Source organism: Abrus precatorius, unplaced genomic scaffold, assembly GCF_003935025.1.
Source record: "Abrus precatorius isolate BTA unplaced genomic scaffold, Abrus_2018 Scaffold9, whole genome shotgun sequence".
Taxonomy (NCBI): domain Eukaryota; kingdom Viridiplantae; phylum Streptophyta; class Magnoliopsida; order Fabales; family Fabaceae; genus Abrus; species Abrus precatorius.
In genome coordinates, this window is record NW_020874439.1 from 31008081 (window position 1) to 31079560 (window position 71480).

Genomic DNA, 71480 nt, shown 5'->3' on the forward strand with positions numbered 1-71480 from the left:
ATGCTTCTTCTTTTCGGCTGAGACTTCACATTTAATAGAAAATCATTATTCTCACGAAGTGGCAAATTCTCAACATTAATATTAATATATATTTTTAATATGTTTAATGACATATAATCAAATTTATGTATAACAATTTTGTATTAAATAATTTAACAAAAAGTTGCTTTGTATAGTCATTGCTATAAACAATTATTAAGGATAAAAACAATAATTTAATTTAAATATAATAATAATGTAAACAAATATTTTTTTATTTAATTATAAATCATTGTATTACTAAACATTGTTTATTAATAATTAATATAAAAATATTATAATTAATTAATAATATAACCAATTTACGTTAAATTAAAATTTTAAAATAATTTTTCTAAATATAAACTTTGTCTAACAAAAAAAGATATTAATTACAAAGAAGTTGAAGACTTACACTAATAAAAGATGTATTATATATATATATATATATATATATATATTTGTACTAAATAAACATATTCTATAGTATATTGTTAGTATAATTTTAAAATATTTATGTACGTTAATTGAATTTTTATTTAAAAAATCTATACTAAAAAAAGTTAAACAAAATTAAATTGTTAATAAATAATAATTTTTTATAGTACATATTTTTCTATCTATGTAAGCTTTACAGTTAAAATTATACTTAAATATATCTTTAATTATTATAAACATGACTAATTTTTTTAAATATTAGTTTGATCTTCAAATATGCTAAATACCAATCGTTTGGCATTTTTTTGGGTTTTTTTTTATAATTTTCAAGCTATTTTATATCTGAATTTCTAGATATTGACAATTTTTAAAACTCTATGTACGAAATTAACCTTAAGATTTCATATATGTATGTATGTATATATATTATTTAACTACATATTTAAAATAATTAATCGAAAAGGAAATCCTTCAAAAAAGACAGAAACAACATTCATACGAAAAAAAGGCACGGTCCCATTCATACCAACAACAAAATCCAGGCCATTCATTTTCTTCATGTATGGTTTTGGCTAAGCTCATGCTTTAGCACGGATGAACACGGAAACGAAACTTAATCCTAAATCTAAACCTTAATTCTTCTAAAATAATTAATTTTATGAACATCGTTCAATGCTAATTGTGAATTGACAGACCAAATTGAGACATTCCAAGATTGTTTTTGTTGCAGTGTAGTGTCATATTTTAGTATCTGTCTTTTATGTTGTAGTTTGTGTAGTTGTGATTTTACCTTTTCTAGTTGTTGGTTGTACACAGAATTGTTCAGAAAGATATCAGTACTTAGTGGCCCACATGCACATAATAATTATACAAACGCAAGTGGTATTCATAATTCCAGAAAAATTGAACCATCTTTTAGTATGTGCCTATGCATGGATACGGATGATAACAAAGCCAATAAGTGCTTGGTTCCTAAAATGTTAATTGAAACTTTTTTATATAGTTTGGTCCTTATTGTACAGTTCAAGTAGGCTTTTGTATGTTTACATTTGAGTGCATATATATATATATATATATATATATACACTCATACAAAGAAAAGAAGAAAAAGAAAAACAATCAATACTTATTGTCTTATTTACTTCCTAGATCGACAAGAAGCTGATATACAAAATTAATACACAACCATTTTCATCCATTATTCTCTATCCTTCACAACCATAGTTTTGCAGGACCCTCATTGCTTGCAACATTCTAAAATAGCTCAAAGGCACATTACCAAACTTGAAGGGGTTCCAATGATAAACAAAAGTTTAGAAAATAAGCTAAAATATGTGATACTACAAGTGATGGAGAACAAGAAATAGTTTTTTAAGTTATTTTTTGTTAGCAAACAAATAAAAATTTATTAAATACAATATGAATAGAATTTTAAAGTAGTATATAAAATTATTCACTGAGCATTTTTTTATGCAAAAGACAATGTTATTAAATGCATCTTAAATATAAAAATGTTAAAAATATTAAATTTCAGCATTAATAATAACTTAGTCTAATATAAATCACATGTTAAAATTATTTTTTATTTTTAAAGAATATAAGTATATTCAATTTTAAATATAAGAATAAAAATCAGTATCTTTTGGGAAAATAAAAAGTGTGTTTTAGAACCTGCCCTAAACATGTACTCTCACTTTATTTAATCGGTGCAGCAATAAAGTAGAACAAGTTTCTTTTGCAACATGTCCTGCGACTCCTACCACTTAGAACTTAGAAGAGCAGTGTCAGTGTTTTCTTTCATTCTTTCTTTCTTTCTTCTTTTAGGTGCACACATGCAACCGACATTCTCAAAGTGAAGCAATATAATGGTCTAATGCCAAATTTTGTGGGGAAATTAACAGACCAAAGCTATTTGGATTTTCACTCTATGACTTTGCTCTTTGGACGGTTGTATATGCTTAATGCTTCTTCCTTTTCTTGTTTTCTAATTTTCCCCTCACTTTTTGTAATCATATCAATTCAGCCTCATTGCTCACTTGTTTATGGGGGAAGATAATCATGATAAAGCAATCATCTTTTGCACCTTTCACATTTCCTTTTTGTGTTACTTTTGTAGCTTTTACCTTCTCTATGTGATTTTTAACTTTCACTAGACTGTAATAATTGTAAATAGTTTTCATTAGGTATATGTTTCACCAATAACAGTTGTTTCCAAGGGGGAAAGAACGAGGGTCCTGGATATTTTACTATTTCATGTACAATTTTTTCAAATAAAAAAAGTAAAAATAAGATTATATTTTTATGATTAGTAATAAAAAATAATTTCCTTAGAATAGACAAACCCTAAATATTTAAACATTTTTCAATGATAAACAAACCAAATAGATAATAAATATTGTAAGACATTAAAAGTAGAGTTTTTTTTTTGGAAGGGTATTTTTTTGTTAATAAAGCGAAAGTTATAATTGGATTTAAATTTTTAGAGACGGTATTTTTTTAGTTATTTTAAATATAAGAAAAAATGTTTTCTTTTCAAGGAGATTTTTAGATAAAAATGAAATGATGGGTATCCTTTTCTAGAATAGAACAAAATTTTGGCAGTGATATGAAAAAAAAATGTCATGTTCCTGTTTCACACAAAAGAAAGAAAAAGGTTTTAGGGTATACTTGGGAATCAATTGTGGAGGGGACAGTAAATTTTTATTTTTAATTAATATTTTCTAATTTCATAATTTTTTGAAATAAAAAATATATTAATATAAATTTAATGTATTAATATTTTAGTTATTTATTATAAATATTATACAGTTCTTTAAATTTGAAATAAGATATTTGTTATTTTTCCTTTCAAAACTCGACTCCAAACATACTTTTTCACTATTTGAAATAGAATGAAAATAACGAATAAAGAAAAAAAAATGTTTGATTGAAGTAAGCAATTTAAAAATGTGAACATAATTAAAACAATGCCAATTAAAACTCTGATACGATAATGCAATAATTTGCACAATATAAATTATATTGTGGTAGTTTTTTAAGTTTTTTTTTAAATGCAAGGAAAATGTGTTTTTATTGAAGAATTTTTTATTTAATAAAAGAAAATGATAAATTTATCTTGATTGAATGGAACAAAACTCTGGTAGTAATACGAGAGTGTCATGTGTAATTTCGTAGAGAAAGAAAAGGAAAAAAAATTGAAGGTTTTTTGTATTATTTCAAGTAAAAAAATTGAATAAGATGTAACAAAAACAAATGAATAAAAGCATGATGAGTAAGAAAAAGATTTTGTTTGATTGAAATATGAGAGTAATAACACAGTAAATATAAGACATGATGAAAACAATGCTTACCAAAAGTCTTGATATGACAATATAATAGCGCAAAAATACACATCACAGATTCACAATGCATAGATAATAGATTACTGACCTACGGTGCACATGGTTAAGGCTTATGCTCGGCAAGGAAAATGTATCAATTCAGTTTTTCACTCTGCTAATTACTACTAACACTGATCTTAACTAATCTGCAAGATAAACAATTCTATTCAGTAGCCACATTATCAATCATTGAATCACAACAATATTCTAAAAGTTCTATGCTAGGTTTGCAACATTTACTCAAGACGATCTAATCAACTTAATTGCTTGAATTGCTTTGTACACAAGAGTACCACATTTATCATGATCTTACGCGGTTGTGTGTCATGGCAAACACATCTTGTTCAATTTCTTCCTTGCCACTACATTAGAAAAATTAAAATTATTCTTCCTTGCTACGGTATCTTCTTGCAAAACGAATGTTTACACAAAGGTGTATTGTGACCTTATAATGACACTAAATGGTTGATGTGTACAATTATTCTTGCCAATTAACTCATCTGACTCTATACAAACAAGAAGTTACTGTTATTTAATTATACAATATTAGAATGAGTATAATTTTTTTTTTTTATCTCTGAGCTCGAGTTTGACTTGATGTCTTTCCACTAACCGCTGATAACTGCTTTAGGAGGGTCAGAGCATCTTGAGCATGTTTCCTTGTGTTGGTATTCCCATGCTTAAACGCCTCAACCAAACCTCTCACGAGAGACTGATTGAGTGCATGCCGGTTGCTGAGGTTTTCCACTCTCAGTATCTTTTCTATTATCCAAATTGTCTTCTCCTGAAGCTTCTCAGATCTAGCCTCTGTAGAAAGAGTGATCAGAGAATCAATTGCACCCAGTTTCTCAAACTCATCAACAACTCTTTTGAAACTGTGAGATGTGTAATCTGATACTAGAGTAGATAGTGCATCCACTGCAGCAAGTTGAACATCAGTGTCATTGCCATTAAGGGTATCAACCAGGGGCTTGACACAGTTGCTCTTGAGCAGGCACAACTGACTATCTTCCTCGCAGGGTCTGTTGTGAATGGGACATGTGGAAGGTTGACTAGAGGCTCTCCCACACATGAGCACAAGGGAAGAACAGAATCTACTAGAAGAGGGTGATTCAGAGTCCCTAGCAGTAACTGATCTTCCAAATTCTGATAAGTTTTTCAATCCAATGGCAGCAAGTCGTTTTACTTTTGGTTTCGAAGTATAATCCAGCTGCTCACAGAAAATGGTCATAAGACGATTTTCTCTAACTATGTTAAGAGTTTGTTGATCAAGATTCCTAGTGATGTGAAGCAAGAGACCAATAAGACCTTCCTGCATGCCTGATGCAGTATGTGAAAACCTTGCATTGGAAACACGCCGCTGGTTCTTAAGAGTGTTAGCAGTCCATGCCACAAAATCATCTCCTAAAAGTGTCTGTACTTCACCTTCTGAGAGGGAAAGATTGGCTAGTATCTGTGCGGCATCTGATCTCTCATCATTTGTAGATTGGTTATCGAACATTTTTTCTTGAAGCATCATAAGTTTGTTTGAAAGTCTTAGCTCATTTGCAATATCTTGACTAAACCATTCAGATAGTAATCTTGTAAGCTTAAAAGCAAATACTCTGTGTTCAACTTCTGGGTGTTGAAGAAATGGTATAATCACTCTAAAGCCACCCTCAGACATGATAAGACTTGCTACTAACTCTGAATAAGATAACAAAACGTAAAACAACATACACGATGTCAGTGGGAAGATGAATCATTCTATTCCACATCGCTACGACAATACAAGCAATTTCCCACCACAAAAGCAGGACAGCCACAACTTATACCATTTTGTTCAACTATTCTCATCTAAAACTATTTTGCCTGAGTTAAAAAAAAATGTGAGAAATTATTAAATCAGCATCTAGAAAAAGAAAGGAAGGGAACATGAAAAAAAAAAGCCACTATTTGGAAGAGGACACTGGTTTCTTTTCAATGATATAATCTCTGAAAGCAAACTTCTAAGGCCGTGCACGAAATAGTGCGTATATTTATTGATTGTAAAGCCATAAGAAATAAAATTTTAGTATAAATACCAAGTGCTGCAGTCACCGTCACTTAATAACAATGCAATATCATCCACCTCCTTCATATTTGTCAAGTTCAATAGAGAAACTAAATCCTAATACATAATTAAATAACTTGTGAAGTCAGCTTGACATAGAACACAAGAAAAAGATAAATGAATTTTCAAAGAAATAGCAGAGATCACAATCACACTATTAACTTAAAGCTAGTTGATAGAAATTACCTGATGCCTGAGGAGATGATGTAATGCCACAAAGAATGCGAAGAACGGTCACTTGACACTGAGAAGACAAGCAATTTAAAAGCTCCAAAAGTTTGAAAACAATATTTTCTGACTGCATTAGGTTCCCATTCTTGTCCGCAGATGCTAATTCCCAACGCCCTGGCTTAGATACAATATTTGCAATTGTTGAAGCAGCTAATGACTTTAGCTCATATGAAGGATCCTGATCATCAAATAGAACCTCTACGAGAGATGGAAGGACTGAAGACTCAACAAGGACGGTTGCATTGTCATCCAGTCCTGACAAGTTATATAATGCTTGCAAACTTGGTTCCCTTCCTTCTGGTTTAGACAGAAGTTCAACAAATACTCTGGCACCTTGCCTTGCAATTTGTTCTTTACAACTATTTGTCAAGGTCATCCTTCCCACCAGAGAAGCCATCTCTATCTTTACACTATCAGAACCTGCTCCAGAATTCAGCCAAATTCCAATTTAACAAATTTAACTTTATATGCTTACCCCAAAACCATGTTCAAACATCTCCAACGTTCTATTCTGGGGCTAACCAGTAGAAAAAGATAAATGTCTACAGTGTTATTCAACTGATTTGTTTTTCCTTTATGTAATTTATAATCGTCAATATATACTCCATGAAAAGAAGCAGTAGTAATACATACTATCATGTAACCGTGAAATTAATGGTTCAAATCTTCCAGCTGCTGCCAAACAATGAACATTATCCTCTACCCTCTCCATCTGCCTTAAGACTTCCTCAGCTAAATTGGACAAGGATGGATACTCCAGATTTCCTGCTATGCTTGAGAGAAGAACTAATGCACCTTTTTCTGATGCAATTCTTATGCAACAATCTTCGTCACTGCAGAATTCTAGTAATAACTTGACAGCATATTCTCTCTCCTTCTCAGAGCTCCCAATAAGACTATTTACAGCCAATTTAGTGATGCCTCGTGCAAGCATTATTTTCTAGCAATAAGTAAAAATTTGCATCAGAAACAGCAGTAGTATATGAGCCGCAGTATGTACCCAAAAAAAGTATATGTGCTAGAAACCAATGGAAAATGATATATTAGCACCAACATCAATGCAAATAATTCCTTCCCTCTATTTTTGTTTTTAGATAATCTGTCTTTGTCATTTATAATACGAAAATAGAGAAGGTGAAAACAGGCAATATTACAGGAGGTATAGTTCAGAAGAACATCTGAAAACGGAAATTAGAACTCAGAAGAACAGCTATCTGTTAAGGTTTTCTTCTCAGTTCGTGCAGTCATCCATCATATACTATTGACCATAGTTAGCTTTAAGACATTTCCTCTTCCTTAAGAATGCTTAAATCACACTTCCCTCCCCTCTGTTACATTTGAGTCCATTTTAATGTAAATGAGCTCTTTAGAGTTTTTTTTTTTTTTTTTCCTCTTGTAATTCTTGACATAATTGACAGCTAGTTTTGAAAAATTAAAAAAAAAATTAGATAAGATTTTAAAGTAGATAACAATGTTTTTAAAATTCTTTTGACCTTATAAAATATTATAAAAATATTAATATTAATAAAAAAAGGTATTCAAAACTGGTTGTCCATGTAGAAAGACAAAATATCATTGGGAGGCACATTCATAGTTATTCATCATTATTAAAAGGTTTGTTCACATTACAATAGACTAAAGTAATGCAGTAATTTCCCAAGGGACGCAAGAGCATATTTCAAAGTTTGAAGGGAGGAAAGTATAATTTAAGCATCTATTGAGGGACGGAAGTATAATTTACTCTAGATTTCATTGACAATGCATGGTTGTACTTCAAAATTAGTTGTAGATGGTAACAACAATTTATAGCAAGACACGGTTTAGAAGAGTTGTAGACTGTGTCTGTTTTAGAGAACTTGATATGAATATGAGAATTTGAGAGAAAAATGGAAATACTTTTCCAAGTGAAACAAACTTGTTTGCTTCAACCCTTGGCATAATTTTGAATGAATCATAGTCTCTTGTAAGGAAAATAAACTGCAGTACACTTTCTTTTTTCTGTATTATCTAAACAAACCCATTAATTTACTGTTTTCATATCCAGTTCAATTCTCTAGCCATAGTTCTCTAGTCCTGTGTTCCTTCCAAGACCTCAATGGCATTTTGACATATTGGTTGGTGAAATTTGTATAGTTGTGTTTTGTTCATTTGTTAAGAAAACTGAAGAGACTAGAAACTAGAAAATAAGCATACAAAGGTAAACAAAACTGACCCTGCTTTCTTCATCTTTGGCCATACTAAGTAACGTCATTAGAGCTTTGCTTCTCAAACGCGATCCAATAGTTTTAGAATTATTACTGAGCACAGTCACTATTAACAGCACAACACCAGCATTCCTGATTACATATCTGCTACTGGGGTGCTCTTCAGAAACCTTATAAACATGATCCAGAGCACACTCAACATGATCAACAGACAAGGGTTCCTCACTCAGATACACCACTGCAGATTTGATTTGATGCTCAACAACCCTGCCAACCCACTCTTCAATTGCCCCAGCCAACCCAATGTTGGGCTTCAGCTCCAAGGACTTAAGAACAGCTCCGGTAACCGGACAAGTGGGATCTCGGCCATCCTGGATACACTGATCAAACCAGTATTCAATGGCAGTCCTTTCATAGCTCTGAAAGGATTCCATAACAACCACAGGGTCCCTCATGACTTCCTTGGTCAAGGGGCAGAGGAAACTCTTAAATGGAAAAACAGGAGCAACAACATCATCTTCAACAATTTCAAAGTCCCAATTGGGGGTCACAGTGGCAGGCTCCGCAGACCAGTTACTAAGAATCCTCTCTAAGAACAACAAAATCCTTCTCTCTGACACCGAATTGGATCTAAAAGGATCATCCTTGAAGAACTTCACCTGGTTACAAAACTCAGCATGATCACCAGGGTCAAACCCCAAAGCACGAGCCAAATCCATGACAATGCCACTCTGCACCACTTTACTAGTCTCTCTCCCTTCCCCTTCCTTCTCCAGCGTGCACCAAACTCTCTCTTCGTTCTCTGTGACCTAACATCAAACACCTTGGTCACTAAAACACAATTCAAACTAAAATAATAAATTAAATCAGTCATCAAAATTAGGAACACAAATTAATTTAATTATCAACTAATATTAGACTCAATTATCATTTTTGTCTCTATTATTTTTAAGATACATAATAAGACTCTGAACTCATGAAATGAATGGGAAATTTTGAGTTACTTTCATGGGATAATCAATCTAATTTGTATGAAATTAAATAGAGAATTTAATAAAAAAAATTAATTCCGTAAAGTTGCATTGAACAGCCAATTACTAATGTTATTTAATTAGTTTGAAAGTTTTTGTGAAAAAATAGTACAATTGGATCTTATGGAAAGAAAGTGAAATTTTGTAGAACACAATGTTCAATCTAAGTGTGAGGACACGAGTTGGACAACCCCTGTACAAAAAGAAGTCTCCAAGTGAAAAAGGGTTCTTCTTTTGGAAGATTTTTTTTTTTTTTTTTTTGCATCTGTTGTCCATTCTCTCTGCTTTTCTATTATTCTAGTCTTTCTTCTCCTTGATGAGAGGTTATGGTAATATTCCTCTCATCTCTTTACATTATGGAATAACTAAATTTTTACAACTTATATTTTTTTGGTAAACTTAATTCTTTAGTAATGAATCTAAAGTCTGTATTCAATTTCAGTTTCCTTTCCCATTATAATGTTTCAATGCACTGCTAGTTTTATTTAGGAGGAGGGACGATGAACTTAATCCCCTACCCTCTATAATGAACTAAACAACTTGAATCCAATCCAAATTTTCAACTCCAATTAATGTTTTTCATCTTGCACTTCAATCTTCTTTGATGCTACATATTCAAGGATTAAGAAAATAATCATTTAATTGGAAGATTGCAATTATTCCTGGACTTGGATGGAATTGCATATTTACAATTTATTTAGGAATAAAAATTTATGAATGTGTGATCACTCTAATTTCTACACTTAATGCTAACTCTCTTCTTAGTTATCTAAGGAATTAGGAATTTAGAAGTTAGTTTAGAACCAATCAACCAAAGAATTAATATTGGATAATTTCAGAAAATTCAATCATTAACTTGGAATTAAATTATGGATTGTAAGTGAATTTATGCAAGAAGAAGGATTAAGTGACTCTGGACTCAACTTATATTTTCAATCAAATCTCAACTCAGTATTCATTTACTGCTTTCTTTTTGTTCAACTTAGCACAGCTTCTTAATCAAATCCTTGCACATTGTTATTACCCCGCTGTATTAATTGAATTAGATCATTAATCTCTGGACTACAAGCAAATTGATTTCCATATTCTGTTTCACACTCAACTAGCAAAATTCTTACAATGTGGTACTTAAATCATTAATCCAGTGGACGATATTTTTGTTACTACATTGTGATTTGGTTGCCAAATCGTTTATCAATACATCAGAATAGTCCCTAAATTAAGGAAAATGTCTTTTTAGTTCAAGCAAAATGTATTATTAATTATTTTAGTATCTAACATATATAATTATCAATCATTTTAGTCCATATTGTCACTTACATATTAGTTGTTTTAATAGACAAGCTAATTTAAGTGTTAATTGAACATGATATATGGTATTTGATAACGATATAAAGAATCTTTGAACAGATTATTTAATTCCCATAAAACAAGTGCTTCTCTCCTTGAAGAACTCATTTGCAAGAGCAACATTTGTGAATTAGGTATGAGGATTTGAGGAAAAATTTAAGGTTCTTGTGAGAGAAAAGAGGAAACTTTCACTTATGAATAAAACGGCATCATGCATGCCAACTCAATCTTCCAACATGTTAATGTGACATATCAACATGCATTCTATTACTATATGATAACCATGTTTAGATTTAAAGACTAAAATGTTTGACAAAAATAAAAGTCAAAAAACTAGCGTGATAATTACAATACCTTACACTAAGAGCATGTTTAATTTTCATTTTAAAAACAACTTTTTAGTTTTTAAAAATAAAATATAATACAAATTTATACTACATTTTATTTTTAAAAACTAAAAATTATTTTTAAAATAGAAATCAATCATTCTTTAACTATCTTAATTATAAAAACAAGGATTTAGTCTAATAATATTTATAATTTTAAAAGCTAACCTATTCATGTTTAATAATATCTAGATAAAATAAGTCTCATTTTATAATCTAGCAAATGCTAACCAGTTCAAGTGCAGCAGTGACAAAGGAATCAAAACTAAAACAATTTTATTTAAAAATATTATTAATTTACCTTTCCTCGTAATTTTCAATATAGTTGAAGTTAGTTTCTAATAAAAAAAAAACATTCAATCTCAATTTCATTCCTTATAATACTGATTCACAAAATCTTATAATTTTATACATTAAAATATAATTTTGAAAATTAAATCAACTTCTTTTAGACTAAAATAGTATATTATTATTGGAGAAAAAAGAGAGAGAAAGCGAAAGTTACTCTGAACTGCACGAGCTTCATGTCTCTGGAGAGATCGGAAACCTTCTTGCGGAGGTCGTCGTCGTCGGCATCGGGGAGAGCGGAGGCGAGGAGGGAGAGCCAGCCGCCGATGGAGACGGAGCGATCTTGGAGAGAGGAACAGAGTGATTTGCAGTTAATGAGAACCAGAATTTTGCTACCATTGTTGTAGACGGAGACGGTTTCGGAGGCCTTGGAGAGCTCGCCGGAGATTCCCGTGAGGGCGGTGTTAACGGGCGGAGAGTGCGGAAGCGGGAGGAGGAGGAGGTGGGAGAGGCGGTGGGCGAAGGCAGTGAAGCGGCGGGGGTTGTCAAAGGGGCGGTGGTCGGGCGGCGGAGTGCGGATGTCGGAGAGGGAGCGGCGGATGGAGTAGACAGTGGAGGGCGGTGGCGGGGAATGGTTGATTGGCATTGTGTCATTGTTGTGTGAAGGTGGAAGGTACAAAGGACTTGAAGATGAAGAAGACGACTTCGAAGAACCAAGACTTAGACTCACTCCACCTTTTGCGTTGAATGTTCTGCATTTGACTGTTCTTCCACTCTACTTCTAATATTTTTATACCATTACCACACGTGTCTGTTTCCATTTATTTACCAAAAATATTTATTTTAATTTTTCGAATGAAATTTATTTTAATTTTTTATATTTTTTATTATATATATATATATATATATGACAGTGACAGAGATAAGATGAAGCGAATGATGTGAAGTTTCAGACGATACTGTAAAACATATGTAATGAAAAGTTTGAAATATTTTGTATGTCAACGATGGTAAAGGGAAAACGACTAATGATATAAATTAATTTTGAACATTTTATGTTATTTAGAGACTAAAATAGAAAAAAATTACAGAAATTAAAAATATAAAATTATAATATTTTTTTAATAAAGTTAACATAAATAATTTGTCTAATAAGGTGAAAATAACTTACATTCTCACTCGAAAGTTCAACTAATATTGGACTAACATCAAAGTTTAGATTTTCAATATTTTCTTATCCTTATCTTGTAACTAGTAACTACAACTTAGGACCACAGGTACATCAGTTCTTTAAATAAAGAGCATTGTTATATGACACAAAAAATTAATATAATTGATCAAATGTATATTAAAAACGTAGATAATATTTTTTTTAACTGGAGTTTTAGCAGCTACGTAACACCAGGATCTTGGACTACTAGCAGGTACAGGAAATATAAAAATAAACTTATCCTATTTTTTAATGCTGTAATTGGAGTATTTTTAATAGAGTTTATAAGAATAGTTTAATCAATTTTATGATTATATTTATGCATCCGTAGTATTATTATTATTATTAAAAATAAATATTTTTTATAATTTAAAAAAATATTATTATTATAAAAAACAGATGATGAGAAGCTACACAAGCACGGGATTTATCAGCGTACAAATTAGATGCCTTAAACTAATAGTTTCCAATGATTATTCAATAGATATATACTCTACATTACTTTCCAACTGTCAAGCTTCTGTTATTGATTAGCAATTTCTGCAAATATTCCACCTTTTAAATGAAAATCTAAAACAATTTCTGTGACAAGCTTCTTTATACAGAAGTGACTAAGAATTTTCGAACAAGAAATGATGATAAATTAAACTTTTGAAAGTATTCATTTCTTTTCAAATTCTTTTATTTTCTAAAACAATCGATTGGTTTTTCATCAATGATCAACATGATCATCGTGAATTTGAAGACAAAGCGTACTAGATTCTTGAACGACTAAGAATGAACACTGCAGAATATGCAATTGTCATTGGACATCATTGGGTAAGAGGCATGTTTTTTTTTTAATCCCATTTAAGTAATTATTATTAATTTAAAGCATTTTGTTTTACTTTTATCATTATATTAATAATAAAGATATTTTATATAGTTTTTTTAAAAGGAAAATGATTATTTAAATTTTTTTTTACTGATGTGACTATATTAATATTAGAGATATTTTATATAAAATTTTCTTAAATCAACAAAAAAAATCACAATAAATACTCTTGGAAAGTAAACATACTATCACAGTTGGAGAGCACATTCCCATATTCCAATTTTGGAATTTAGTGTGACATGGAAACTTCCATCCATTTCACATAGAATTTTGTAGTGAAAATGGAGAATAAGATTATGGGAAATCACTATTTGTTATGGGTGTCAAGAATGTATGAAACTATGTGTCTAGAAACATGAGACTGATTTCTATGGGGAACCTAATTCCTTTGCCTTTCAACCCTTTCCCTCCATTGTGGATTCCAATTAGCTTTATCAACATAGTCCACTGTCACGCATAAAACACACTTTTTTCTTCCATAAACTCCTCTTAAGCCTTCACATAAACACAGCCGTTTGCCACAAATTCCTCTTAATTCCCTTCATCTAACAAGTTACCCACCTTAACACTTGAAACTTGAAGCTTTTCTCCATCCGAGTTCTATCACTCTCTTACACCTAGCACATGGTACTGCATGATCAAGCAACTCATGTTACTTATGAATCAACATTTTTATTTTTTTGTTGCTAAGTATGTGTTCAACTTTATTTTTTATTTTTTCTTATCTTTTCCTTTTTTAACACCTTTGAAATTGAATGATGGTTTGAGTGTAGAGTTTTGAGGAGAAACCTGTATCAATAGGACCATGGGGAGGCAATGGAGGTTACCATTGGGATGATGGTGTGTATTCAACAGTGAGGCAATTGGTGATAGTCCATGGGGAAGGAATTGACTCCATCCAGATTGAATATGATAGGAGAGGAAGTTCTGTCTGGTCAAAAAAGTATGGTGGAAGTGGAGGCCATAAAATTGACAAGGTAAAAATTCCATGCTCCTATATTGTTCATCTTATTGATGGTAGAAGTTAGATATTTGGTTCCTAAAAAATTATGGATATGAAACGTGATACAAACTTCAGAAATTATAAGACTCCACATGGTTATAATAATAAGTATTAACATAAGACTTATATACACACACAAGTGTGTGTAGATGTTATTATAGATCATTTTAGAATCTTAATTTCTTATTTTAAAAGTTAAAAAATGACTTTGCATTTTATTTTGGCCTTTCACTTAAAATGGTTATTAAAATAAAAGCTTTGTTAATGTTAAGAGTTAAATTTAAGTATTAACAAATAAAAAAATTTTATAAAAAAAATACATAATTATTGTATTGAAGTTATAAAAATATAATAAATATTTTTTTAATAAAATTTTATTATTATTGATTGTTTATCATTAACTCTAAGGGCCGAGTTTAACAAAACCCTTAAAATAAGTATAAACTTAAATATTGTGAAAAGCAGAAAAAGATATTTTAATAAAAAAATGTTAGTGATAATATTTCACATTCAATTGAAGAATTTTTTTTTATTTAATATTTTTACACATTAGATCAATCTGTTTTTCTGTTAAGATTTAATTCGAATAATTTTTAGAATATTATACCTTTTCAGTACTTTATTTGAATCTCAAAAATTTAAAATTTTAGACGAGTAGTAATTGAAAAATTATCATATTAATCATGAAATATTTTGAAGTTTTAATGAAAAGTTTGATATTGATGATAATTTATTTTCATAATTGAAGTTATTCATAGAAGTGTTGATAAAAAAAAATTGATACTACAATAGAAGTATTAGATGATGGAATGTCGGTGGTTGGTTGCTACTAATCAAACTCGTGCATATCCTATTAAATATTTATGATTGTGGTGCAGATCAAGCTTGATTACCCAAATGAGTTCCTAAAATCAATTGATGGATACTTTGGTAGCTTAAGTCAATGGGGAGTAACCTTCATTCGGTCACTAAGTTTTGAGAGTAACAAGAAAATTTATGGACCATTTGGAGTTGAACAAGGTACATATTTTTCATTACCAATGACTGGTGGCAAGATTGTTGGGTTCCATGGTAGGTATGGTTGGCATCTAGATGCCATTGGAGTCTATTTGAAGTCCTCTCAGCAACCAAGTCCATCCAAAACTTTGTCTTATTCACAGAACCACATTACTAACACTCCTGAGAATGTTGGTTATTCTGTAATACATGGAAGTGTTGGCCAAGGCTTTGATATTGTTCTTGCTTTAAGACAGAAAGATGACTTTGCCAAACCTCCAACAATTGGGAAGATTCCTAGCTACCAAGAACCTAACAATATTGAACCAACTTGGACGATTTCTAGCTTCACGGATCCAAACACTAATGTTGAACCAACTGGAAAGATTTCTAGCTTCAAAGAACCAGACAATGTTGAACCAAGTGGGATGATTTCTAGCTTCAAAGAGACAAATAATATTGAACCAAATGAAAAGGTAAGCAAGAGAAAATGAACCTTCCTGAATAATCTCTCTCCTTAAAATGTATACAATGAAGATGAAATGAAATGGAGTGAATTGAAGTGAAATGATTCAAAGTGATGCATTTCATAATTAAGGTTCTATTTCATTCCATCCTATTTTATAATATATTCACACTTCTAAAGTTTAATTATTTTTTGCTTGATAGCTTCTTTTTTTCACATTATTTTAATTTAACATTTCCTTATTCATATGACTGCATAAGTAATTAGAGTAGTTTGTGTAATAAAAAGGATACACAATGTTACGTTATTACATAAATTAAAAGAAATCTGTGTAGTATAAAAAAAAAAGGAAAGATATCGAGTGAATTTCTTTTGAATCTCATAGAGTGTGAATGTAATTTGTCCTATAAAATATAAATAATCCAAACAATGGAACCTAGTATGATTTCATAACATTCCACCCATGATTCTGTCTTTTCATGAATTCAATCATAGCTTAAACATTTCATGATTGCACCAAATGATATTGACTTGATTCACTTCAGATAGATCAATCTGGTGGTGTAGTGACATATGGGCCTTGGGGTGGTACTGGTGGATATGTATTTGATGATGGACCCTACACAGGAGTTAGGCAAATTGACTTGTCACGCAATGTTGGAATTGTATGGATTAGAGTTTTGTATGATTTGGAAGGGGAAGCTGTATGGGGACACAAACATGGTGGGGCAGGAGGATTCAAACATGAAAAGGTGAACTCAAGTTAACAAGTCTCTGTAATTTATTTTTACCATATAAACTAGTCAATAAGATTGATATTTTTACCATATTTTATGCATCATTTTGCAGATAGTCTTCAATTTTCCATATGAAGTCCTAACACATATATCTGGATACCATGGATCCTTGATGTATATGGGGCTATCTGTTATAAAATCACTTACATTCCACACCACCAAAAGGGTATATGGACCATTTGGAGATGAACAAGGAACTTATTTCACAACAAAGCTGAAAGAAGGGAAGGTTGCTGGTATTCATGGTAGAAGTGGCTTATTTCTTGATGCTCTTGGTGTACATGTGATAGAAGGAAAAGTAACAGTGCCAGTGGCAACACCTCCTTCCATGACAAACGCTTCAAGAGAACCAAGTATTTCTGAAAAAGATACTGTTCAATGGCCAGCCAAACTTTTAGCTGCCAAATCAGCACCAATTGAACAGGTATTCGTTGAATCATTTTATATTTTACTCTGGATAAATTTTTTTAAAAAAATTAAAAATTACGTTAGAAATGTATTAGAAATTCTGCAGAAAGTGTATTGTTACACTTTCTATTAAAAAAATCAATTTTAATTTCTAATTCAAGACTTGTTTATTTTACTGTAAATAATTAATATTGCATTTTTCAATAAAAGTTCCAGATTTTAATAAAATTATGTAGTTCAGATTAATTTATGCACATATTTTAGTTAATGACTGAAATTAATTTTATTAAAATCAATTTTCTTCAACTTTAACCAAACAAGCACTCATTGCCTTTAGGATATTGATTTACATTTGTCTTTTATTTTTTAACACATCACCATTTAGTATATATATTGAAGTACAAAGGATATTCTATTACCTTTTGCCCCCTGTTTCACATCACAGGTTTCTAGTGGTGTGATTAAAGAACCAGCTCCATGTGGACCAGGTCCATGGGGTGGGGATGGAGGTAGACCTTGGGATGATGGAGTCTTTTCAGGGATTAAGCAAATTTATTTGACTAGAGCACCTGAAGGAATTTGCTCAATTCAAATTGAGTATGATCGACATAAGCAATCTGTATGGTCTGTAAAACATGGTGGTAACGGAGGAAATACCATGCATAGGGTATGAACATGATTCTCATTTTATCACTTTGTTTAAAGACACACCATTTATTTCATATTTATCATTATTGCTAACAGTCACAAAAAAAAAAAAGACTTGACTATTCATTCTTGGTATCTATTATCACTCTCATCTTTTGTCACTTTAATTTTATTTTTTTTAAGTGAAATATCTTACTATTAGAATGATTATAAGAGGGGGAAAAATATTATTTTAAACAAAAACTACTTAAATGAGAGTGATAGATATGCCCTTCAATCATTCTTATAACTAATTTCTCATTCTCACTCGGGCCTATTGTGATTTTAGATAAAATTGGAGTACCCAAATGAGGTACTAAATTGCATATCTGGCTATTATGGTTCAATCACTGCGGATGAAAGGCCAATAATCATAAAGTCACTGACTTTCTACACTAGTCGAGGACAGTATGGTCCATTTGGTGATGAAGTTGGAAAATTTTTCACTTCAACCACTACAGAGGGCAAGGTGGTAGGTTTGCATGGGAAGAGTAGCATGTACTTGGATGCAATTGGGGTCCACATGCAACACTGGCTGGGAAGTCACAAAACTTCAAAGTCATCCTTCTTCAAACTATTTTAATTTTAATACAATTACTTGTATTAAATTATAACACGATTACTTGTATACTGTCTAAATAATGTTTGGTAAATGTGCTATAACTAATAGTAAAATTTGTTGTAATATCAAGCAGAATGTTAGTGTTGATTTCTTACTCTTAAGGTTTGCTTTGACTTAATATATTTTCATTTGCTACACCAATGTTTTTGCCCTCTCACTATTTTGCAAGCAAATAAATAAAGGAAACTAAAGAACAATTTCATGATTCGTATGGTCATGGGCCTTGAGTGGTAAAAATAGTGGCATAAAGAGAGGATGCGATGTATGATTTAGATCTTGTCCTTTTAAAAGTGAAAATTAAGAAGTTCCAATTTTAAGTTTACGTACACATTTAGTCCCAATATGATCTAGATTCTCTCTAATTTTAGTGAAAATTAGACATTCAGTTCTATTTTCACTTAAGCGAATTGGATTCGATTTAGCAAAAATGCAGAAAACAATAAAAAAAATTTTACAGATTCACTTAAGCTAATTATTTTTTCTTAAGCAAATTTTGTACATTTGAGAATATGAAAGTTAGGTATAAAGAAAAGAAAAGACTAAAAATGAATGGAGATATGAAGAACGGATGGTACAAAAATGATGATAAAGGAAGAGGAGGGTAGAGAGTTGAGTATGAAAGAAAGAGGAAGAGGTAGATATTGGGTAGGATGAAAGTGGAAACAAGAAGAAAGGAATTGGGCATGGGGTGAAGTGAAGAGGGAGTTGAAAAAAGAAGAGAAGAGTTAAGTATGAGAAAAAGAAAAAAATTGAATATAAAAGCTAAAGAAAGTTGAATATAGAAGTTGAGAATTGAGTATTAGGCATGAGAGGAAGGAGAAGGAAAAATTAAAAGAGGAGACGTAAAACTCACTTAAACCAAAATAATTCGCTTAAGCGAATCTACAAAAATTCGCTTAAGGCAAAAAAATTTGCTTAAACCTATTTTGCGTAAAAAAAATTTATCGTTTTTTATATTTTTGCTTAAGCAAAAATGAAACTGAATATTCCGTTCTTGCCAAAAATGGAGAGAATCTAAAATTTAATAAATGATACTTATTTACGAATAAATTTTTATATTAAAAAGATTATAGTTTAATTCTTATACAAACATTTCTTACGTTTTAGATCATGTTGTGATATTATTGTTAATAAAAAATTTTTTTTTTTTCAAGTGTTATTACGGTAGAACCAAACCATTATGTTGTCATATATTGAGTTAAATCAAGTCCACTATTATACCAAGTCTCTCCTAGTGTTATTACAATACTACAACCAAGAACTCAAGAAGTCACTTGCACTTGGAGGAACTATTACTAATTGCAAGAATGACTTGTAACAAGTTATTTTTCCACCGCAATCATCTACTGATGGAAAATAGATCATGGACATTTAGGTAATTGACTTGATATTATTGTGACCACAGATTTCATGAACACTATATATATATATATATATATATATGAAAATAAAATTTGATTAATTGGTTTTCAATATGTACAAAAAGACTTGGGATGGCTAGATTTCTGATTAATGAGAGAGAAAAATGCGTGAACAGAATAATCTGCATTGGTTTCAAGATGTAAGTTTCATTGCCTTGTCCTTCAAGCATGTTTCCTCAATGTCCTCTTTTATTTGCCACTGTTTTTATGAAATGGAACATGGGGCAAATGTCATGAACTAGTGCAGTTCCATGCTTCACATTCGTCCAAACTGAAATAAACTCAACTCTTTGATAGTTACTGGCTTTTATAAAGAACCTGCAATGCAACCAAGCCAAAAAAGTATCATACAAAAAGCCTCTACCAGCAATTACAAGCCCCAATAAAATAATATAAAACCTTAGGGAACAACTCCTAATCATGCTAAAAGTGATTACCTTAAAAGATTATCATATTCTGCTTATGTCACGGCCAAATATAATAGTTGTAACCCAGTTGACAAATACATAGAATCTGTTTCTCCAGCTAACAACACGTGTGATATACGCGGAGCGCCAAATAAAGAAACTGAAAAATCCTGCTAGAGCTAACCCTTTTGCTTCCTACAAGAACTTGGTTAAGTGAATCACACTAAGTTTTTTAAGCACTAACAATATCTCAAGAATGATAAATATTATTATACCTTGCCCTGTCTAAGGTCCACAAGGGCCTTGTATCTACCAATAGATGCCATGCTTCCTAGGTGCTTGTAAACAAATGGATCACCAAATTCTATTTCCTTTGCACTGTTTGCATGGCCTGCACCTGCTTTACCAATTTTGTTTAATAGAGCTGCTAAATATTTACCTTGCCTCTCTGCCACCTGTGGAATTCAAATGGCAATGTATCAGATGGCCAACTAAGAAATGAGCTCTAGCAAGTAGCAACACTACTTCACAAATGAACTATTAAAATAAGAATAAAACAAACATAGTCACAATGAAATGTATCATATCAGACCTCAGCCTAAAACCAAAACAACAAATTGCAAGAATTTAAGGATTAAACGGGTTTGCAGTAGAATATAATGAACCTAATATCACTTACTTGGGCTAATGCTGGAAGAGTTTGCCTTCCAGTACTTTCAACAAATCCACTACAGTCACCTATTGAGAACACATCTTGTACTGAAGGAACACGAAGCCACTCATCAACACCAATTCTGTAAAGAAAAAACTTTTAGAATTTGCTTTAGGATTATAAACTAAACAGAAAAATTATGGTCACTAGACTCACTACATATACCTGATCCTGCTTTCCTTACATGACAAACAAAAAATTCTAAATCTATCCACAAATATGCTACAAATTCGTAACTTTGCTATGGTTGTCACTAGGAAGTGAATGCAACAGAATTGAAAATGAGACTAACCTTCCACCAGGAGCTTTTGGAAGATCCAAAGATTGAATTATAGGTGATGGACCAACACCAGTAGACCATACCAACAACCCATATGGAACCTCAGAACCATCATTAAGGATAATCTTCTGAGGTTTAACATCTTTCACAACGCCACGAACAAGACGAACTCCTGACTGAGAGAAACTACAATATTGGCAAAATATAATGAAACTAACAAGGAAAAATTTTAACAACTAGCTTGTCAACCAATTTTAGGCAGTACTACAATGATGGAGGGTGTCATTTAGTATATGAAAGATTCCGTATTAATGATGAAATTCCTTTACATCAATACATAGCTCACCTTTGTCAATTGCTTGGTAGCATAGCGCCTAAGTCGGTCATCAAAGGAAGACAAAATCTCATTTGCCTAATAAGGCATGAGTAAATTGGTTAACAACATAAATTAACTGGTAATTTACATACTACTTTCTTGCATAAGTTTGTAATTATATTACACATCTTATGCTGTGACCATACCTCAATTAAAGTAACATGGATGTAATCCTTCACATGAGCATATCTTTGACGAACATCTCGCATGATGAAATCACTAAGCTCACCACTGAATTCAACTCCAGTAGGACCACCCCCCACAACCACACAGTGCAAAAGCCTTTGTTTTTCCTCTTGTGTAATCCCTGCATAGGAATAAAGCACAAAAGTGATGCACAACTAATACAGATAAACAATAAAATGAACAATAAGAAATCAATAAATTGTTAGTTTTTTAATTAAAAATATGGCATTTAATGTTTAATGCATTAGATTCAGTAATATCACCTGATTTCTAATAAAATTTTATTATACATAGATTTTTATTCTGTGCCCTTGAACACATTAAAAAAACCGAAAATAAAAATAAAAAGTTGATGACTCAATATTTGCGTATCGTAATAAAACTCTTGTTTAGCAAACCTGGAACATCCGACAGCATCAAATTCAGGAGCAACTTCCTGCGAATTTCCTGTGCATGGTGAACTTCACGTAGAAAAATGGCATGTTCTTTGACTCCTTGAATTCCAAAAGTCGAAGGCTGTGATCCTAATGCAATTACTAGCTTATCATATGAGATAGTGAATTTCCAAGGAGCCATTGTCTCTACTCCTTCATTTACAGTCTCACAGTGCACCTTCAAAACCAACCATCAAATTCTGCTTAACTAAGTATCACTGTTATAGTACCAATCTACCAAGTTCAACCAATAATAGGGTCATACCTTTTCTTTCAAAGATAAAGAGAAAGAAACAGAGTTCAAATTGTATTTTCATTCGGGCTTAGAGACACCGGCTTGGAAAGTTTGAGTTCCAAATTCCAATATGAATGGAACAAAAACATTCAATAAAGTAAATAGCATATTCATCACTTAATGTAGTCCACACATTCCAAATTCCATACATCCTAAGGTTTTCTTTTTCTAAATTTCTAAATGACAAAAATGATGAAGTTTTCCACGCATCATGAGTTTTCTTTTACTAAATCATTCCTCAAAGCCTCCCCCCCCCCCTCCAAAAAAAACTAGATTTTTTTGGAAATCTAATAATAATTATAATTAAACCACATGATAAAATTTTCTAACGAGGAGTATGCATGTATAAACTTAGAAATTGAAATTATACTTAAGTACCAGAAAATACTTATAATGAAACAAAACAAGTTAACACACACCATGTGGTTATGTGCATCAATGTCAGTACAATTGGCTAGGAAGAAATAAGAACCGGGCTCTCTAGAAATAGCTGGTTGGATCCTTCCAATGGGTTCAGCAACGGATCTAAACTCGAGAGTTCCAACGCAAGTTGAGGCCAATAAAGGGGTGAAGACCATGTGGTTGCGGGGTGAGACACAAACAATGTCATAAACATGAGCGTCCAAGCCCTTCATGAGCCTACACCCAGCCCATCCTGAACCCAACACCACCACACGTGGTTTCTCATGAGGCCTTGTTGGTTCCAAACCCGAATACTCAACAGGCTTAATGGAAGGCTTTTCTTCAATGGCGTTGGTGCTGAAATGGGAGAGAAAAGTGAAGGGGGCTAAAAGACAAAATGGGTCAGTGTTTTTGGGTCTTCTTGATGATGCTTTAACGGTGGAAAACTTGGCGAGATTTCTTAACCAAGACATGATGCTCCGTGTAGTTTGGTCTCAACTTGAAATGGGTTTTAATGGATTTTGTAAGAGTATGTAAGCATATATGCATCACAAAATTTAGATTGGGGTCGGAAGTGAACCATTTATAAAATAAAAGCTTCATCATATTCAAATATGTGAGCTTTGTATTAAGTTTATTAAGATGATGTGATGTGAGTACCGTGGGCCATCTTTGTGTGCTGATATTTGGATTTGGTTGTAGCAGCAAGGTGGCTGCCACAAATGTCTTTCATATGATTTTTCATAAAGGATAATAAGGATTTTCTACTCGAAAATTGATTTTTTTTCCTTTTCAAATGAATATTAAAGAATGTGTGTGGATTTAGTATTGCACCTAATGGGTAGTATTCACTTAGATTTGTGCTTCTCCTCGAAGGACGATTTACCTTTTGCTGCTTACCACTGATGGAATAAAATAATAAATAAAAGATTAATTTTGAACTTTTATATATACTTACACAAAAGAGATTTCATTTTTGGATAATATTTTTTCGTTTCTTAAACTGATATTATTGCTAAATTAAATACAGCAAATTGGCTGCCAAAATACAACAAATTAAAAAAATTGTGAATACCCTTTATTTTGTAACTATTATTGCTTTAAGAATCTTCTTAAATTCTTACTAAAAAAATATTTTTAAAATAAAATCTATCATTATAATGAGTTCTCCACTGTTTTTATTCATTTCAACTGACAAAATATACTAATTATTAAAGGTTTGCTGATTTTTGCTTTAAAAAAAAAAAAGAGGTTTGCTCTTTAAAAAAATTTGTGCCTTAATTAAGTTGTATATCATTCTTGTATTTAGCTAATTTAGTATAAAATTAAGAAAAATATTATCAAACCAAGTCTTATTTCTTAACGGCTTTAATTAATTGCAGTTTTGCGTATAAATTTGCACTTTTATTAATAGCTTAAACTTGTAACTTATGATAAACACTCCTACTCATCTCGTTTTGTATGAGAGTAAATTCAGATTGAAATCCTAAATCCACAACATATTTCAATTCATTTCAACAATGAATGAGAGATGAATATCGCATGTTTGTGGGACTGTGGCAGTGTAGCCATAAAAATATAAAATAATTCAATGGTTAGATTAATTAAATAAAAAATAATTAATTTGTATTGCTTTTTTATGACAAAAATTAACACATTTTAGTTTGAAATTAATGATTTGTGGATAGAACTTGTGAAGATAAATTGTACAACAAATGTGTTCTATATTTATGTATCAAATGTCAAATTATTATTTTGTACAAAAGGTGTTTAATCACTTTTGTGATGTGGTAGACGTTCATTGTTTTGTCCATAAATTATTACCAGTTCATACTAGCAAGTAACACCAGAAATTGCAGGGATACAACTAGCTGAACAGCTCATTAATTTCATGCAAATTTTGTTATTATTATGTGTAATTACTAATTAAGGATATGGTTAGTACTTAGTCCATGATATAATGTTTCTAATCGTGCATTCACGTGACATGCAGACAAAGAGACGCGTATGGATAGTAGTAATTAAATACATTCTTCTTATATGATCCCTTATTGAATTGTATTATTAATGTCTCTGGTTTCTTTCAATACAAATAAAATGAACACTGCATGTGACTTTTATTTATTAACGATCAAGCTATATAAAGCTTTCTTTTTCTTCAAATTTCATCCATAATATTGCATTCAATGAGAATAATCTGATCTATCACATTTCCAATAATCTCAACATTTTCTCCCTAAATTAATTACCTCCCCCACCACTGTTCCATGGATCGTGCACAGGATTTGCAGTTGTTTTACCATAGTCTTCAAGGTTTATTACCTTCAATGACTTCCCCACCGTGCTCGAAGCTTCATGATATTTATTATTTTTGATAATCAATGTCAAAATTAACCAGATGTTATTGTTGCCACAGTAAAAGAAAGATAATATACTAAAATTTAATAAATTAAAAGTAACTAAATAAACACAATTAAGATTAATATGCTATTGGTTGTCGCTTGGCAAAAAGACCTAGTTTATAAGCCTGTCCAGCTTTCGAGATATATAGCATTTATCCATGAACATGATTATAATAAGGTAAAAGTAAATATTAACCAGTGCCTTTAAAATATTATTAATACATTAACATTATAATTTGATATACTTTAAATGAAATCTTCAGACACTAGTTAACAAAAACTTCATATATAATAATAAACGTAAATCTTAATAAGAAGTTCCTTTGAATTTTTCTCATTTTCTCCATACCAAATTTAAAACAAAAGCATTCCTGTGACTTAATTCATCCATAACAAGAGATTATTGTTGTATTGTATTAATTGAGAGAAGGCAACTAAAATTGTTAGAGAAAGGTGAGGAAGACAACCATAACAAGAGATTTTTGGGTTTTTTGGTTAATTTCTTTCCTTTAGATCGATCTTTTGAAAAAATGTTCCAATGGGACTTTGAATTCTTCAAACTGATTAACAACCAACGGAAGGGATCTTGAACCATAAATCAAAGTCTTTTTCTTAATCACCATTACACTTTCACCTACCCAGCTTCTACATTTAACTTACAAAGAGATGTATAAAAATTAAGAAATATTACTATTGGTTTTTAAAACTGATCTTAAATGTTTAAAAATAATATAAATTTATTAAAATATTATTTTTTTATTATATTAAAAATACATTGAAAAAATCAACAAAAATGAATTGTTCGTTTTACATCTATATTGATAAAACAGATACAAAAAGAAAATGATATGAAAGGAAAACTCACTTGGAAAGAAAAGAGGGTTGGGAGCAGTGGAAGAGCATAGTAGCAACGAAGTTAACAAAAAGAAGAAGAAGAATAATAAACAAGTGCGAGCTCCAAATGCCATTTTTGTTGCTCTCTATATTGTTATGTAGGTCAACTGGGGACATTTAGGTGAATGTAGTATTAATAGAGGAGAGAGGACTATGCCAAAAGTCTCTGTTACACGTGGGCAACCACAATTGGAGAAGGAAGTTGACCCTTCTAAACATAAGGAAAATTAGAGAAACCTAGTAACTAAAAAATATTTAAAATAAAAAAAAGTAAAACTCACGTAATTTTTTAATTTTTGATAAATTTTAGTTAATAAAAAAAATATTACAAAATGTGTGTTAAAAAATATGTTATTAGCATTATTTTAACACATTTTATTATTAATTAAATTTATTGAAAAATAAAAAAAATTATGTAAGTCATTCTTTTTTATTTTTAAATTAATATTTTTTTATTTTTTAAAAATTTTCTGTAAATTTAATTAATAATAAAAATATATATATATATTAAAAAATTGTACAAGTTGGGGTTGGATTGGGACATTGAGATCATCAAAGGCCAAACATCACAGTCACGGGACGTTCGCGGAAGGTCAGCGGAAGCCCACGTAAGTAGTGAGGACTTGGGTGCTTTCTTGCTTCCACTTTATTCTCTGTTATAAATATAAACAAAAACATGTATTCTCTATTATTAAGTATTGAATGCATATTAAATATTTTTAAATTTTAAGAGATTGTATTTAATAACATTCTTACTAATTATTTTAATATTTTGTAAAAATATTAAACAACAATAAACACATTTAATGTCTTAAAATATAAAAATGTTTAACACCTTTTCATTTTGATGAGTAAGAATATTTAATTTAAAGAAAGATATTGAAAGGAAATAGAGAATTATTAAAATTTTAATTGAATAAATTTTTTAATTATTTGAAAATAAAAAATTATTATTAAAATAAATAAAAATATTTTAAAAATGAAAAATAGAAAAATTATCAAATTAAATAACAAAAGTTTATAATCCACATAACCAAAATCATACATATATACTAAACGATATTAAAGAAAATAAATTATTCTACATAGTGTAAGAACTTTCGGATTTCCACTAATTAAACTTTGATTATTTTGATGACTTTCACTTATACAGCTGGGTCCAACTGGCTGATCAATATAAACATATATTTAGTCGGTTCAATTGAAAGATTTTAATTATATTTAAAATCAAATCCAGTAAGTAGGATAAAGGAAAATGTTTGGCGTCACCTTATGAGATTAGGAAGAAACAGAAGTGAATGTGTAATATCAATATAATATGATAGAAATAAAAGAATAAGGGATGCTTAAATGAATAATAACATTGGGGTATTTATTAACTAAAATTATTGAATAAATCAACAAGTAGATATTATTTTTTAACAATTTATTTTAATTATCATAAATTTGTATTTTTTTAAAATATTATCATTTATTAATAACGTAATATATATATATATATATATATATATATAAAACTTAAACATTTAGACATTTAATAATTTTTTATATAATATTAAATTAATCAATCTGAAATATTATAAAACTAATTTACTTGATAACTTTTAAATGATTCTATTATCAATTTGGGACAGCAAATATTACAAGTAGATTGGGATGAAGGTAGTTACAAATATAAAAACATTGATCTCCATAAAATTAGTAAACGCATTAATCGTGTTAGGGTAGAGATGACAAAATAAGCTATTTATTTAGACTTTAGATTCTATTAAATTATATTTTAAAAAATATTTAGAATAAAAAAATTAAGTTTGATATGATTTTATATTCTATACTAAATATATTAGATTGATTCAAATTAATAAAATTGAATAAAGTGGATAGAAATTTTTATATTAATTTAAATTTAAAATTTAAACTTTATATTTTAAGGGACTTAATTGATTTTTATTTTTTTTTTACTTTGTATATCATAACATAAGATTGTTAATTTTCAAAAAAAAAAAAATACTAACAAGTATTTTAAAATTAAGGATTTTTTTAAAAAATATTAAAAAATTAGGTGATTATTTTATAATGAAGCAAAGTTCATGAAATATTTGAATTATGGATCTTTATCAACAGTTTTCCATCTATAATATGTAAAGGAAACTTTAATGTATAAAAGCCATTTAAGGTATGGTACAAGTTAAGGACTTTTTTTTTAACCTCCAACAACATTGAAAAAAATATAAAGTTAAATATAATAATTTTTTGTTAAAAAAATATATCATTCAATGTTATTTAATGCATTAATAATTTATAAAAATTTATCTTATAACTTTTTACCTCATAAAATGTTGCACATATAAAAAAAAATCATACTTTAATATTAAAATTAATGAAATACAGTAGAGTTACTCTACCAAGAATAATTTATTTATGGAGGTTTGGTTTTGCCATTTATAAGTATAGGTATGTGTTAATTAGGTAGTCTCTTTCTCATCTCTAATAACATATATTCTTTAAATTTATTTAATTTTAATATTTATGCAGATTACTCCAAATTTCAATTTATTACACACTCATCTAAATGCATGATTAACTCTATCTTTTTTATGATGCCAATAATTAAACTTCACCATCACTCCATCAACCATGTCTTAACCCATCAAAGATGAGGAGGAGAGCTTGGATCATGTTTAGGGTTAGGCTTTGTTTCTTCGTAGTCGTTCTCACTGCTCTATATATGTAAATGGAACACCCAAATTACACACCACATTTATATTACCTTGTTCAATGATCTTCCATAAAAATAATTCAACATGAAGTATGGTCAAATGTAAAATATAACTACGTTACTTGAATCTAAAAGTACATATTAAAAAGTTAAAAATAAAAAACTAATTATCTTAAATGCATAAAAAATATTTTTATGATAATATAAAGTATATTTAATACTTTTAAATATATGTCTTGGATACACATTAAAAGAAATTAAAAGATAAAAGTAATTAGTAATTACTCATAATACTGTGTATTGCCATCGCTATTTAGGTTCCCTGTTTAAAATTAAAATCATTTCACATCTCAATTTGAGCTTCAAATTTATGTTCATAAGACCAGAAGCACATAAATCATTGGAAGTAGATGCAACGATGAAGTTTAGGGTTCTCTTTTTTCTTTTCTTAATCTTGCTAAATTAGCAGGCAATGCAATGACTTCAATTAATCACATTACAAATGTATTTTTATATAATTTTATCATCTATTTGTGTTTTTAAAATGTTTAAAAATCAACACTAACATTATATATAATCATTTAAATTTAATTTAAATGCATTAATTTCATCCAATCATAAATTATTATATCAATAAGAATCATTAATTTCAGTTATAATTAATATAAAAATAACATTTATAGTGTATTCTAATTAATTGTCAGTATAAAAATATTTATAATGATAATACAGAAAAATTAAACTCTTAAACTTTTTTTTTTAAGTTAAATACACACACATCTCAAAAAATATCCTCCCAACAAAGAAGACAAAGCTGTTTTGTGTCAAATAAAAATCGGATTAAATAATAAAACTGTCCAATTACTGCCAATAAAAAATTCCTTTCATTTTTATCCCCCCATGAACACAAATGTTTCTCTTTTTATTTTTTATTATTTTTTTGTATGAACTGCACCAACCCATAGTTGATCTATGCACCAGTCTATTCCATTTTAATAATGAAAATAAAAAATAAATTATTCTAATTAAGTGGAAGGGAAAATGATTTCTTAACAATATAAGAGATAAGAAAATGCATAAAACCAATATATTTTTCATTACAGAAAAAAAATAAAAGAGCTAATTATTACTATAGTTGTTTATGTAAAGAAGAAAAGAAAGTAATGTTAGATATTAGAAATACCTTGAGGCAAGCTCATATCCAAACCCATGACTGCAGACATGAGCAAAAGGGAGAGCAAGTCCGTGAGATCAAAGCCATTTCTCTAAAACAGAACAATCCCAAGTTCAACTGTGGAAAACCACAAATTTCTTCAACAGTTTATAAAACAAAATATTAGTTATTACATTTATTATTGTTATTTAATTGCATTATCAATACTTTACGAGTTTCCCAGTATTTACTGATTCATGAATCTTTCCTAATCCATTGCCTCAAAGTGGGTTCGTCATTTCAAACGGCTACCTCGATTGATTGATTATTAATGGATTTAAATAGTCGGTATTTATTAAAATATAGAAATTAAGACAAAAATGTCATATAATTATTCTAGTATAAAAAATTAGCATTCTATATTAACTTTTAAATTTAAAGATTTTAAGATTTATTTGGCACATTTAAAAAAGAAGAAATTAAATATTTTATAAGTTAAAATTAAATTATAGGTATTAAAAAATTTTAAAAGCTTTTTATTTTTATTTTTATAAACTTAATATACTCAAGCATTTTCAATTTAATGGTAAGAATAACAAAATTTAATATTTATAGAGTTATTAAGCACAATAAATATAACAAGTCATAAGAATTATTCTTAAAATAAATTAATTTCCATATATATAATATTATATGAGAGATAAAAATATTGAATACAAATCATTAAATACTATTTGAATGATTAATAAATTTTTAAATGGTCATATGACTAGTGGCTAAATTTTAATCATGCTCACTCATTCATAAGTAATCCATATTTATACTTATCACATTCAGATTAAAAATTATGAACACTATATATATACATATATATATATATATATATATATATATATATATATTACACTTAAAAGTATAATCTAAATTTGTCATTAATACTCCCGATGGTTAATAAATAAAAAAATTATGAATTAGAAAAAGCAAGACATAATTTTTAATAATTTTTGCCAACAAGAATTTATTAGACAAGATTATATTACTAATATTTCGTACACGAATTATAGTAATACTCAACGAGAAAAAAAAATTCCAAAACTATTGTACATTAAGATAATAAATTATTCCTACTTTTCATATTAGTTGTTATTTAAACACTTTATTTGTCTCAAATTATTTATCACTTTAAAATATCAATAAAGAATTCATTATTTTTTAAAATATCCTTATTTATTAAGAATAATTTTTTTTGTAAATAAATAACTAAAATAACTTTAAAATTGTTCATCACTTAACTATTGTAATAATTTCAACAATTTTAATAGTGATATTTTAATGAAACTAGTTTTTTAATCATAATAATTAATAAAATTAAACATGTTGGTAGGATGTGTGCATTAGAAACATGAGACTGAAAGAGTACTTTCTTATTTGAATCTTTGCTCTTAACTGATTCTGAAATAGGAATATAGGGTGATTCATATTGCACCATGTGGAAAGAGAAAGTAACGGACAATATTGTGAGTCGGTGTTACTGAAATAACATTAAGGGAAAGTGATTAAATTATGTTCTAACTTCTAACTAAACAAACAATAATGGCCATTGTGATTCATGTCGATGCATCCACAATGATTTAGAAATTAGTCCTGCCTTCCTATCCTCAACAATTGTATCATATAGAAGTTTACAAGCACAAGGTCTCAAATACTATGGTTCTTATATCCGAGCAAAACACAGAGGACGAGAGAAATACAAACATCTCAGGAATCTATCCTTATCATCTTTTCTTAAAACCATACTTTTTGCGTTCATAAAATAAATCAGTTTTGGCGCTCCCTAAATTAACAATTTTGGGGCAACCATCCCTATCTTTCTCCTGCTGTGTGCATTCCTTGCAATAGTAGGCATCAGATATTCCTACTCCTCCGCATATGACACATCGACCCTGAAATGATCCGTAGTTGCATTCATCACATACTCGGACAAGTGTACAAGGACGCACATAAGAGTCACAGATCACACACTTGCCGTCACATTTCTCACACAATCGTCCAATGGCAATCCCTGGCTGCTTGCGGCACATAATCAAATCAGGATGATGCTTGGCCATGTTTTCAACAACCTGCTAGATGCTGAACAAATATATATATACCCAAGCATTAAGTACTGTATACATTTGAAAGTTGAACAAAATATAAATTAGATCAGTAAAAAACTAATTCTAGCAAAACAAGGTATAAAACAAAATTTTGCAACAAAATATCGGGATAGCTTCATTGTAAGCATAATAACTAATATTTCATCGCAGCCAAGTAAAATGCACAAGGAAGTGAAAGTTGTTTTAACCATGAGAAATATTAGTAACACATTATATTTAAATACACTATTAAAATAAACATATTATGTGTTGGGTCCATTTGATAAAAGTTGAAGTACTTACCTTGAAAATTGATCACGTTTTAAAAATTACTATTTAAAAAAAAAAAAAAAAGACTAATCACATGAAATGAGTTAAGAAGTGTATTCAGAAGGTGTTTTTTAGCATTCCTCTTTTAACCACAGTATCAAATAGTCTCTTCCTCACACTAGCTAAAACATAATCTTGAGCTTTCCATAAGAATACGGATTCTGGTAGCCTATAATCACAACAGACAACTGACTGCACCCAAATCATAAAGAATTACAGAACCTTCAATTTTTTCAGTTGAGGTCGCACTGCATAATAAAGTGGCACCGCAGGTATTGAATCATATTGTTTCTTATCAAAATGCCCACACAAGGCTGATCAAAAGTGACAAATATATCATCTCCATTATAGGCTCTAGAATCTTGGTTTGTCTATCATCCTTGGACAATATCGTAAAAGTACAAAAACTATAGGAAATGATAAGGGTAACAAGTAATGACTAATGTTGCAGTCCTAGCACGATGGGAAAACTTGAACTCCAACACCCATGAACTGTTCGATCAAGCTTCGCAACAACAATAAAATAGTTAAAAATTATTGCTTACACCATATATGTCACCCAGAGGATGACCGCAAAGCTTAATAAAACATTTACTTGCTCTTTCTGTAACTAGAATTTGAAATATGTCTTACATGCAAGCTATAAGTTCACCAGTTTAATTGATGACACTGATTTCCTACTCTTTTCATTGTTTGTCACATAACTCCAACGCTACAGGAACCTCAAAATAGCCTGATATTACTGACTCCTACCAAAAACTTTCACACCTTCAAAATGCTCTAGCTTCAAGAACTGATTTCTTTAATATTCTCAACCATTCACAGTTTTGATTCTATAGTATGAGCCCAAAACTAATATGAAATGTTTATAGCTAAATTAACTGCAACACAGCATGTTTGAACTTGAAGTCAAAACTTCACCCTAGAGAACTTACTCATCCCACTGAACTATCCCACATTTTAAAACACTTTGGTATAGGTGAATAGCATTATCAAGTGATCTATAAAAAAGCAACTGCAAGTCATAACTCATAAGACTAAAAGGAAATAACAAAGGCAAGCTCCATAGGCCTTGGGGGTTGAAAACTGAAGACTCTTCTTAAAAGGGTTTGAATAGCAAACAGCTTTATGTTACGCCATATCCATGTTACAATACTAATTTGGGAAAGAAAATTCCAAACTGTGGGACCTACTACTGGTCCCTAGTTCAACCTAGTGCTGACCACAGGCTGTTAAAACTATCAGTTCACATTGGTAGTAGCAACTAGCAAGCCAAAATTTAGCCAACCTTGCTCAACCCACCATGGGAATGGGTTGGCTCACCATAACAAAATGGCAGAACATTTAAAATAAAAAATATAATAAATCAGAAAACATAACAAAAGGTAGAAAAAAAATAGAAAAAAATAACTAACAGCTGCTGAACAGTGAACAAAAGAGAAGAGGAAGTTTTTAACTTTTGATTCACTTTAAGAAAGGGCCTGTAAGGCTGTAACTAATAAATTATTAGCAGGTCTCAAATAAACATCCAAAAAATTCACAATTCAAATTATTCAATATGCCACTAAGTTCTAATTGGTTTTCTGAAAATTAACTACACAGTAGAGTGCCCACTATTGGACCTATTTTACCAGCTAATGTATCCTTATTTTTGGCGGTCTTTCTATCTAATTAATATATAATTGTTCATGTGCATTAATAACAGAACTTACACGTGGTAACACTACAAAAACTAAGACCAGCTACTTATCCCCATAACTACATATACCTACACATTGTTTGTAAGGTGATAATTCACTGAAGGACTCAAAAGGAATGAATGGTGCACAACAACAAAAGTTGTGTATAATAAATTTATTATACACAATAGGGTTGAGCGTGAATTAGATTTGCTCAAAACCAAACTAAATCTATTTAGAAACCAATTATATATAGTTTGGATTTGAAACCAATCCACTTTTTTCCCCTTAAAATCGGTTCAAAACCAATTTATAAATCTGGTTTTGGTTCAAAACCGGTTTTAATCCAGATTTGGTTCAAAACTATATTCAAATCCACTTTTTTATCAAAACCCGTTTTTATTGCCCAAACTAGTTTAAAATCCCTTTTTTTATATCAAAACTAGTTTAAAATTTTTTTTAGGTCAAAATTTAGTTTTATATCCAGTTTTTAACTAAAACCAAAATATTAAAATCTTTTAAGCAAAATGATTTTTATTCCTTGCTGAAAACCAAGAAGTTATTATACCTAACTCAAGAAGCAAGCAAGCAGCGGACACATTTAAAGGCGCACAGTGCACAGCATTGGTCTGCACCCAAAAGTGAGGTAGCAGAGGGTAGATGCTTACTTGACCGTATAACAATGAAACAATATACTCAAATTCAAATGCATAAATCATCTACCATATTCTCAAATATATGGGCAAGGCAGAGTCTATTGTTACTTCTTCAATAAAATTGAGCACTAAATCTTAATAATCAACTTGTTAAAAATGGTATTATTAGTAGATGCCTATGTCAGATAGAGACAGATAAAAAAATTGTTGCCAAATCCTAACTGTCCTTTCTACTTACTCTCAATCACTTCATTTTATTTAGAATTCTTGAAAGCTATGATGATATCAAAAGACATTTATTTAGTGGTCTTGTAAACCAAAACATCATTTGAATACTTGTGATTATAAATACAAGTACAGCAGGCAGCAACTAGAAGCATAAATTAACATGGATTTCCCTTGACTGATATTTTATAGCATGTAATTCTGCCTGAAAACGTAAAATCATCCTATCTCTAAATCTGGATATAACCATCTCATTAAATTGACACTTAATGATCTTAATGATGGAACTATGATATTAAAATTAAAGCAAAATAAAATGAAACTGATCAGGCTCCTTAATAATGTATAACCGTAACTAAGAAGACTAGTTCAGAGCAGCAAACAAATAGCTTGAGGAAGTCCAACCTACAGTGGAAGTCCACAAATCCACAGTTTCATAAGTAAAAATAATCTGAATAGTTGCAATTGAGTTGAATTGACTCCAATACAGGATTTCACTGAAGGGATAATCTATACAGGTCAAAATCAATATATTAAAAGAACAGGCAAATTATCATGCAATATAACTTCAGTGACTCTTCCATTGAAGTATATCTTCACAATGACCAACACTAAATCCTGAATATTAAATATGGAATCATGGGAGATGCATTAGTACTATCAACATGGGAAGGCTGCAAATGAAGGATCAAGAGTCCCACTTCCAATAATATTCTTACAACAGAACAACAGCATAGTTGAAACAACAGAATACATTAATATGGATCCATAAAGTCATGGAAATTGAAAAGCACTCAACCAGCAAAACAGATAAAAGAACAACACTGCTTCTGCATCAGTGACGGATAGTTGCACAGAAAAAATGGATTAAGTTGTATTGAATAGCCTATCACTTGAATGTCAAACAGAAAGCACAAACAACAAGACACATTTATCTGTACTTAACTAAAAAATATATGAATGATATCTTTTTGAATCTGGTTTGTTATAAGCAGACCTACTTCAGAGCATATCTTTTCAGATAAATACATTGTACAATTTTTAAAAAAAGTTAAATTGTTCACACATGTCAGCATAGAATGCAAAAAACAATCAATGTCCTACTGAATGTTAAAGTGTTTCCTGTGAGAAGGTTTTGGCTATGGTGAGGAGTGAGAGATTGTGATAAAGCTACAGAAGAAACTCCAAATATTCTCTAACCATAAAAGATTTAAGTTTGATTGTATTTTAGCAACTAAACTCTGAATATTCACATAAGATAAATCAATCTAGCATTCGAAGCTAACAAGCAACTTACCACCCTTTGATTATAATAAAATAATAAATCTATGACTTTCTAGACCCATGAGTAACTAATTAATGTAAAAACTATAAAGCATTCAACCATGAATATTATAAAAAGGTACTCCCCGGTTCCCACATAGTTGGTCCAAAAGTTCAGCCAAGCTCGTGCCAAGCCAACCCATTGATACACCACATTAAGAATATAAGAAAATTTTCACACCCTTTGATTTCAAGAAATCAACGCCAAATTTCTATGATCTATCACTCGATTACAATTTCTTAATACATCAATACTGAAAAGGACAAACTAGAAGCAATGATTTCCTTAATAGCTTCTAGAATCAAGCCTTTCGCTGTAAAACTTAATTTTACACTTTACACAAGTTGATACAAATACAAGTTACATTCCATTGTACCCAAAATACAAGCGAAAATTTCTTTCAAAACATGTAGAATAACACTAAACAAATTCAAACTACGAAAAAATAAAACTAAAAAGGAATGGGTAACAACACATGAGATGAGCAGCAGAAACAAACCTAAACAAAAAATTGAAGATAGAATTGGATTAAAAACAAGTGAAATTGTGTACTACTCAGTATATGACAAATGAGAAAAGAAAAATCAATAAATAAAGCAGAGAAGAAGATGAAGAAAATGGAATAAGCTAACCTGCGCTGAGAAGACGAAGTATTAAACGGTGTCGCTTCGCCGGAACACAGAACCCGAGCGTTGTGTTTTGGTGAAGCGAAAAAGGGGAAAGCAAGGATGGTGCGTAAAGGGCAATAATAAACGGAACAGAACTTTACAGAACAGTCCAGAGCCATACAAGCCCAAGCCCAAGCCCTTACTACTTGGGCCTTTCTGTCAATTTCTTTTTCTCTTTAAATTAGATACTTTCGTGGTTCACCAAAAAAAAAACTTTTATGATAAAGGTAGTCATAATTAGCGTATGTGTCTATTTGTTTTGTTTTTATTTATGTAATGTTTTATATATTGAAATATTAATTTATTAACTATTTAAAATTGTTATTCTCCTTTTTCTTACGTAAGTGGCATCATGAATTGATTATTTTGTTACCTTTGACACAAGAAAAATAAGAGAGTTTGTGTTAGTTTAATTTGAAAAGAAAATACTTTATTTTTTATTTATAACTAAAAGATCACTTTGTTTTATTGTTAGAAATTTTATACAGAAAATTATAATTAAAATTTATTATTATTATTATTATTATTTAATGTGCTAATCGTTAGAAACATTAGTTAAAGTTTAAATTACAGGACGCCTCCATGATTATTAATAAAAATAATAAATTGTATCAAAATATTAAAAATGAAATTTTCACACGGATATTAATTTCAAAATGAATGCAATTATATCAACGAAACAATAGAAGGTTCAAACTCTACATATAGCAGTGTTTCAAAAGCCAATCCAATTTATTAAACCTATAGAGCATTTGATTCATGTTTTTACTAACTCAGCTCTAATTGAATCATAATCAAATATGACATATTTAAATACATGTTTTTTTAATTGTATAATATAACAAACAATAAGTTTATATATAATATATTAACATAACTTTTTTTTTAATCATATTTCCAATATTTGTTTAACTAATAAAATATAATAAATGTATTATCATACAGAAAGATTAGATGAGTTGGGAATTATTATAATAGATCTGAAAACTCTTATTAGAATGGTTTGGAATATGATTTGCATTGCCATTCTTATTAGAATAATAGATCTGAAAATTCTTGTGGACCTTTTATCTCAATTATTTGGAAACGAGTCTTGAAAATCTTTTGATAGTATTTTTTTTTTCTACTTGTAATTTATAACAATTTTTATATAGAATTTTTTGTGTCATTTTAACTTTCATTTTTTTTTCTAGATTTTTACCATTTTTTATGTTTTTAAAGTATTTTTTATGTTTTAAAAAGTTTCTTATTGGCCCCAGTAATTACACCTACCAAAGCAACTCAAAGAACCATAAAAAAGAGTTTGAATGAAAGAAAAAAAGTAGTTAATGCTAAGTGATGTTTAGTTTGTTGAGTAGTATTTATCAAATCTTTCTCTACAATTTGACTTGTCAGATTTGGTCTTTTAGGTTCAAATAATCCCATATCATGTCGCATTTGGAGTAGTATTCATTAGTGGGGGAAAAAAAATTATAAACCACCAAAGTAATTTAATTCCTAACATTAATACTCAGTTCAGAGTGCCTATTACTCAAACTTAATAACGTGTCTAAAAATGCCAAGGCCTTAGTAAAAGTTCGTGTTGTATAGATAAAATGTTACACATTTAAAATGTTTTGAGATAAATAACTTCAAATATAATAAGAGGCCTTAGTCAATCTCATGGATTTAGATTATTTTATACTATTGAGTAACATGATATTATTATGTTAAATAAAAGAAAGCATCAAATTTAATTACTCAATCTTACCCATTACAACTAATTATAATGGATATTCATTCGATAAATATTATATCTTTCTCTTTTTAATATGATTATATCACTTAATATTATAAAAAAATTCAAATTTATTTTACTAATGACTATGTATGTATTTGAAAATATGTTAAAAAATATATAAATATAAATCTAATGTAAAATTTATATTTAGTACTTTTAAAATAAATAACGGAAGTTTATTCGAGTGACAAGCGGTTTAGTATTTTTTAAACAAATTTTTGAATTTAAATTTTTTATATGCAAAAAATCTTTAGTAATAGACTTACCTACTATATCAAAGTGTGCAATTTAAATCAAATTTCAATTAAATCTAATTAATATATATATATATATATATACTCATTTAAATGTGAATCTAAATATCTACTTAAAAGTATTTTAAAATCATATATAAAGCAAGTTATTTCAATACATTTGAATTTTTGTATTTTTTTTAATTAATACTAAAATCAATCCATTTAATCTTTACTGAGTACATTATTAACCACCAACAATATTTTTTTTTTTTAAAATATCATTCATATTAAAATAACATGAATTATTTATGTTGACCATATTTCATAAGTAATATTGGGTAATAGCGAAACAACATTAATAACAATTATTATGTTGCTAGCTTTGATTTATTTTAATATTTAAAATATTTAATAATAAACATTTACTTAATTAGAAGTAACCAAATAAGAAAATCAACCAATACTTTAAAAAAATAAATATCAACTAATTACAAGAAAAAAAATACTTGGATGGGCACTATTTTCCTAACCTCAACTAATCCACCCCAAACTCACTCCCACTTTTTTCATTAGTCCTTAAACTCACTTATACAATACATCTTTTCAAGAGGTGATTTACACCTTTGGATTGAATTGGCCATAAAATTTATTTTCAGAATCCATGCACCTTAACTAAGAAGGTGCATGCATGTTAGAGCCAATATCCAAACACATGGGGTTGGCATTGATATGATATATAGCATCTGATTTGTTCATTTGTTCACTAATCACCATCCCTTTTTAACACCTTTCCACAGTACAGCAAGAGGAATGGCAGAGGGACCAATTCACAGAGTACGTTTACATTGGCCCCCATGACCTATTACATCCGTTACACCTTTGGATTTAATAGCCTGTAAATTTTCTTTTCACACTAACAATAATATTCGTACAATAATACGGTTATTTATTTATTTTCTATATCACATCATACTCTTTGTTGTTTTTTTGTCTCATTTTATTGATTTTTTAACAATATGTTTATTTAAATTATTTTTACCAACTAATCAATGCAATGGAAAAATGAAATAATTAATAATATATGTTCTAACACTTTTAACATAAATATTTTATCATAATACTAATAAAACTAAATATTTCTTAAAGATATATACATTAATATTAAATATATGCAAAAAAGAAATATAATATATTTTTTCTTCTCAGTTTTTTCCATCTTTATCCTCACTAAAGATATACATTTCTTCAAACTTTTCAATAGTTAATTTTCTTCACTTTATGAACACATTTACAATTATGTAACAAATGTGAGTGGAAATAATATATTAAAATTTGAATTAAATATGAAATTCAATCTCATTGTACTTGTAACTCATTGAAGTATATTTAATTCTTCAAAAGTTAAGGCTTCATATGTTGTAACAAAGTGAATATAAAATTTATGACTCAAGCTAGCTTTTACCCATCCATGGAGCATAACCAAGAAGAGGGAGGTAAGAGAAGGTATCGAAACACATGGGTCGGTGGTGATGTGTTATAATCGATAGGATAGAATCTGATTTGCTGAATTGTAATTGTTCACCATTCCTTTTGAATACTTCTGAGAGTACAGTGAGAAGAGGGTGAAGGGGACCTATGCACAAGGCGTAGAGTGGGCCCCATCACCAACACTGGACAAATCCACTTTTCAAAGGATTTGTTTGGGCCTTTGCATAGAGGGGCCTCTTAGACACTTGTCGAGTTCCATGTTTTTTTGGTCCCCTAACCAACCCTTGTAGAATCGTGTAGAATCATATAATATTTCGACAAAAAACAAAACACTCTTCATAATTTACTATTTTTAGATTTTTTTTATAAATTAACTAATATTATAATCATCAATTAATTCTATTCATCTTTTTCTTTACTTTTTACCGTGTTACATTATTTTTATTTTCTTAATATTAAAAATAATAATATTTACTAACTTTTGTATTTTTATTATAAAAAAATCTTAGCTCTCTCTTTTACGTGTGTGTATAAAAAATAAAGTGCGTGTTAAAATAACGTATCACTGTCATATCTCTATCATGGTTTTTATTTAATTATATGGTTTGAGGGAATGGTGACCAATCTGGTCCATCGTCTGCGATTATAAGCTATCCTCATTCCTAAACCATATTGGAGATGAAGAAGTGAAAAGCATATGACACATTATATATCAAAGTTAGGGACTGAAATGAACAACTTGGAGTCCTACCCTCCCGTTCTCCGCCACCTGGATCAGCAGCACCGAGCAAAGGCAGACACGGATGAGGAGGGTGATCCGATCCAAGATCCGGATCCGGTTGCAGTGATAGATCTAGAGTGTTTAGAGCATGAGCAGAAGAAGTTGGAGGAAGCATGCAAGAATTGGGGGATATTTCGTTTGGTCAATCATGGGGTTCCGTTGACCCTTTTGAAGGATCTTCAAGAAGTGGCTAAAGAGCTCTTTTCTATGTCCTTTGAGTGCAAAGAAGGTGCATGCAGTGGTACACCTGTCACATATTTTTGGGGCACCCCTGCCCTAACTCCATCTGGGGCAGCACTCACAGGAGGCCCCCAAAATATCAATTGGGTTGAAGGCTTCGATGTGCCATTGAGTCAACTCTCACACTTCAACCCTCAAATTCCCACGCTTCAGTCCATAAGGTAAGAACAAAGCCAACTTGCATTATTATTATTATTTATTCTTTGTCTTCTTCAATATTTTTCTATTTCTTTCTTTTACTTTCTTTATTGTTTCCTGTTTCTTTCATGCATGTCGGGCCTAGCTTCTGTCTTTCTTTTTTGTTTTTGTTATTGTCAGCATTTTAATTTCATTTTAAACATATAAAAGTAATAAATATTTCTTTTTTAATAAAACTTTGTTGTTTTTAAAGGTTTAAAGTTCACCTTCTAGACTAACATGATAACATTTTCTTTTAGTTTGTCTGCTGTGCTGTCTATGTTTTAAAAAGATAATTTTACTGAGTGAGGAAACTGCAAAATTTTAAACCCTTACATGACAATTTTTTTAACTAATTTTGTTAGTCTCTAATCTGTTTTAGAGAAAAAAAATAAGAAAAAATTTAAAATCAAAGAAAAACAAGAAGAATAAATATACTTTTTATTTTTAAAAATTAAATTTTTAGAGAATTATTTTTTCTTTTTTTTCAACTTAATTAATAAATATGTATCGTTATATATATATATATATATATATATATATATATATGTATGTATGTATGTATGTGTGTGTGAACAAAGATAGTTAAAAAACGCTTCTTTTATATTTTCAAGACATTAAAAATGTATTATAAAAAAAAATAAAAAATTTGATGCCTTATGGGTTTTGTTGTGGACATTAGACTTGTCACCTTTTTGAAATCAATACTTACAATTTTTCTACTTTACTTTATACTTACATTAATTTTTTATTGTTCTTCTCTCGCTTATCTCTTTCTTTTTTCCATTCAAACTATACATCAAATATGGATGTGAAGGTATATTATTCTTTTGAGATTAAGACACCTTTTAGAAAGATTGTCAGATTTGATAGATGTGTTGAAAGTATATAGTTTCCTCTTGATTAGATTTGGAATACCATCAAAATTCGAAATCATAATCAACAAAATGAAGAGAGCAACATCGATATATGAAAATTACCAGCAATCACATCTGTTTACTTATTCGCAATTGAAAGCATGCATGATTGAACTATTGATCTTATCACCTACCTTAAAACGAATGCACAAATATGTCACCACATGTTTAGATAGAAGAGAGTGACACATTGCAAAAACTTTTCGAGATAATTTGCTAGTGATTGTGCTTATCTGATTGGTCCAAACCTAATTAATTACGAGGGAACTATTAAAGTGGGGAAATGTTTAGAGTGGGTAGTTGTTGGGTGCTTTATTTTTTCTATATAAAATGATAGGATAAGGTTCAGTTCTTTTAATATGTTTCTTCTCTTAATCTAAGTTAATACTTGAGTACCAAGAAAGATAGATCACCCCAAGCGAGTCATAATAATAATAATAATAATAAATTTACATAATCAATTAAACAAATGATATAATTTATATTTAATTCTGTTTATCCATAATAAAATTATGTTTTCAACTTTTTACGTACTACCTATGCCCATCCCTAGTTAAAATTAATTAGTATGTGTCATGTACCGCCATAATTGTAAATATTAGAAAAAAAAAATCACCTAGGGAATAACAAGTATTTTTTCTAGTATTATATTTTTCATTGATTATCAACATGATTTATAACATTTTCACTGTTATAAAATTGGTTATTCTTATTACATTATATTAATTTATATATAACGTATAACTATTTATGTTCACTTAAACACACATATATGAGATCCATTCTAGCTGACATTCTTACGTTATATAGTAATTGTTTTGAATATATATTAAATCATTTAAATGATATAAAAATGATTGAGAATTACGTCGATATAAAGTAATCATTTCTCAGGTGTATGTTTAGGAATTTTTCATGTGTATCTTTGACTTGTATTCCCAAAATTTTCATTTCGTCTTCCGTTAAAATTGTGAATGTTTATTTTATATGAAAAAAAAAATTATAAAAGATGGTGGTGATATATAATTCAGATAAATACATATATTTAGATCGAGTACAAAATATGTTTATGTAAAGTTTAGTACGTGTCTCTATATTTATCTTGTAAGCAAATGTTTACTGCTTCCTTTTGGATCATAACATAAAAAATTAACTGAGGATGTTATTTAAGGAAAACATCTAACAAGATAACGAAAAATGTAATTTGCCAGTTAGGGCATGATTGCATATGGCCTTGATGTACATGATAATCATAAAAGACATATTCGAATATCAATCAAACCTCACATTAGGTTTTCACACCTATGATTAGACTAAAGGGGTCCTCATAAAATTATATTTATTAATTTATATATATAACCATGTTTTATGTAAATTTCAGAAAGTGCAAGCATAAAAATTGTAAGTTTGTGAAGTATTTATTTATTTTATTTTTGTTAAAGTTGAATTTTTATTTAATTTGAGTGAGTCAATAAGGCCCAGAGATGAAGATTAAAATTATTATCTACACAGGTATATAGAAATGAGTATTAGTTTTACAGTGTGGTATCTAAATATTTATAGGTGTCATCATTATTTAAAGGTAATTATTGATCGTCTATTCACAAACATCAATAATACGATTTGAAACTTTCATTCGTATAAGATTCAAACCTGATTTATATGGATTAGACAAATTGTTGTTGACTTCAAAGTATGATTATTGAATCTAACATTACAAAAACCAAATAACATGACTCTCGCTGACTGAATCAATCGGACTTTGAATTGACTACGTTCCAAATTAATTCAAACATAATATTAAGTTAAAAAAAACACGTCATTATTTGTGGAGAATTTTATGTAAGTTTTGTCTTATTAAAATAAAATTAAAGCCATAAATAAAGTTAATTATGAGCCTTAAGAATCATGGAAGCAAATTATTTATATGATTTTTCTATTTGAAGCCACTAATTTGTGTTTAGAGTTAAGTAACACAAGGCATGCATGTTTGGTTTGCAAGGCTTCTGCTAATGGATTATGAAAACCATTTATCAAGAATTGCTACAACCTTATTTGAAGCTATGGCGAAGAACCTTGAATTGAATTTGAAACCCCCAAAGCCATATTTATCAGAAAACACTGGAATGGTGCGTGTCTACCGCTACCCACATTGCACTGATACAAATGTTGGTTGGGGCATGGAAGCACATACAGATAGTTCAATCTTGTCTATATTGAATCAAAACGATGAAGTGAGTGGACTTCAAGTGCTCAAAGATGATCAATGGCTTACTATAAAACCCATTTCCGACACATTCATTGTCAACCTTGGAGACATGATGCAGGTCCAAATTCTATCCATTTTTATGTAGGTAGATTTATACAAGTATATAACAAATTATAGGCTGAAATATACTTTTAATTTTGATATCGGAAAATATGTTTTATTTATTAATGGATTAGTTATATTTTTAGTTCCACGAATTTACTAAGTAATTTTAATCTCTTAAGTATTGATTTTTTTTTTTTTTACTTTTAAAATTTAGCAAATTTAATTCCAAATAGATTTTCTTTGGCTTAAAACTTCTAAATTTTCACTTTCTACTCAAAATCTTTACTAATGATATATCACATCTTAAAAATTTTAATCAATTTTATACTAAATTTCTTATTTATGACTTTAATATTATGTTATACTCTATTTCCATTAAAAATTCCCCAAAATTTTAATTGAAAATTTTATGTGAAAGAGAATCAATAGAAGATCAAATTTGCATAAACTTAAAAATAGAAAGACTTAAATTGCTTGAAAAAAAAAATCTGCCACTAGAATTGTGCTCAGTCCAAACTATGATCAAAATTACAATTACATCTAAATTATTTCAGTTTTTAATTAAAATTTATTATTTATTTGTAATTCTTATGTTATGAAAAATATTTTTCAGTTTCTTACTAAAAATTAAAAATACATATTTCTTTTTTTTAAGATTGAAAATAAATCAATCAAAGAGAGTTAAGCTCAAAAAATGTTATTCTTCATAATGGGTGTTGTGGTTTAGGCAATAAGCGACGACAGATACAAGAGTGTGACACACAGGGTGAAGATAAACAAACATAGAGAGAGGATTTCAATTTGCTACTTTGTTTTTCCTGGTGAAGAACTTGTGATTGAAAGCTCAAAGTACAAGCCCTTTACTTACAATGAGTTCAGAGCACAGGTGCAACAAGATATCAAGGCCATAGGCCATAAAGTGGGACTTGCAAGGTTTCAGCAGATTGAGAACTGTTAAAGCTTTATTGGTTTCACTCACAAATTTGAGTTCACTCTTGTTATTCTGAGTTTGAAATTGGATCATTGTTTGATTTGCAGAAAACTAAGACCAAAGTACTAAGTGTTTGCTTGATATTATTACTTTAAGAGAAATTATTCTTTCAGGTTTTTTAAAGTTGAATTAAGAAAAGTGACTATTTTTTTTTTTAATTTAAAGTCAAAATAGGTTTTTATTATAACTTAGTTAAAAAAATTTAGATTTTTTTATATAAATAATGGTTATTTAATAATTACAAAATAAAATTTTTTGTTACTTTTAAAATTTAGTTGAAGTAGAATTAACTTTATACTTCATAAACTATCAATAACTTCATCTTACTTTTACCTTTATTATTTTGTTAATTATACATAAGTACAAATTAATCTTAAATCACTTTATTCTTATTTAATTTTAATAATATACTAATATAAATTATAAATTATCAGTTTTATATTAATATAAGTTAGCTTTATTATGCGATCATCAAATGATTCTATTAGCTTATTTTTTAAAATAATAAATTATAAAATCCTAAATAAATTATAAGTTTGCATTACTAAATACAACTTCATTTAATTAGTTACTTTAAGTTATAATGTTATAAATTATAAATTAATTTATCAAGTATAAATTATAAAATATTAATTTTACCTAATTTTATCAAATAGAAAATTAATCTAATCCGACTTAAATTAATTTAAACTTTAAATTTCATTAAATCAATGTAAAAAAATTAAATTATTTAAGTCATAAATAAAATAGAAGTTCAAGAAAATTTTGAATTCATATTTTTATATTTAAATAAATCATACTAGTCCAAATATAATTAAAAATTGAATAAATTAAATAAAAAATTTAAAATTAGTTTGAATTTGATATGTGTGTAAAATTGACTTTATCTTTTTAATATTTTATGAATTTATAATAAAATTAATAATTATTAAGATTTATAAAAAGTGACAAATAAATAATAAAAGTTCAAATTAATATATATATTTCATAACTATTGATATTTATAATTATTTTTTTATAAAACTATTTGGAACAAATAATTTATTTATATCTATATAAGTTTATAAAATTTACTAAAAATCATCATTTAATGTTTCACATATTTATATTTATATTTATATTTATATTAAAATAATTTTATCATGTATAAAAATAAATTATAATTCATTTTTAAATTTTAAAATTCATAAAAAATACAATTAAGTTTGTCTTTATGGGTTTGAATTAATAGAAATTCAAGGTATTTACAGTCTTTTATTAAAATAATTATAATAATACAAAAATTACTAACCTTTACATTTTACTTTAGTAGTTAGTGTTTTATTTAGATAATAAATTATAAATTATAAATTTTAATTAAAAATAAAATAGGGAACATTTGTTTTAATAAAGAAAAAAATTAAATTTTAATTATGAGATAGAAATTGACTTTAATGAAGAAAATTATTTTTTATTATTTAATGTTAATTACAAGAGAGAAATTTGACTAGTATCATTCAATAAAATTATTAAAAATGACATATTCAATAAAAACTTGTCATAATAAAATGTTTAAATTTACACTAATTTAAAGCATAATTTATCAATATATATATATATATATATATATATTTTATAATTTATTTTAAATAATAAACTAAAAATTAAAAGTTACATAATGGTAAATTTTTAAAATATTATATACAATGTATTTTAATTAAAATAAAAATTATCTTTTAAAAAAATTAAAATATATTCTAAGTGTACTTGATTCATAAATTGTATAAGGTGAAATGAATTATAATTTATCCACGAGTTTTGAACAATTTGTAGTTGAACATATTTGAACGAAATCGCACAAAAGCAGAACATAAATTGCACCAACTCTGTATAATTTATGTGGCACAATCGTATTTATAATAATAAGATCATTCTAATCACTTTTATAAATAAAGGATTTTGATAATATTTTTTTTCCCTAAAATAGTTAATACAAGATAATTTATCACACTATAAATTTTAAATTGAATGTTAAATATATCTTTTTAAAATTATGTCAATAAAATCTATATATAAATTATTAAATAAATACATATATTAATAGTCACATCTATTTGATTAAAAAACAAAAAATAAGCTTCATTAAGATAAACTTATTTCAATAAATTTTATATATACATCTATTATAATATATCTCATTTAATTGAGAAATAGTTTATATCAAATTTGTACCCTAATAGCATATAAATTTTAGGTATTTATAATATAGTTATATCTATTATAAATTTGATGAAAATAATAAAATAATATATTTATGCTAATTATATTTAAAGTTTAATTGTTATTCTTTTATTTGTACTTAAATTAATTGTTATTGCTTATTTCGTAATGTGTTATCTTATCATTTAATTGTTGTATAGTTAAAATTTTATTAATTATTATTAATTAAAATAATAAATAATTAATATACTGCATTAAATTTAATTAAAAGTTAAACAAATGTCAAGACTAAATTAACAATATAATAGTATAATAGTGTATTTTATAATCTTTTTCAATATATATATTTGATATAATTTTATGATAATTTAATAAATAATAAATATATTATTTTTAAAATATATTTTTATATTTATATATTATGTTAATTAATTTTAAATAAAATAATTTTAAAAATTATAAACAAATTCTCGTATTGTTAATATTTTAATAAACTTAACTAGATTAGCTTATTTTACAGTTGTATAAATAGTGTGCGATTAAATAAGTAGCTATCTCCATTGATTTGTTTTGTATAAAAAAAATAAGTAAAGATAACATTTTTGTTTTAGTTTTTATATAAAATAAATTTACACCTTCTTTAAGTTCTTACCTAAAAAAACCTTCATTATAATTTTTATATTAATAATATTTTTATTTAATTTCTATAAAATATTATAATACTATTATATTTTTAAAAATAGTGATAATGAATTTTATTCTTTTAATAAAAATTAAAATATATAATTTTTATATCAAGATTAAATTAAAAAGTAGTGTTAAATGAGAGTGGGGCCATTAATATCTTCGCAAAAGTTGATGATGTAGAGCAGTAAAATTAGATATTTTAGAAAATAAAAATTAGAGAGTTCACATTTAGTGTGTGAAAAGCATTGACTTGGAGTCAAAGATATGATTTTATTAGATATGATTTGAGTTTCATCCCTTGATTTCTTCACGATGGCAAATATTTCTTTTTAACCCTTTTTATTCCCTTTTCTCAAGTTTTGAAATTCTGTTTTTAGAAATAGTAATTCTTGAACCTTTCCTCCAATGTTAATGGAGGGCATTGGTAATTGTAAGAGTAGAAAGCATAAACGAGTGTTTCCCGTAAAGCTTCAAGTCAATGAAAACGTGGAGGTAATGTTAATTTTAATTTTTTTTTATAATAAAGATGTGATTTTTTGTTATTTGAATGTCTGATGTCTTTCAAAAAATGAGAAAGACAAAGTAGATTAATCTATTTTTTTCAACCTTCTTGTGTTTTTTTAAGTTGTCATTAGTTTTGGCTTTTATTAGTATCTATGATCGGGTGTTCATATTACTATGTGTCTAATGTTTTCAGGTACATTGCTGATTTTTTTTGTTTATCTGAAATTGTCATCTATAGAAATTGAAGAGGTTTTGGAAAATTTTCAGGTGAGGAGTGAAGAGGAGGGCTTGCTTGGATCATGGCACGCAGGGACAGTTATCCATTGTGGGAAGCTGAAACGCTATATCAGATATACGAATATTTTGGAGAATAATAGGTTAAATTATCTTGTGGACGTGGTGAATGTTCCAAAAGCTTTGGACGGAGAAATTGAATCTTCATATTGCTACAAGCGTAGCTTCATTAGGCCAATGCCTCCTTTGGTTGATTTTGGGAGATTGGATCTTAAATTTGGTCTGTGTGTTGATGTGATCCAGCGGGAAGCTTGGTGGGAAGGTGTCATATTTGATCACTGCGATGGAATGGAAACAAGGAGTGTGTTTTTCCCTGATTTGGGAGATGAATTGCAAATTGAAATTCATCAATTGCGGATTACTCAGGACTGGGATGAAGTTACAGGAGAGTGGGAGCAACGAGGGAACTGGGTGCTTCTTGAATTGATTGAGGAGTGTGAGAGGGAATCTCTTGTTGCAATTTCAGCTAAACAAATTTGGTATGATGTACAGGGGAAAGAGGAATTTTGTATGATTGGAGATTGGACATATAATGTGAAGTACTTGTGGAAAAACTTGGTGAGGGAGGTAGTAAATGATTACTTAAAACTCACAGTAAAAGATGCTATCTCAGTCTTAAATCTTCCAGGGAGTTCACAAGAGCTGAATTCAGATGAAGCTATGGCTAATGTTGACTTCAACATGACCTTGACAGATGAGGAAATTGTTGTGCAGAAGGAACCTGCTCCTCCTAATTCAGGTGCTAGTTGTTTTGGAAGAAAAAGAAAACCTAGATCCCCAACCCATTTAAGGTCCACATACTGGACACCTCTGGAGTTTTCTGAAGTTGAATTATGTCCTGACGCTGTTAGGCAATATGCACTTGGTTCAAGTAGGACAAGTAGGAAACTTTGGAAGGAAAGACTACAAAAGCATCTTGCATATCTTGGATGGGAAATTGAGTGGTCAAATAGATTTAATATCAAACGTTACAGGTATAAATTGCCTGATGAACTGGGCCAAAAGGTTTACTTGTCACTAGTTGAAGTTTGTAAAAGTATGCTAGAGGACCCCAACAAGAACAACTCTTTGCAGTCTCAAAAGAGTAGAATGCATCTTACAATTGACTCTCATCTTTCAAATGTAGTTCCTAATCCATCCCAAAAAAATCAGGATCTTAATATCCTTCCTCCTGATGATGTCAAACCAGAGTTTTATCCTCAAGCTATTGTAGAATATTATCATGCACATCAATCCAACAAGAATAAGGCTGATAAAAAAAAGTGGATACTGAAAGCAAAGAATCACCTGTTAGCAGAAGGATGGAGTTTCGACTATCCACCTCCAACTAATAAGAAAAGGGGAATAAGATACATGTCTCCACAAAATAAGAGATTCACAACACTCCATGCAGCATGTAGATTTTGTATTGAAGAGGGTATTCCTGAATGGGCTATATCTGATATGCAGCCTTCAAATGTCTCTAGCACTAATGAGGAAAATGTTGATCAGGTTTGGAGCGGGGAATTATCACATAGAGTATCCCAATTTCTTCCAAAAGACCCTGAGTTACATGCTATGGATGGTGCTGCTGCAAATAGATCAACTTCAAATCGAAAGAGGAAATACTTGAGGAATTCAGAATCCAATCTACCTAATTGTCAAAGCAATGGATTGCCTCTAAGGATGCTAAGATCAAATAAGAGGGTTCAAAATATGTCTGCCCCTTGTTCATCACAACATAAACCTCTAAATGTTATGTCTTGGTTGATAGACTGCAACATGGTCTTACCAAGGTCTAAGGTTTATTACAAGGCAAAAGGAAGGCAACGTACTATTCGTACTATGGCTGTAGGGAAAATAACTCGCGATGGAATCAAGTGTAACTGTTGCATGAAAATATACAGTCTTGTTGGCTTTGAACATCATGCTAGTGGCATTAGTACTTGCAGGCCCTCTTCTAGTATCTTTTTGGAAGATGGTAGATCACTCTTGCATTGTCAAATGCAAATAATGCAAGATCATAAAACAAGCCAAACTAGTGAAAAACCATTCAGTGAGTTGTGTCAAGGAGACAATGACTACATTTGTTCTGTTTGCCACAATGGTGGTGAACTTATTTTATGTGATCAATGTCCATCTTCATTCCATAAGATGTGCCTTGGTTTGAAGGTATTACCATTTTCCTTCTCAATCATGCTTATTTAGTGCTACTACTATCTTGTTTTATCTCATTATAAAAACTTCAATTCAGTACTTTCAAACCAATAATTGGTCTTGAATCTCAGTTGTTTCCTTTGCCTTGTCTTATTGTTTCTGTATAGGATGTCCCTGATGGTGATTGGTTTTGTCCATCATGTTGTTGTGGGATTTGTGGCCAAAACAAAATCCATAAAGATGAGGATGAACATTTCCTTACTTGTGCTCAGTGTGAACATAAATGTAATCTATTATTTGTTTTTCTTTAATATTTCATCCATGTCTTGATATATTAGAGTGTATTTGTCTACATATTTAAATTTGGTGTCATCTTTGTCAAACTTTGTAGATCATGTTAGGTGCCTTAATAATGGAGCTGCAGATATATCAAGATATTGGAAAACTTGGTTCTGTGGAAAAGATTGTGAAAAGGTACAATATATTTATCACCCTTTTTTTTCATCTCTTTGGGAAATAGAGCCATAATTTGCTTGAAAAATTGCTTGTTCCTATTTGTTTGCCTTGAATAGCGAAATAACTTTAATAATATATAAAAATTATATTTATTGTCAACTCTTTAACATGTGTTTCTGGTCAACAGTTACTCATCATGAGATTTCATAGAATTATATATTGTTTTATTCTGGTGATGTTACTTGTTATGACTTGACAAGCAATCGAGATTTGAGTTTAGTGCCAGAGAAGCATTTTAGGCGGTGTCTTCATTGAGGGTCTTTAAGGACACTGGTTTTACCCTACATTATTGTGTTTATTTTTTGCAGATATATGAAGGCCTTCATAAACTACTAGGAGCTCCAGTTTCAGTGGGTGTGGACAATCTAACATGGACATTGGTGAAGTTCATCAACTCTGAGAGTTGTGATCTTGGTGGTACTGAACATGACTTAGCGGCAGAAAGTTTTAGCAAACTCAATCTTGCTCTATCTCTGATGCATGAATGTTTTGAGCCCCTAAAGGAACCTTTCTCTAGCAAAGATCTCATGGAAGATGTTATGCTCAGCAGTTGGTCAGAAATTGTTATCCTTCAAGATATAGCCATAATGTTTTATGTTGCTTATTATATTTATGTTATACATATCTTTACCATTTAATATATGCTATATTTACTTTGACAATGATCATGCTATCTACTGTGCTGCATTCTTGTTATATCTCTTGGTCTATACCTGATATCTGTGCTTTGGAACTTTGTAGGTCAGAGCTTAACCGATTAAATTTCCAGGGTTTCTATACTGTGTTACTTGAGAGAAATGAAGAACTAATTAGTGTGGCAATTATTAGGTGAGTATAGGATTTGTCACCATCAAGTACTAGGATTTGTTTGATTCTATGATTGCATGTTCTAAGGACTTTTGTACAGTGTTGTGTTATGGTCATATTCATTTCCTTTGTCAATTTTTTAGGGTCTATGGGAGGAAGGTAGCAGAAGTACCCCTTGTTGGTACCAGATTACAGTATCGTCGACATGGAATGTGTCGCATTTTAATGAATGAGCTTGAAAAGGTAATGGTGTGAAAACACAATCCTCAACTTTGGCTTTAAGCAATATTAGTAAGTACGTCTTTAGCATAATAATATATTATGTAATATGTATATTAGCCGAGAAAACTTATATTCTTACTTTACATCTTAATCACTTCCAACGATGACTACTTGTTTTGACATTATAATAAAAGAAATTCCTACTTATAATATTTTGTTATCATGATCAAAGATATCCCATGTTGATGAATGATCCAAATTTTAGCTTTAGTTCCTATCTAGAGCTACATTTATGACATAATTGAACATTGATTGTTTCTTCAAACTTTACATGTCTGATAAGGAAATGGATTAGTTAATTTTTCTTGTTTGTTTTCTATGGTCCTTTGTTTCACTTTATCGTTTCTGGAAACTCATTTGACTACTTTTATAAAGTTTACCAAATTAACTGATATGGCAAGCTGTATGTAACACAATGATTTCGGAGACTGTTCAGTTCTGATGTTGAATTTGTGTGTAAGTGATAAGGGTAGATAAAAAGTTTTAAATAATTCCAAATCATAGTTTTTTTTTTTCTTAAGATAAAGACCTACAATTACACTCATTTTTTATGTTATCATTTTCTACCTTGTATTTTTCTTTCTTCAGAAGCTCATGCAATTAGGTGTGGAGAGGCTTGTTTTGCCTGCTATTCCTAGCGTGCTAGAAACATGTACCAGATCTTTTGGCTTTGCAAAGATGACAAGTTTTGAGAGATCTCGATTTCTGGACTACACTTTCTTAGATTTTCAGGGTACCATCATGTGCCAGAAGCTGTTGATGAAGATTCAATCTCCAGATTCCGTTTGTTTAATAGGTTTGTAAATTTTTATGATTCTTGTTTTTGTAAAGGAGAGAAGTATATAAGTTTGTGCCACACAAAGTTATTAAAACTTCAATGTTTCCTGTGCAGATTCACAACAAAAATGTGTTGTTTTCTCCGGAAGTTGCAGTGCTTACCCCGATAAGTCTAGTCAAATGTCCGAAGTATACCAGGAAGAGGAGATAAACAAAGGAGGCATGCTGGACCAACAAATGGGAAGGTATGTCTCACATCTGTCTATTATTTTTGTCCATTTAATCCTAACCATTTTTTTAAAACAAATTATGATTGAACTATTTGGAGTTTAGGGGGTATGTATGTGTTTCATAGTTGCAATTTCATGCAAGTAAGAAGTAAAAAAATTCTACATATCCAATTAGGTAGTGTTAGTAACTTGGTATGGTATGTTTTGTTTTCCTTCTTGTAACATTCTCCTCATACCCAAGAGTCAAACTTGTGTGCCAGTATGGTCCTAATATCCTATATATATCAATTTCATAGCAGAACGTTATTGATATGCTACTTGTCAGTGTTGATATGTTGTTCAGAGATTTTGTTGGGAAGTGATGGCAATATTGTATCTAATGGGTGTGATATTTTTCCTGTGCTTGTGCTGGCAGCAGTGGTCATCATGTTTATGGTGCTATTGACCCCATCACCATGGTACTTCTCTTAATTGTTTTTATGTGTAACATTTTGTTCCCCTTTTATTTCTTTTATTGCATGGTTTCTTGTTTCAGTTAACACTAATACTTTTATTGGTTCTTAGGAGGAGCAACCAAGTCCTAGAGATCAACAGTGCCAGAATGGAACCAGCTCACAGTACTCTCTTGTAAACCAAGCAGGTAACAGGTATAATGGCTTGTATAAATATTACAACAGAAGGAAAGTGAGAAAAACATGTGAAGGGTTTAGAATGTCATTATTGGAGGGAAGTAAATTAGTAAGCACAGGGAAGATGATTAATTCTTCATCAGTTTTTGTGTACAAAGGAAGAATAGTAGCATAAAGGGGTGACTTGTTTGGCGTTCATGCTATGCATAATTTTACAACACGATTTCACATTTTGTTTTCATTTAGTTTGTAAAACAGAAAAGGTAGATTTTACTTAGGTCAATTGTACTGTGATGGAGGCACATATACGGTGACTGTGTCTGCTTGTGAATTTGATTAGTTGTGAAAAGTTGTTTTTTAATGGTTTTGGAGAGATTAATATTTGATTGAACATGGAGTGTCATGCAAATTTTGCTCGCTTGCATTGTTCATATCTTTTAACTCATCTTATTTCTTAATGTGAAAAAAAAGGAGGTCTATGTTCTTCTTTCTTTAGAAGGTTGATAAAATATTTTATGGCAAAAGAAAATAATTAATAAATTTAACTTAATAAAAAAGCATATTGTAAAAAGTATTACTTTTGGGATCAAATTCAATTTTTAAATTCATATAAAAATATTTTATATATATTATATTTATTTCTTTTTACTCTCTCATTTTTATCCATCCAAATAAGCAGAAAAGATTTTTTCATTTCTATCTCTCTTGTTCTTATTCATCTAAATGATATATATTTTTCATTTTATTTTTACTCTATTTCTTACTTATTCTTTTCTCTTTTATATATATATTTTTCTCTAAAATCTCACTCATTCATTTAAGCAAAGCGTAGAAGAGACAATCACACGTTGGACATCATTTTCTAAGATAAAAAAAAAATCATTTTTTAAATATGTATTTCGAAAGTTAGGGCTTAAAGTGAGTAAAAACTTGTCAGATGCTTACATTTTATTTATTAAAATTTATTTTCATGACAGTCTAGATATATTGTTTAGGTCTTTTTATTAAAATAATAATTTTTAAAAATAATTTCCTATTTTAAACTTTTTAATAAAGGTAATAACTACTCTTGCTGTGTATAGGGCCGAATCTAGATATGAAGATAAATTTACTTTAGGTTTAAAATCTATACAAAATTAGTGACAGTTTAAAACTCACAATTATCACTGCACATAACGTATATGAGATTAATTGAAAAGTATTAGAAACTTAAAATAAGTAATAAGAAATCCAGAAAAAAAAAATTTGAAAAAATTATTTTAGTAAATAGTTTTCTAAATAATATTATTTTAATAAATAAGACTTATTTAACCAAATCACTTTGGGTTTGGTGTCCGTAGCTTTACATTTATTCGACATATCAATTTCACATGAACAAAGATTTGTATTCATTTTCAACATTGCATATATTCAATAAATCATAAATCGCAGAATTTTTTGCGGTCAGAGTATGTTTATTTTTCTTTTTAAAAGTAGTTTATTATTTTTAAAAATAAAATATAAAATAAAAAAAACAGGTTCTTAAAATCTCTATTTATTATCTTGTATATATTGTATTTTATTTTTAAAAATAAAAAATATTTTTTAAAAAATAAACATACTTTTAAATATTTATCGTCCTGTAGAACGATACTTTTCATGAGATGTTAACATAAATTAAATTATAATATTTTTTTAAGGCTTTGAAGAGTGTATTTTATTAAAATCTCTATTATCACTTTTTATTAAGATTTTTTTTAAAATATAATAACTATCAATTTAATTAATTAGTAAAAATATATAAAAAAATATTTTAAGAGTGACAATAAACATTTTAGAATGATAATAAATTTACTCTACCTTTGAACTCAACTTAAATTGATATAAAATAATATTTTTAAAGGTTCTTTCTTTTAAACGTGATCAAAATTGATTTTATAAAAATAAAAAATTAAATAAATTGTTAATAAAAATTGTTTTCTTCTACAGTTTAATTTAGTTTTCAGTTCTTATCTTTAAAATTGAACCCAACTAATACTAAAATTGAGGTTATTATAATTTATGTCCTTGTGATTTATAATAAGATTCAATATTTTTAATTGGTTTTTTTCATAGTTATTGTATATTTGAATTTTTATTTAATAAGCACAGTTGCTTAAATAAAAAATTTATTACTGGAAGAATTTATGTAATTGATACTCTATTCAAACTTTCATTAATAAAATTATATCTATTAATTAATCAAAAAGATAATTTTTTTTTAAATATGGCAAAAATTAATCCAATCCATTTCACAAAAGTTTATTTTTTACATTAATTTCAAATCAATTCAAATTAAACTACAAATTTTATTTAAATTAGTTTTTTTTTTCTTCTTCGTAAAACTCATCCAAACCTAATTGTGAACACCCTTAATTTTTTCAATTAACTAGAGAACATGCTAATCATAAAATGAGCTAAGGAAAGCAAAGAACATATGCTTTATCAAAATTGTCTTCTTTCATGCGATTGAGCAAAAGGTTCATCTTTCATAGAAAGGGGCAAAGCAAACTTTTGGCCCAAATATGCTCTTATTTAACACTTATTCTCACATCTCCTTTTCCAAACTGATCCTTATATGACCCTACCAAATTCTAATTGGGAAAGGAAGCATCTACAAACCTCACCCTTTCATCCACCTACATTACCTATGAGAATTTTTACTTCCAAGGTTGCTTGAGATGATACTCTATTGTTTATCCAATACTATTTAATGATAATAAACTAATAGTTTATTAGGTTTTATGGTTCAAAAAACATAATTTCATGGTTATTTTAATGTTATTGGCCTTATGTTGAATTTATGTTTGCATCAATGTTAAGTATTCCTACTTGATTCTAGTTTAATTAAAAAATAAAATATTCTACTAGTCTATCACTTAGTCATGAATAGAAATTAATAAATTTATTAACTCTATAATGTGAATTAAATTATTCTAAAAGTGAGAGTATGTAAATTAAAAAAAAGAGTATATATCTATCTTTAATTTAAATTAAAATATTTTTAAATATAACAAACTTGAAGTTAATAGTATTTTTTTTTACTTTACACTTTTTCTTACTTTAAAGGGTATGATATTTTAATAAATAAATAATTTTAAATGATTATTAGTGACTTTAATTTTTTTTAAATAATATTTTCTTATATTTAAATATGTTATGTTATATTTAATAAAATGTCATCTTATACATATAAATTGTCAAAGTCATTAATTCAGTAATTAGATGAAGAATTTATGGAAGAGAATAAAATTTTAATTTAAAAAAATCAAGAAATTTCATTGCTAAAAGATATTAGGTATAGAGGGGGGGCATTGGTATTTTCAATAGCATTTTTAATAAAAACTCTTTTACTTTATAAGGAAATCGATTAGTAAAATTCATAACATAAAAACTAAAGAGTACTGTATATTTTTAAAGAATATATTCCCACTTACAACACAATGGTCACGATTTTTTGTTTTTTTCCCCCTTGATCTATTAACAAAAAGAAAAAAAAATCTTACAACATTCAAGAATGTTGACCTCTATTTTCAAAGTTTTATTTTAAATTTCTTTGTGACAAACATTTATATGATATTCATTTATGTGTTTCGTAGTCTTTATTACGAAAGTGTTTATTTGATTTTTGTCTAAAATATCTATACTATTAATATAATTATAAATGAAAATATAATAAAATATATTTAAATAACTTTGCTATACTTGTGAGAATTTTTTACTATTTATTATTATTATTATTATTATTATTATTATTATTATTATGAGTTGTATCTAATATCGTAAATGAGTTGAAATATTAATTATTTAATTTTAATTTTTCAACTGGACTCGTTTATTTAATTAAATAAATAAATTTAAATTTTGTAAGCTTGATATTAAAAGTTCATGAATAATGTATATATATAATTATTTTTTGTTAATTATAGTTACTTAAAAATTATATATTTTTTATTATTATGAGTTTATTTTTATTTAATTTTAATTTTTAAGAAATGTATTTTAAATAAAACTATTCTTATAATAAAAAACATTTTTAACTTAAAACTATTTTCTTATAGTTAAATTTATATTTATTATTATTTTAATAAAAAATTATTATTTATTATATATAATATTATACATGTTCAAAAAATCAATAATCAATGAACTTATTGTATGAATTGTTTAGAAAATTTTAAAATTTATGTTGAACAATTACCTTCGATAAATAAAAGGTGGAGTTCCTTGCTTGGAGAACTCACTTTTCTATCTCTCCAATGTCTCAAGAAAATCACAAATTTGCGGGACCCACCCCAAACCTCAAGTGGCCTTTCCTTGACTCAACATATCTGACATAAAAAATAAATAACTTTTTGACAAAATAATAATAATAATAAAAGATGGTTCATATTATGTAGACAAATGCAAAAGACACTCTCCTTCTGCCCATTCCTTGGAAGAATCATTGTTTCAATTTCTTATTGGACTTACATTATTTTTATTAGATTTATGGTTATAATTTTTTAATATATTTTCAAATAAATTCTCAAACTCGAAGATCCATTTTTAACATACAGTTGAAAAAAAATAACAATTATCTTAAGGAAGAAAGAGATTTTTTAATTTCATTTAATTTATAATTAACTATAATGGCTTTTCGATTGATAAAAATTGTGATTTCTTTTTAACACGAGACTCTATCATATTGGTCAATAATTTTTTTAATCTATTAATTTTATTATTTAAACAATTAGAATTAGATAAAGTTTAATTATACTTCTTTAAATGTTTTTTATATTTCATTTAAAATTGATATTTTATTTTAATAACAAGTTGACATTTATGATTGTTGCAAATAATTAAGATAAAATTTTAATTTTAATTACAAAATAATACTAATTTTTTAAAAAAAGTATACATAAATTGTGTTCTTCAAAATTGATAATACATATAATATCAACTACAAATTTTTTATTTTATATATATTCTAAAAATACATTATAAATAAATAAAATACTTAGACAAAAATCATATTTTATTTACCTTATTCACATGCACACAACTTAACCAAACAAAACCCACCATTTTTCTAATCTTTACTTTCAGACACCAAAAGAATTATATATATAATTCAAAACAGTCCAAACATCCTTCTTCCCTCTCCCATCTTTCCTTATACCTTTTCTCTCTTTCTCTCCCATCGTTTCACTCTGCAATGGCACTTCTTCATTCTCAACCTCAATGTGTTCTCCTACCACCACTCTTTGCTCTCCTTTTCCTTGTTTTTCTTCGACAACACATAGCTTCTTCAGCTTTGCTACTAAGCTTGAAACATCACCACAATTTCCTCCACCATCAGAGACCAATGATCCATGCCAACCAAACCAACTGTGCCTTGTTTGTGGGAACTTGGGTCCTTGATGACACATACCCTCTTTACCAATCCTCTAACTGCCCCATCATAGATCCACAGTTCAACTGCAAAATGTTTGGTCGCCCTGATTCTGATTACCTTAAATATAGATGGAGACCCCTCAACTGTGAGCTCCCAAGGTACACCAAAGCTCAAAACAACAATTTTTGTGTCCTGAAGATACCATTTTTGTTATAAAGATAGTATTTTTGCATCAACAAATAATTGTTTATATTTGATAGTTTTACTAGACAGTTTTAAAAAATTAGTGATTTTTTTTTTATATATAAAAAGATGTTATTTTAAATGTGCACTTATTTTCAATGCAAATTTGTTCAGGAACTGTGGTGCTAGTACTTAATAGTATCTATTAGTCCTCTGAGTGGTTTTGTAGCATGTTCTTGGTAGGTTCAATGGAGTTGAGTTTCTGATGCAAATGAAAGGCAAGACTTTGATGTTTGTGGGTGATTCACTGGGGCGTAACCAATGGGAGTCATTGATTTGTATGATATATGCTCAAGTTCCTCAGACACAAACACAAATGGTCAGAGGAATGCCACTCTCCACCTTCAGATTCTTGGTGAGTCAAGCTTCACACTTTTTTTTATTAATTTTTTTCCTTCATAATATATGACCCACTCGGCATTTTCGCTAAAGTTTCATTTTTTATTGAGATTTAGGCGATGGTGTTGTCAATTAATTACCCATGTATTATTTCCTGGGAAAAAAAATTCAGATTTTGTTCATTTCACAGGGAAAAGGAAAGTAAGCGCAGTGTGTGGTTTTTCAGCAGCAGAACAGTTTGTGTCCCTTTATGTTAAGCTTCATTCAAAATCATAAAGAGTAGGTTCAAGATATTTTTAATAGGACAAAGTATCTGTTAGAAAAAGGAGGTGTTTGTGAGGTGGACCCAAATGTACTATTCGGTCATTATAGTTGGTCTAGTTGATGCAAACTGGATCTCTAAATTATGTCCATGCTTTTATCCGTATAAAGTAGACTTATCTTACATAAAAGCACCATTTTACAGCTGCAAAAGAGGTCCTAACTGGGTTTTGATATGGTATGTCCAGGACTACGGTGTGACCATTTCATTTTACAAGGCTCCTTATTTGGTAGAGGTTGATGTGGTCCAAGGGAAGAGAATTTTGAGGCTGGAAGTGGTAGATGGGAATGGTGACGCATGGAGGAGTGCCGATGTGCTTTCTTTCAACACTGGACATTGGTGGAGTCATCAAGGATCTCTTCAAGGGTATGCAACTATCTCTTCCCTCAAGGGTACCTGCTAAGGAATCAAAAGTCAAACTTTTTTGTCAGAAAACATAATAAATATATCTCCTCCGGTGATTTCTAATGTAGTCTAACTTAATGTTCAATAAAAATTTACTTTTTTCAATTCCTTATACAGTTATACCCATAAACAAAATATCCCCTCCAAAAAAATGATTTTTTTTTCTCTTTTTAGTCTTTTATATTTATATACGTATTCTAAAGTTTGAAGTAATTTGGTATTTGGGTTATTGAGTGCAGGTGGGATTACGTAGAATTAGGAGGCAAATACTACCCAGATATGGATCGTTTAGCAGCTTTGGAAAGGGGTCTGAAAACATGGGCTAATTGGGTGGAGTCCAATATTGATAGAAGCAGAACCAAAGTTTTCTTCCTGGGAATTTCTCCTACACACGAGAAGTAAGGACTCTGATTCTCTCTCTCTATTGTCCTGAATTGCTTTCTCTTTCTTACATTATTGTACTATAACATAGTGTGAGATGTCTAGGCTTCATGATCGTGTTTGTTCAATTGGAATAGCATATCCAAAACGTATAATGGTGAGTTAAGGGATAGGACTAGGAGACCCCTTTTTTTGACCTGTCACGACTCACAATTAGAGTCATGTGAGTTTTCAATCTTAGGGCTGAAATTCATGGTTTGTGTTAGTCCTTTGCCCCATCTCTATCAATTTGTTAGACACTTGGATTCTTTGATGATTGCCTTAGGATGGTGGTGCCCCGTATTATGTGACTAGTCATTTCATAAGCTAACCAATAATTTTCCAATTGTTATGAATAAGTATGCATCTTTTGTCACCCAAAAGAAAAAAAAAACACTCTCAAGACTAAAGATTTCTAGCGTGTGATTACTATTGTTTTAACTTTACTTTTGCTTCTAACACACAAAAAAAATAAAAAACTTTACTTTTAGTTTGCACCGTTATGTGTATGTGTTTACATATTTTAAAATAATAAAAATAAAAACTTGGAGCTATACAATTTGTACAAACTGCAAAGGCACCTTTTTATCGCTTTCATGGCCACTCATGTGAACATGAGGTGCATTTGGCACATTTATAGTCTTTCTTTCGATTCGATATTCCGACTCAATTTGGAGAAAGTTGTTCTCATGCATGTCCTAAAAAAAAATATTTTTTAATGTGTCGGTGAAGTAAAAACGCATCCATCATATTTTTTTAATTATTTACTATACACTTTTTTTACAAAATATTGAGACTGCAATTTATTTGTGGGTGGACATTTCGACCCACCCATTTCATGCCACATTTTTTATAACTTTTCATATAACAGATGTATAAGTTTTGTTCACCTCATATGACATATATTTAGATGCCTTATGATTACATACCAAAAAATGTTAATTTTTTTTTAACACAACTTTTCAACCCATGTGGCTAGTATTGTCCTTTGCCCCATTTTTTAACATGGGTATGCAACTATAGAAGTGTGACATTGATATATGGCACTACCAAGTAAACAGTGATTTGTGTTTTACAAATGTCACATTTAACATGTACAAGCTTCATTAATAGTTTCATTATAAGCTATGCTAAAACAGTTGCACTGATATGCAGTCCAAATGAATGGAATTCTGGAGTGACAACAATGACTACGAAGAATTGCTATGGTGAAACTGCACCAATAAGTGGCACTGGCACAGCATACCCTGGTGCATTCCCTGAGCAAATGAGGGTTGCGGATATGGTGATAAGAGAAATGAACAACCCTGCATATCTTCTTGACATCACAATGCTATCAGCATATAGGAAGGATGCACATCCTTCCATTTATAGTGGTGATTTGAGTCCTGAACAAAGAGCTAACCCTGATCACTCTGATTGCAGCCATTGGTGCCTTCCTGGATTGCCAGATACTTGGAATGAACTATTCTATACTGCTTTATTCTACTAATTTTGTGTTTTATTAGCTAAGTAAAGTAGCACACTTCATCTTCACTGTTTTTTTTTTTTTTTTGTCATAATTCTAATTAACACAGTTCAGCTTCAATATGTTTCTAATTTTTATAATTCTTAGCAAGTAATGCATTTGAGAGGGTTGCATGATAGCAACAACTGTTTAATTTGTAAAGATGTGCTAATGAAATGGAAAAATATTTTTTTTTCTATTGTAAAATATCTAGGAGGAAAGTATGCCTTGTCAAATGCAACATGTAACTCCTTGGGATTAGAGGAATTAATTTCAGGAATCTATACTTTAAAAAATGTTTGTAAGTTCTAACCATTGATCTCTTAGTGTTTTTTTTATATAAAAAAATATGAACAAAGTGTAATCAGATTTACAAATTGAGAAAGGCTTATCAATCTATGAAGAGAAGTAGCGAATAGTTTGTAGTTCTATTCATTACTTCAAAACTATGAATAAGGAAATATCTTTTGAAATGCTTTCTTTTATATGAAACGATACTTTTTTGGTTATATAAGACAAATACATTTGATAAAGAATGAAGGGGATTATTTCTATAGAAATAGTGAAAAATTAAAAGGGATATATTAAAAGGAAAAATAATTCAATGAGGGAAAGAAGTAAGGCTTCAACTTGTGGTTTCATTTTCGTTGTAGCTTATTCATGGCATTTGATTCATTATTTCTGCAAAATTTGAATTATTCTTCTAATTCGTTTGGCTTGAGAAATGCTTCCCAATAATCCTTGAAATCAGCAAAATCAAACTCCTCATAAGCTATCAAACCAAAACCATGGGATTCCTTTGATCCATTACATAAAATATACTTGCATTCAGTACCTGCTTTTTCCATCAAAACCAAGGTCCCGTCTTCTTAAAAATAAGAGGGGATTTTTTTTATTAAAAAATATTAATGTAATTCTTTATGTGATTTTTATATATTTTTTTAGCTTTTAATTCTTGAACTAATGTATCCTTCCTTTATAATAATTATGTGTTTTTTTTGTTAAGCTTCTTTAATTTGGAAAGTTAGCTTCGGCTGAAACATATAGATGGGTCAAAGTAAAAATAAGAATCATAAAAACAATCGGACTATCAAGTTAAATGTAACTTTTTTTTTTTTCAAAAAATATATTTTGATACCATTTAATTCAGGCGGAAAACGATTTGGGAGGGTGTAATTAAATTAAATTTTCATTTTCTTGCATATAACTGAATCTTAAATTTGATTTGATTCATCGATTGATCTTTCATATTTTTATTTTTCAATAAAAAATAGAAATAACTTCTTATTTTTATTTTCAATTGCCCAATCATCACAGTAGATACTTTGTTCTTTCTTTGGGCTCATGACAACTAAGCTTCATAGTCTTAAACGGTATAGCTATGACTGGGCTACCCAAAAGTTTAACCGGTCCATACTATTCAATGGGCTTGGGAAGGTTAGATTTGGACCTGTACCTTTACTTTAGCACCATCTTTTTGTCAGAAGTGATTAATATCTTTTATTAAAAATTTCGAAAGATAAAAGATAGGGTAGTGTAATTATTAAAAAAAGTGCAAAAATTAAAAATTATTAGATTTGGACATACGTGTGGGCTTTGTTGTAAGGATGCACATAGTAAACTACGACGTTCTACAATCTGTTTCAGTTCAGGATAAAAAAAAATCTTAAAAAAGAACAAAAATAATCATTTGTAAAAAAAGATATTTGGTAGAAATAGGAATAGAAGAGAATATATAGATGCGATAGGAGGATTTGAGACATCCAAATGTTGTTGATGTGTTCTACAATCACTTGCAAAGTCGTGCTTTACATCCCAAACGTCTTGAAGGGATACTTCTAGCCTTAGCCGATTTTAGCTCATAATTAGAGTGTTGTCTGTTGTTTCATGGTTGTAGCTAGTAAACCTCTACTTATGAAGATTTGCAGGTAACTTTTGTGTCTTTGCAGAAACTAGTTCCTTTTAGTGCTCCATTAGTATCATGAAACTTGAAAATATAAATCTCCATACGAAATCTACCATTTTCCTTTTTATTTTTGTTTTCTATGGGATGAAGAATATGCTTCAGTTCAGGTAGTAAATTTTGGTGATACCAATACAGCATTTACTTGGTGGAGCTTGCATTAAAAGTTAACTGATAAAAGAAACACAAGGCAACAACTTTTTTGTGTAAACACAATACATTATGATAGTGCTCAAGTCACAGAAATTCAAAATAAAGGCAAGATGTGGATAGCACAACACTTAAAACAGCTTGGTACAGAGCCTTATCTATATATTGCATTGCCTGGATAAAATACACATCAGGCAAAATTTTCATTTATGTTGGACTAGTGTGTAATATTTCTAGGTTCTATGCAACTAGTCCTTGCTATGGCTCATATTAGCTTTGGATGGCAAGTCCTAGCGGAGAAACTTCCATCTTGGGTATTATCTTCTCTGGTTCTACAGCTTTGGTCACTGAGTTGACCTGGTTATCATAAGCTGATGCATGCACTCCAAGTGCTGCTCTACCAGAAGGATCAAGGTTGCCGGACCAGGCAGCATCCCATTCAACTGCTTTCGCTGTGCTACATGCGACACTCGGTCCTCCAGGAACAGTGAGCCTGGCTGAGTTCTACAAAACCAAATTAAGGAACAAGAGATTTGAATTAGCCCTTGTTGAATAAAGAGGAATTATGATGTCTCCTGGTTCCAAATCTATAGTTGATTTGATTAAGTTACCTGAGGGAAGAACCTCTCAAAGATCATTCTGTAGTAGTATGCTTCCTTGGTCGTGGGAGTGTTAAAGGGGAAAATGTGAGCAGCATTGAGCATCATTTTGTCAGTAACCTACGAGAAAACGATAAGAACCAATTGTCATGTTTTCTTATAATGAAATGGTGTGAAGTTTTAATGAAATATTGTGCATGAAGGTTGAATTCATGTTTACATGTTTTGCAGCATGGGCTTTAAGGCCATCAATCCAACCATAGCCAACTCCATCACTGAATTGTTCTTTCTGTCTATATAAAATGTGCTGCATGATATTAAATTATTAGATGTTAGTTAACAAATTAATTTTGCATCTACATTGTGCAGTATACAGACATTAAAACAAATAAGTGTACCTTTGGCAGGTAAGGATGCTCTTCATCATCAAAGGCCCTCCTTAGCACCCATTTCTCAATTCGTCCTTCATCTCGTTTTATCTGAACACAGTAAACAGATTAGATAGTGAACCAACTAATAAAATGTGACATTTTTGAGTAATGAAGCATTGCATCATACTGTATTCATACCATTTTATACTCAGGATCAATGTTCATGGCAACACTGATAAACTCCTTGTCCAAAAATGGTACTCGAGCTTCTAGACCCCAAGCATAGGTTGATTTGTTGGCTCTCAAGCAATCATATTTGTGGAGAGCCTTAATCTGCATAAAACAAAAAAGAAAGGAAAATGTTTATTAACCCTCTACTTCAATCAAGTACATTGTTCTGATAAGGAATATGGTAACTTTATGACCTTGCGGCATGTTTCTTGGTGGAACTCTTCTTTGTTTGGTGCCTTGTGGAAATACAAATACCCTCCAAAAACCTCATCAGATCCTTCTCCAGAGAGAACCATTTTGACTCCTAGAGACTTGATCTTACGAGACATAAGGAACATTGGGATGCTTGCCCTTATGGTCGTAACATCGTATGTTTCAATGTGATAGATGACATCCTCAATGGCATCTAACCCATCCTGCATACACCATATACAAAAGATTTACTAATTATGATTCTTGTTAATTGAAAGACCCACAAATATCAAGCAGAAAAATGCTATTTCACTCAGATATACCTGAACAGTATAGTGAAACTCATGATGAACAGTTCCTATATAGTCTGCCACTTCTTTTGCAGCCTTCAGGTCTGGTGCACCCTATTAAATGCCAAGATGACAAGATTAAAAAAAAAAACTACTTTTTTCATATATAAAGATTAAAAATATCATCTAAATTAATTTGCAATTCATTCATAATTTAGAATAGGTACACACCTCAAGACCTACACAGAATGAGTGTAGTTTTGCTCCCCATTGCTTGGCAGCCTTTGTTCCTGCCAAGTAGCGGGCAGTGACAGATGCAACCAAGGAAGAGTCCAAACCTCCCGAGAGTAAAACACCAAAGGGCACATCAGTCATCAACCTCTTTATGACAGCCTGCAATCACGATCACCAGTAAAGTTGGTTAGATGGACCAAACAACACTATAATGTTCTATTATGATTATTTTATCATGGACTTATTCATTCACTGTTTAGGTTATACTGTGTAAAAGTTTTCAAACAAAAAACTTCCAATTACGATGATATGTTGAGCCTTTGTGAATCCTACCTTCTCAAAGGCATGCCTCAAAGCAAGAGGATCATAAGGAGCAGATGGAATAGCCTCAGAGAACCATGGAGGATTGTACCATCTACGGAACCCTCTTTCTTTGCTAGAGTATAAGTGACCAGGTGGAAAAGACTCAAAATGTTCACAATCATCATTCAGCCCCTTCATTTCTGATGAAATCCAAACAGAACCTAAACACAAGTATGTCAAACTTGTCACAATTTATTCAATTCAAATCTGTTGTTTAAGTTGCTAGAATTCCTGAACTCAATTCAATAGCAGGGATATTATAATTTATAACCTTACCATCTAGTCCCCAACCAATGTACAAGGAAGTGACCCCTATAGCGTCCCGTGCCACTATAAAACTGTTGTCGCGGGTGTCCAGCAGAACAAATGAAAATATACCATCCAGCATGTCCACAAAGTTTTCTCCGTACTCCTCATACTAGAAAAATCAACACCAACAAGCAGGTGATAAGAACAAGTCCAGTCATGGTTAACAACCATATTCTATATGACAATAAGGATGGAAATTTTTTATCAAGAAAGTGAATAAGAATAATTGATGAAAAAAAAGTTTATAATATTTCTTTTGATTTTTATGTGTAGGTGACCATGTTAAAAATTGCTGTAACTTGTAAAATATACATAAAGATGACTAACCAGATGGGCAATAACATCACAGTCACTTCCTGTACGGAACTTGTGATCAGGCAATTGTTTCCTGAGCTCTTCATGATTGTAGATCTCTCCATTCACCTTGTTTTCAGGGGATGATATTTAACATCAGTCATAATTTATTGCAGTTAAAATGGTGAAATAAGGACTAAGAGATTAACAAATAAAGACAACACAATTTAGAATTCAATTAAAATATACTAAATTTTTACACTATCATCCAATTATAAATTGTCATATTATCAATAATAAACTTTTTTAAAAATTATTTTAAAATCGTTGCAATAATATTTTTTAATTAATTGACAGTAGTGTAAATTTTTTTTGACTAAAAGTGCATCAAAATTAAACACAGCAATTTATGCACTACCATGGTATGGTATGAGTAAGTCAAAATCATTGAATATCACAAGGCTTACCGTAACAATGACAGATTTGTCTTCATTGAAGAGGGGTTGATCACCAGAAGCAGGATCAACTATGGCTAACCGTTGATGAGCCAAATAGCAATCACCATGTTGGTGAAGCCCACTCCAGTCAGGGCCACGATGCTTCAACCTGTGACATCAACAAACCAATTATAAGGACTCATTCAAACTAAACTTTCTCAAGGGACTCTTGAAAAATTCCTCATGCACTTCCTAGACCAATAAACTCCTTTTCGTCACATACTTTCTTTCCAATTGTCATTCTTTTGTTGGACTTTTATACTATAAAGTTACCAATAATTGCATAACAACCTGGACCCCACATCCAAGTATGTTTTATCTCAATAAGCCAGTGATCTAACAGGTTTTTTGAGTCTATAAAGTTTATTCTAAAACACTCGTTGTCCACTTTTCTTGTCAAAACCCACACATGTTTATCCTAAAATACTTGTACTTGTTATATCTAAAAGATGGGTACCGGGCCCCAATATGAAGCAACAATTATAATTTCAGTTCTTATATTTATATTAAACTCATTTCCTTTAAAATATTGAACGTACTAGACAGTAGACACCACCGTGGTATCATAAGCACCGCCATTTATAGCTAGTTTTAATAATTTTAGCAAGTTCTTGCTAAAAATGTTGTTATCATCTTAAAAGCAAAATATACTAAAATTTCCACTTTTCACTACTCAATTCTCAATATTAACAAAAGAAAACTCTAGGTAGGGAAGAATTTGAGCAATGAAATGAAGCAAAACAAGAAACTTTGAATTGAAACATCAAAGTTAAGTAAAGGGTATTGGAAAAGAAAGAAAGAAAAATATTTTTTCTTTCTTCTCTACGGGGTGTGTCAGAGAACAAAGATAGAATCATTGCCTGCGAGAAAGCTCAAGCACGCGAACCCTTTTGGTTTGAGAGGAATCAGAGCAACCAAGAACAGCAAGTATACCACACATTGTGATATTCTATGACAGGATATTATGATATGATATGATGATATAATATGTAAACTATGATAAAGAGAAAATAGCTTTTGAGAGAAAAACTGAGAGAAAAGAAAGTGTAATGAAAATTGAGAAGAAGATAAAGAAAGAAAGAAAGAAAAACGAAGATTAAGGAGCAAAGAGAGGGAAAGAACAACACGTAGAACGGTTCTAAGTTGAAAGAGTTCAGTACTCCACTCATCAACGTACACGTATTTATACGCGGAGGGTGGAGGTTAAACGGTGTCGTTTCATCTCACGTCGCTTGGTTTACCGGCTACCGGGTGGTCCCCGTAACTCAACACGGGGACCACCGCCTCTTTCGTCTTGCGTCCTGCCACGTGCCATGACGTAATTTGCTATGGGATATTTTTGTCACTTCATTTAATTTTTTTATTTTTATTTTTCTGCTTCTCATTTGGTCTCCACATATAACACAGAAATATTTATATTTTTTTTAAAGGGGGAAATATTAATCCTTAATACTTTTCTTTTTTTAAGTTCTTTCGGAGTTTATACGAATCAATCAACTGTTACGTCAGCTTGTTTCTATTTTTTCAGACGTAGTAATTAAATAATTGAAAAATGTCTAAATTTTTTTAATGTAAATATTATTTTAGTTAACCCAAGTGTTAAGATTCTTACAATATTACTTGATTTCGGAATCGGATTTTGATTAAGTTGTTTTGTCGATACTTTAATTATGTTATAACCATTATTTATCAATAAAAAGAGTAAGATATAAAAGAGATAAGTTGAATTAATAATGACACACACATTTTAAGTAAAGTATCTATTTCTATATTATATATTATATATTCCAAAAAAGTCCAATATCATGATTAGAGTTGAATAAAATGATTGAAAAAAAATACTTTTATAAAGATTATAAATTATTTTTACAGGGTCAAATAAATTTTGTAAAATTTGTCTTAAATATATATTTTATTCAAACTGTTATTATTATTATTATTATTATTATTATTAACTTTTTACTTTCACTTTAAAAAATATCGTATCATTAAAAATAAATTTTTAACGAAGATCTAAATATACATAATAAAAATAGCAAAAAAAATATACATAATAAAAAGTTATAAAAATTAATATAATTTATGTATTATATTATTTTTTATAAAAAAATTATGATACATAAATTCTTATTATATATCTTTAAACACATATTTAAAAAATTATATTAAAAAAATATCAAAACCCTTTTTTT

The 71480-nt window shown here is 29.4% G+C and overlaps 8 protein-coding genes across 10 annotated transcripts; 4 read left to right on the top strand and 4 right to left on the bottom strand.

Moving 5' to 3' along the window:
- Positions 1 to 4078: 4078 nt before the first annotated feature.
- On the bottom strand, positions 4079 to 12176 carry LOC113850244 (U-box domain-containing protein 44-like). Its single transcript, XM_027480700.1, has 5 exons — positions 11636 to 12176; positions 8372 to 9172; positions 6793 to 7099; positions 6115 to 6579; positions 4079 to 5522 (listed from the first exon to the last, which is right to left on the bottom strand). Exons 1-5 carry the CDS (start codon positions 12062 to 12064, stop codon positions 4408 to 4410), a joined length of 3117 nt encoding a protein of 1038 aa, XP_027336501.1. The 5' UTR covers positions 12065 to 12176; the 3' UTR covers positions 4079 to 4407.
- Positions 12177 to 13993: 1817 nt separating this feature from the next.
- LOC113850194 (jacalin-related lectin 3-like) lies at positions 13994 to 18574 on the top strand. The gene is made up of 7 exons (XM_027480610.1): positions 13994 to 14129; positions 14276 to 14479; positions 15384 to 15977; positions 16513 to 16719; positions 16817 to 17188; positions 17618 to 17839; positions 18149 to 18574. Exons 1-7 carry the CDS (start codon positions 14127 to 14129, stop codon positions 18440 to 18442), a joined length of 1896 nt encoding a protein of 631 aa, XP_027336411.1. The 5' UTR covers positions 13994 to 14126; the 3' UTR covers positions 18443 to 18574.
- A 1319-nt stretch (positions 18575 to 19893) lies between these two features.
- On the bottom strand, positions 19894 to 23530 carry LOC113849739 (internal alternative NAD(P)H-ubiquinone oxidoreductase A1, mitochondrial). 2 transcript variants are annotated; one of them, XM_027479865.1, is made up of 9 exons: positions 23012 to 23530; positions 22262 to 22475; positions 21824 to 21984; positions 21648 to 21713; positions 21314 to 21477; positions 20989 to 21103; positions 20585 to 20764; positions 20340 to 20504; positions 19894 to 20220 (listed from the first exon to the last, which is right to left on the bottom strand). In XM_027479865.1, the coding sequence occupies exons 1-8, from the start codon at positions 23465 to 23467 to the stop codon at positions 20352 to 20354; spliced, it is 1509 nt and encodes a 502-aa protein (XP_027335666.1). In that variant the 5' UTR covers positions 23468 to 23530; the 3' UTR covers positions 19894 to 20220; positions 20340 to 20351. The 2 variants fall into 2 exon arrangements, with proteins under 2 accessions (XP_027335666.1, XP_027335665.1); XM_027479864.1 differs by having other exon boundaries at positions 19962 to 20173.
- An 8287-nt stretch (positions 23531 to 31817) lies between these two features.
- On the bottom strand, positions 31818 to 37251 carry LOC113850262 (PHD finger-like domain-containing protein 5B). Its single transcript, XM_027480721.1, has 2 exons — positions 37144 to 37251; positions 31818 to 32292 (listed from the first exon to the last, which is right to left on the bottom strand). Exon 2 carries the CDS (start codon positions 32268 to 32270, stop codon positions 31938 to 31940), a length of 333 nt encoding a protein of 110 aa, XP_027336522.1. The 5' UTR covers positions 32271 to 32292; positions 37144 to 37251; the 3' UTR covers positions 31818 to 31937.
- A 4115-nt stretch (positions 37252 to 41366) lies between these two features.
- On the top strand, positions 41367 to 46070 carry LOC113851421 (gibberellin 2-beta-dioxygenase 8-like). The gene is made up of 3 exons (XM_027481886.1): positions 41367 to 41865; positions 44801 to 45125; positions 45840 to 46070. The coding sequence occupies exons 1-3, from the start codon at positions 41381 to 41383 to the stop codon at positions 46068 to 46070; spliced, it is 1041 nt and encodes a 346-aa protein (XP_027337687.1). The 5' UTR covers positions 41367 to 41380.
- Positions 46071 to 49400: 3330 nt separating this feature from the next.
- Positions 49401 to 55522, top strand: LOC113851199. Its single transcript, XM_027481673.1, has 11 exons — positions 49401 to 49413; positions 49687 to 51938; positions 52091 to 52208; positions 52315 to 52397; positions 52748 to 52992; positions 53181 to 53267; positions 53390 to 53489; positions 54117 to 54324; positions 54421 to 54550; positions 54954 to 54993; positions 55100 to 55522. The coding sequence occupies exons 1-11, from the start codon at positions 49401 to 49403 to the stop codon at positions 55337 to 55339; spliced, it is 3516 nt and encodes a 1171-aa protein (XP_027337474.1). The 3' UTR covers positions 55340 to 55522.
- Positions 55523 to 60344: 4822 nt separating this feature from the next.
- LOC113850483 (protein PMR5-like) lies at positions 60345 to 63814 on the top strand. Its single transcript, XM_027481046.1, has 5 exons — positions 60345 to 60717; positions 60986 to 61157; positions 61651 to 61829; positions 62108 to 62266; positions 63444 to 63814. Exons 1-5 carry the CDS (start codon positions 60380 to 60382, stop codon positions 63778 to 63780), a joined length of 1185 nt encoding a protein of 394 aa, XP_027336847.1. The 5' UTR covers positions 60345 to 60379; the 3' UTR covers positions 63781 to 63814.
- A 2075-nt stretch (positions 63815 to 65889) lies between these two features.
- Positions 65890 to 70446, bottom strand: LOC113849759 (asparagine synthetase [glutamine-hydrolyzing] 2). Of its 2 annotated transcripts, none has more exons than XM_027479901.1 (13): positions 70149 to 70310; positions 69259 to 69397; positions 68810 to 68920; positions 68465 to 68597; positions 68159 to 68349; positions 67823 to 67984; positions 67625 to 67705; positions 67304 to 67525; positions 67077 to 67211; positions 66906 to 66986; positions 66728 to 66814; positions 66520 to 66627; positions 65890 to 66412 (listed from the first exon to the last, which is right to left on the bottom strand). In XM_027479901.1, exons 1-13 carry the CDS (start codon positions 70226 to 70228, stop codon positions 66179 to 66181), a joined length of 1764 nt encoding a protein of 587 aa, XP_027335702.1. In that variant the 5' UTR covers positions 70229 to 70310; the 3' UTR covers positions 65890 to 66178. The 2 variants fall into 2 exon arrangements, with proteins under 2 accessions (XP_027335702.1, XP_027335701.1); XM_027479900.1 differs by having other exon boundaries at positions 65892 to 66412; positions 68465 to 68606; positions 68825 to 68920; positions 70149 to 70446.
- Between the last annotated feature and the right edge of the window lie 1034 nt (positions 70447 to 71480).

Excerpts from the sequence above, each read along its gene's own strand:
- LOC113850244 (XM_027480700.1), bottom strand. The coding sequence starts at position 12,064 with ATGCCAATCAACCATTCCCCGCCACCGCCCTCCACTGTCTACTCCATC. Across the intron at positions 7,100-8,371 it reads CCAAAGATGAAGAAAGCAGG|AAAATAATGCTTGCACGAGG; the intron begins GTCAGTTTTGTT and ends ACTTATTGCTAG. Across the intron at positions 5,523-6,114 it reads ATCATCTCCTCAGGCATCAG|AGTTAGTAGCAAGTCTTATC; the intron begins GTAATTTCTATC and ends TATCTTATTCAG.
- LOC113850194 (XM_027480610.1), top strand. Across the intron at positions 14,480-15,383 it reads GAGGCCATAAAATTGACAAG|ATCAAGCTTGATTACCCAAA; the intron begins GTAAAAATTCCA and ends ATTGTGGTGCAG. Across the intron at positions 17,189-17,617 it reads AATCAGCACCAATTGAACAG|GTTTCTAGTGGTGTGATTAA; the intron begins GTATTCGTTGAA and ends TTCACATCACAG.
- LOC113849739 (XM_027479865.1), bottom strand. The coding sequence starts at position 23,467 with ATGTCTTGGTTAAGAAATCTCGCCAAGTTTTCCACCGTTAAAGCATCA. Across the intron at positions 21,478-21,647 it reads CTACCAAGCAATTGACAAAG|TCAGGAGTTCGTCTTGTTCG; the intron begins GTGAGCTATGTA and ends AGTTTCTCTCAG. Across the intron at positions 21,104-21,313 it reads CCAAAAGCTCCTGGTGGAAG|AATTGGTGTTGATGAGTGGC; the intron begins GTTAGTCTCATT and ends TTTTCTTTACAG.
- LOC113850262 (XM_027480721.1), bottom strand. The coding sequence starts at position 32,270 with ATGGCCAAGCATCATCCTGATTTGATTATGTGCCGCAAGCAGCCAGGG.
- LOC113851421 (XM_027481886.1), top strand. The coding sequence starts at position 41,381 with ATGACACATTATATATCAAAGTTAGGGACTGAAATGAACAACTTGGAG. Across the intron at positions 41,866-44,800 it reads CCCACGCTTCAGTCCATAAG|GCTTCTGCTAATGGATTATG; the intron begins GTAAGAACAAAG and ends TTGGTTTGCAAG. Across the intron at positions 45,126-45,839 it reads ACCTTGGAGACATGATGCAG|GCAATAAGCGACGACAGATA; the intron begins GTCCAAATTCTA and ends GTTGTGGTTTAG.
- LOC113851199 (XM_027481673.1), top strand. Across the intron at positions 52,398-52,747 it reads GTGGAAAAGATTGTGAAAAG|ATATATGAAGGCCTTCATAA; the intron begins GTACAATATATT and ends TATTTTTTGCAG. Across the intron at positions 54,551-54,953 it reads CTGGACCAACAAATGGGAAG|TGGTCATCATGTTTATGGTG; the intron begins GTATGTCTCACA and ends TGCTGGCAGCAG.
- LOC113850483 (XM_027481046.1), top strand. The coding sequence starts at position 60,380 with ATGGCACTTCTTCATTCTCAACCTCAATGTGTTCTCCTACCACCACTC. Across the intron at positions 60,718-60,985 it reads CTCAACTGTGAGCTCCCAAG|GTTCAATGGAGTTGAGTTTC; the intron begins GTACACCAAAGC and ends TGTTCTTGGTAG. Across the intron at positions 62,267-63,443 it reads ATTTCTCCTACACACGAGAA|TCCAAATGAATGGAATTCTG; the intron begins GTAAGGACTCTG and ends ACTGATATGCAG.
- LOC113849759 (XM_027479901.1), bottom strand. The coding sequence starts at position 70,228 with ATGTGTGGTATACTTGCTGTTCTTGGTTGCTCTGATTCCTCTCAAACC. Across the intron at positions 67,526-67,624 it reads AGTTTCACTATACTGTTCAG|GATGGGTTAGATGCCATTGA; the intron begins GTATATCTGAGT and ends TGGTGTATGCAG. Across the intron at positions 66,987-67,076 it reads TTGATCCTGAGTATAAAATG|ATAAAACGAGATGAAGGACG; the intron begins GTATGAATACAG and ends TACTGTGTTCAG.